Genomic DNA, 66,451 nt, shown 5'->3' with positions numbered 1-66,451 from the left:
ACTGTTACTACACATACATTAAGCTAAAAGTAGAATTGGCAAGGAAATTTTTTTAAAAATTACATTGCAGTGCTAATAACCACTATCCCTCCATTTGACCATGGGTGTCTTTGAAATTAGACAACCATCACACATCTCTTTATTGTACTAAGGGATCAACAGCCCACCGGCAATGAAAGCTACACTAAGAGAATATACCAAAGTTCAGAAATAGCACAAGTTTAGGACAAAACCGGCAAGTGCAAGACATTCTCATACATCTAGTCAGGTGGCAAAACCCCAAACATTAGTAACCTCTAATAAACCCATCAAAAAGTCCTGAATTATATTTGCTACATATTCTGATCATTTAGGGTTTTTTGAAGGATTGATGGCTCCCTTGAACCACAGATCTAGATGGGATCCTCCTCTGCTCAGATGCCTCATCACACTTTTCTTGAAGCCCTCAAAAGAGAGAAGTCCACATTCCCCGGCTCCTGCACGATATTCCTTCTATTTTTGGTATTGTTGAGATTTTTCCTCATATCAATCCTCAACTTGCTTCTTTGCAAATTCTACTCATTGATCCTTCTGGTTGTACTATCTAGAGCCCAGCAGAACAAGTCTAATCCCTCTTCCATGAGACAACCCTTCAGATACATAAAGACAGCTATCATGTTCCAACACTTCTCTTCTCTAGGCTTAACACCCCCAGTTTCTTCAAGTGATCCCCATATGAAATAAACTTGAAGCACTCTATCACCTTGTGCACCAGAGGTTGCATTCTTCTGAATGCCGGCCAGCTTATCAATATCTTTTCTAAAATACGTCACCCAAAATTAAACATAATACTTCAGGTGTGGTGTGACCACAGCAAGGTACAGGTGGACCATCGCCACCATATTCCTGAGAAGTCATGCCATTCTTGATGTAGCCAAAGGTCTCATTAGCTTTTTTTGATTGTCAGATTTATGTCTATTTACCATAGACATCTCAAGCTCAACATATATAAAACCAAATTCCATATCTTTTTCCAAAAACCCACCCCTCTTCCCAATTTCTGTCAAGGGCTCTAGCATCCTTCTAGTCTCCCAAGTTTGTAACCTCAGTATAATTGTCAACCCTCAATTTTCCCTCACCCTATGTAGCCAATCAGTTGACATACATTTCCACAGACACCATGTCACTTTAATTTTTGCCATGCTCAACACTCATATAGTTACTTCCTTAGTTCAGGCCCTCATCATCTCTTGCCTAAGCAGCACCAGTATCCTCCCAATCAGCGTGCCTTCACCAGGTCTCTCCTCACTACAATTCATCCTCCATCTAACTGGCAAAATAATTTTCCTTAAGTGAAAGCCTAACTGCAGCAAGACCCTACTCAGTAAAATTGGGTGATTCCCCACTACTTCTTGGATCACATATAAACTCCTCTGGTTTTAAAAAACATTCCAGTAGCACTTTATATTACTTTCCTTCCTGCACCCCACAACTAGCATAACTGGCCTTCACGTTTTTCCTCAAACGTGGTCCTCCATCCCCATGCCTTTGCCACTGGCCACCTTACCAGGCCTAGAATGCCTTCTCTCTAACTTCCTTTAAGACTCAGCTGAACACCACGATGTCCGAAGCCTTTTTTGACTCCTCCAACTACTAGTCCCTTCCTGCCCTCTCTAGAGTATCTGTTTTGTATTTAGAAGGATCAGGACTGCACCTACGATTTCACTGGTAATAGTAACTTCCAGGTAAGGAAACTCCCTCATTAAAAACAGGTCGGCACCTTCTCCACAGCTCACTGTTTCAAAGAGTTGCCTAGAGTTTGAGAGGTTAAGTGATTCACCCAATGTCACAAAGCTGGCATATGCCAGAGGTGAGACTTTAGCCCAAGTCTTGTACTTATTTATATATGTAGATGTTGTCTCCTCTGATGGAGGGAAGCTTCTTGAGGGAGGGGCTATTTCATTTTTGTCTTTATGTCCCAGCACAAGCACCGTCCTTGTAGTAGATGCTTAATAAATGCTTGATTTGATTGATTGATTGATTGATTGATTGATATCACACCGTTGACTCATATTGAGCTTGCAGTCCCCCAAAACTAAAAGATCTCTTTTGGATAAATTGCTATCTAGCCACGACTACCAGAGCATACATTTGTGGAGTCTATTTTTTCTGAACCCAAGTGTATGACTTAACATTTATCCCTGTCAAGTATCTTCTTATTCGATATAGCCCTGTGTTCCAGCCTGTTGAAATCTTTTGGGATGCTGTCTTGGGCATTGAGTGTTTTAGCCATCCCTCCCAGATTCATGTCATCTCCAAATATAATAAGCATGCTATATAATCCTTTATCAAAACAATTGATAAAAATATTAAACAGAACAAGAAGCCCAGATCCTTGTGACACACCACTAAAGACTTGCTGCCAACTTGATTTTGCAACCAGTTGTAAAGACCTCTAATCATGCTATCTCCTAGGCTGTAACTTCCCATTTTTTTTCACAAGAATAGTATGAAATACTATGTCACATGCTTTGCTAAAACCTAAAGCATTTGTATCTTTGGGGAAAGATATTGGTTCAGTAATTCTGACCAAAAAAATGGGGGGAAGGGTTAGTTTTAATAACTATTTTCTTCTCCGGTTAGCTTTTTTGTGATCACTGCTCCCTTTTTTTTTTAAGCTCTAAGTTAACTAGCTTTTTAATAATACATTTTAGAACTTTGCCAGGAATCAAAGTCAATCTCATTAATCTATAGTTTGCAGATTCTGTTTTCTTTTTCTTTTTGTGGGAAGTGGGTGGGAGGGAGTCTTTGTCCTTTGCCAGTTTGTAGCACCTCTCCCATTCTCTATGATCTTTCAGATATCACTGACGATAGCCCAGCAATCACATCAACCAGCTCATCTGGTACTTGAGAATGTAGTTCATCTGGGTAAAATGACTTGAATTCTACAAAGGCAGTTATATGCTCTTGCTATGTTTTTATTTATCTCGGGTATCAACTCCTTATGAGCCATTTTTATTCTGTTCTTTCCAGTGTAACGATCATTCTTCTTATTAGAGAAAAAAGAATCAAAATTGGAATTGAGTAGCTCTATCTTCTCTCTTTCATTAGTTGTCATTGTACCATCCACTCCAATCAGCATTCCCATCTCTTCTTCAGTGTGTCTGTTTTTCCCAAGGTGGCTTAAAAAAAAATTTTGTTGACCTTAACTTCACCCAATTTTTTTGTTTGTTTGTTTTTGGTTGTGTTTTTTTTTAACCATACTTCCTTCTCTGGCTCTTGAATTATTTCACAAGTATATATTCTTAAAGTATAACTCTTACTCTCATTTTCCAGTTTCTTTTGAATAAGGTATAACCATGCTATATTCCAGTCATGGGTGTTAGTCCACCAAGTCTCAGTGATAACTATATAGTCACATTTACCTCTTTGCTTCAGGACTTCAATCTCACATTGCTTTTTTCCCCCTATACTTCGTGCACTTGCATATGGATATTTTACTACAAACTTCTATTTTGGATTTTGTCTCCTATAAACTTCTCGTTATTTCATCAGTCCTGTTCTTCTTCCTATATTGTAACTATGGTGTCTAGATTTGTGGATACATAGATAGTTTTCCTTTTTCTACCTTCCTTTTCAGTTTAAAGCCTTTTTTATTAGAGCTGAAGATGCCAAGCAAGGATATTCCTCCGAGTAGACCTTATTAGGTATACTCTATCCCTGACCAAAATCTTGTCAGTCTAATGATGTAAAGAACCATGGTCCAGAAATCTAAATCCATTCTTTCTTTCCCATGTCACTGAAGGTAAGTTTTTTGAGGGCAATGTTATATCTTCAAAACCTTGTATATGTAGACATTTAACAAATGTCATCTGAATTAAATTTGAAAAGTAGAATCAACCACATAAATTATTAGAAACATCTATTTCACATATGTAGCAAAACTTAATTTATAAAACAAATAACTTCTTCTGAGAAGAACTTTAAATGCTAGTTAAAAAACCAAACAAAAGATTGCAAAGATCCTCTCTAAAAATCACTTCCAGATGAGAAAATCTTATTTTTAAAATCCTACCTAATCTGAGAGTAGGATTACATACTATAAATGGTAAACACTGTACATTCAGTTCACAGGTACCTATATTTATGAATCTTGCCATAGGATATATTATGTTTATTACATAGAATGGAAAAGAATTTATTAAGAACTGACTATGCACCAAATGTTATGCCAAGTGCTAAGAATACAATAGGAAGCCAGACAGTTCCTACTCTCCAATCAATCAATTAATCAACAAATATTAAATATCTACTATAAAGCAGGCACTATACTAGGCACTGGGGACACAAATAGAAAGAATTAAGCAATTGCCTAAGAGATCATAAATAGGGGAGATGAAGTACATATGTTAATATATACAGAATAAATAAAAACATATTTAGAGTAGTAAAATACGAGGTGGTTTGGGAGGTAGGGCCCTAACATATCAGGGTCAGGAAAGCTTTCATATAGAAGGGGCTACCTGAGCTTCTTCCTCCTAAAGGAAGAGTGGTGAGGAAAGAATGCATTCTAGGCTTGGGCATGTGGGGGAAGGGCAATGCAAAGGCTTGGAGTCAGGAGATGGAATGTTGTGTGAGGAACAGAGAGAAGTTTAGCTGGATTGAAGAGTTTGGGAAGGGTACAAATGTACCATGATGATGAAAATATGGGGATTGGGTTCAGGTTGTAAAGAGCTCTTACAGCTAAACAGAAGAGCTTATACTTGTAGAGGCAATAGGGAGCCACAGGGGTTGATTGTATAGGGGAGTGACAGGGTCAGATCTGCATGGTAGGAAAAATCACTTTGGTAACAGTCTGTAGGATGGACTGGAATGGGGAGAGAACTGAGGAAGAGAGACTTGGAGGAAGAAGGCTATCGGCTATCACAGTAATCTGAACAAAAGGTGATGCTGGCCTGAATTAAGTCAGTAGCTGTACAAGTAGAGACAAGGGGTGAGGTGTGAGAGATACTGTGGGGGGTGAAAAAACAAAAACAAAAACAAAAACCTTAGAACATGATTGGATATGTGAGGTGAGAGAAAGTGAATTGAGAATTATGCCAAAGTTATGAACCTGAGAGCTTGGAATGATGGCAGAGTCTTTGATAGAAATAGAGATGTTTATAAGGAGGATCAGTCTGGGGAAAAAGATAAGGAGTTCAGTTTTGGACATGTTGAGTTTGAGATACTACTGGAACATTCGGTTTCTTTTGGGGGGGGCAACTTAGGTTAACTGACTTGCTCAGGGTCACATAGCTAGGATGTGTCTGAAGCCAAGATTTGAATTCAGGTCCTGTGCTCTATCCACTGTGCCACCTAGCTGTCCCAGAACATTCAGTTTCAAGTGTTCATACGCAGTTGTTAATGCAGTACTGAAGCATAGGAAAAAGACTGAGGCTGTTTACATGTAGATCAATGCTTCATCAGCACAGAGATAATAATTAAACTCATGGAAGATGATGAGGTTACCAAGAGAGGATATAGAGGGAAGAGAAGAGGATCCAGGACAACAGAGCCTTGGGGAAGACCCCCAGTCCAGGGATGTGTTATGGATGAGGAGCCAGCAAAGAATACTGAAAAGGAGCAGTCAGACAGGCAGAAGAACCAGGAGAGAGTGGTGTTATAAAAGCCCAGAAAGAAGAAAGTATCCAGAAGAAGACGGTAATTAAGTGTCAAATCTAGTGGAGAAATCAGGAAGGTTAAAGACTGAAAAAAAAAAAGACCATCCAATTCTTCAATTAAGGCATTTTGGTAACTCTGGAAGAGCAATTCAGTTGAATGATGAGGTGGGAAGCCAGACTGAAAAGGGCTGAGAAGTGAGTGAGAGGAGAGAAAATGAAGACAATAACCACAGGAGTTTGGTGAAGAAAGGATGAAGAAATGTAGGAGGATACTCTGAGGGAATGATAAGGTCTAAAAAGTGGCAGGTAGATGGCTCAGTGAATAGAGTACTGAGTCTGGAGTTAGGAAGACCTGAGTTCAGATCCAGCCTCAGACCTTTATTAGTTGTGTTGACTTTGACCAAGTCACTTAACCTCTGTTTGCCTTAATCCACTGCAGAAGGAAATAGTAAACCATTCCAGTATCCTTGCCAAGAAAACCCATGGACATTATGGTCCATAGGGTCATGAAAAATCAGATACAACAGCAACAACAGGTTCTAACAAAGGTTATTTAAGGAAGGGGGAGACTTGGACATGTTTGAAGGCAGTAGGGTAGGATCCAGTAGATAGGGAGAAGTTGAAGATAAGGAAGAAAGAGAAGACAATTAAGGGGATAATCTGATGTAGAAGATGGAGAAGGATGAGACTAAGGCCACTTTAGAAGGGTCATCTCATTGTTGAAGACTAAGAGAAAGGCAGTAAGAGTGGGAGATGAAGTCAAAGGATTTTGAGATGAAGAAAATGGAAGAGGATGGAGCTCACATTGAATTACTTCAATTTTCTCAGTTAAGTAAGAAGTGAGGTCTTCAGCTGGGGAGTAGGCTGGGGTATGAGAGGAGTAATTGTTTATAAAATGTAAATGTTTACAAGCTGTATATCAGAGAAAGCTGCATGGTAAATGGGTGTAGGTCTGTGTAATGTCAAGAAAAGGTCCACAGTGTTTTGGGTGGATCCCAGGAGTGTGCTGGTAAATGTTTAACAAGTAGTTCTCCAGAAAAATAAAAATTTTCAGCACCACACACTTTTAAATTTAATCTACATTATTGCCAGTTTTGCCATCATTTTCTTAAGTGTAGACAAACAACAAAACAATAAATCAAACCCTGATGTGTAACATTTGCCAATTTCTTAGGTGCAAATATTTACACTGAAAATTTAACGTTCAGCTCCAGTGAATTGGTATGAACTGGCTCTAGCATATCCCTGACATATCCACCATGGAGGACTTAGCAGAGGACATGAACAGGAGCTACACAGGGGACAAAGACAGAGATGAATTACAACCTGCACGATTGAAAGAAACACCTACATCAACTGGAACACAGATCCATTAAAGTTTTGAAATATTTCTCTACTGTTCTGCCAGCTCAGCCAAAGTGTCTTTAAGTCATCAGAACTTGATGCCATACACGCTGTCTTCTCTTAAACATGATTCAACACTAGTGGTAGGTAGTAGAAGTAGTTGTGGAGGAAATATCAGGTGGGAAGAAAAGGACCACAATGAGGGACATTTGTTAATGTCACTTGGATATTTCAAAGATTCATAATTTCATCAGTTTGTGAACCCCCTTCATGGATGAAGCTCAAAACCCCTCTTAGACTCAGTAAAAAGTCTTCCCATTAGCCACTGGGGCTGGAAAGAGTCATTACCTGGCTGTCAGGTTCCTAGGGGCAAACCTCTTTGAGCTAAGCTAGGCCATTCTTCAAATGATGGAAGTAACGATTTACTAGAAGCCTGCATAGTAGAGGCAGCTAAATTGAGCAGTAACTAGAGTAGCTGGCCTAGGGAAACCTTCTAGGTCCTCAAGTGTGGTCCTGTGATTGAATCCAAACTTCACAGAACAAATCCCCTTAATAAAAGGATTAGTTCTGTAAAACTTGGACTCCATCAAAAGGCTGCACCCAAGGACCTAGAAGACCACATGTAGCCTTGAGGCCACAGGATCCCCACCCCTGGCCTAGAGTAAGGAAGACCCAAGTTCAAATGTGATCTCAGACTAGCTGTGTGACCCTAGGCAAATCATTAAACCTCATCTGTAAAATGGACCTCCCATGGCTTTTGTGAGATAATATTTGTAAAGTGCTTAGCACAGAATCTGGCACTTAATTCAAGCCTGTGCCCTTCATTCCTTCCTTTTCAGATTTTTGAGGCCTGCCTGAGTTTGCATGGAACTAGCATAGCCTTTAAAGATCTAGATCCTAGAGCATCTAAAGATTCTTTATGTCATGGCTCCCTTTGGTAGTCTGGTGAATCCAATGGCTCTTGGTTCACAATAATGTTTTTAAATGCATAAAATACAAAGGATTTCCAAGGAAATTAAATTATATTGAAACATAGTTACCATCATTTTTAAAAACCAGTGGACCCCAGGGTAAGAACAGATCTAGGGTTATCTCCATGCTACAATGAGGTATCATTGAAGTACAATTTAAAATTTTTTTTTCTAAATGTGTATTTTTTTTGAATTCTAGAAATTTCTGCTTTCTATGGCAATCTTCCACACTGGTTTGGCAAGTCCTGGGATAATAATAAAAATAGTTTACATTAATATGGTGCTTTTAAGATTTTAGTGTAAACCAAGACCCATATTGTTGTGGAAAAGCAGCCCTGGGCTCCCATGGATCCAGTTCATTATTAAGGACCTCTCAATAATGGTATTAAGTGGCTGCTGCTATCACCCAAGGTTTATCCTGAGAAGATCAAAATTTGGCTCATGCCTACATCTTCACACACACAAAAAGGGCCTTAATATCTGTGTAAGCAATCAGACAAACAAGACATTGAATACAGAACAGTCTTTATTTTATTTGACCAAAACACAAACAACGCACAATCAACTAACATCTGAGCCCATAAATAGTAAAAACATCTCCCTTTTCCTCCCTGGTGGGCTTTCTCCAAAAAGACCTGTATAAGGGGCAGCTAGGTGGTGCAGTGTATAGGGCACCGGCCCTGGATTCAGGAGGACCTGAGTTCAAATCCAGCCTCAGACACATAACACTTACTAGCTGTGTGACCCTGGGCAAGTCACTTAACCCCATTGCCTAGACAAAACAAAAAAACAAAAACAAAAAACAAAAAGACCTGTATAGTCCCGCAGACCTCTAGTACAATCCTGAATAAGTACCCCAGTCAAGGTGAAAGTACTTAAAGTTGCTAGAAAGTCAAACAACTTTCCCCTCTGGTGAATCACATTGTCCCCAGGGAAAATCCTCCTAACTACTCCACTTGGACCCATCTCTGACTCAAGTTTCCAAAGAGTTAAACAACCACCTCTCCTGACCTCAGGTGGGTTTTATCTTCCTGGGGACCTATACAATCCTTCTGACTGTATTACCCTGGGGTGTGTCCATCCCAAAGTAAAAATTCTACTTTGGGCAGTATTGTAGACTGGGCATGCTTCCATTTATGGAGTGGAAAGAAATGAGACACTTGTAAACTCTCTCAGTTAGCAAAAGAAGGTCTACTTAGCCAAATTACGGAAAGGATATTCAGCAAGGACACAGCATAGTTCAGGTATGGGAAACCATTCTCATTTCCATATGGAAACACATCTATGTGGTCAACAGGATTTATTGTATATGGGGATTTACGCAACAGTGGAATATCCACTAAGTCTGAGAGACACTGACTCTTTATGGTCTTTTATGCTGTAGATGGCTGGAAAGGCCCATAAATGACATAAGTCTTGATCCCTTGGACCAATAAAGTGTCAGGGACAGCTCCCTTGCCTTTTAAGGGGAAAAAAAAAAACCCTTACATGGTACCCCTGTCTCTGTCTCTCTCATATCATAGAAATTATGAGTGAGCCTATATTATTATATTCTCTCAAATTCCATTTAAAAGGATTTATGTTCATTCCTATTTAAACATTCTTTGAAATAGATCATTTCCTTCTAAGAATGTTGGATGGATTTTGCTGACCCTAACTTTGTTTTAGCACAAACAATTCCAGGAAAAGAACTCCATGTGTAAAGGTGGAATCATGATGTTTGGTTTCCATATTTTTAAAGGGGCCAAAGCTTCCAACTTGAAGAAAACCTTCAATCTAAATAACTGTTATTGTTTAAACCTTCACCACGATTGCCAAAAAAACCACGAGATCAGAACTATTAAATAAATTTCTTTATCTAGTAGGATTCTTCAACAATCACAGAAAAAGTTTCTGCCTAAAGGTAAACAAGTACAAGTTCAGTTACACATTTTGACTTCAGCAAATTTCCTCTGAGATCTCAAATTCGACAGGAGAAGCTGATCTCAAATACAGTGACAACATAGAAATATAAATATATCGCATTTAAATTCATCCATTACTGTATCATAGTTTAGTCTTATAATTGAAACTATACTGTATGTTTTGATTGGGTGTTTCTTATAAGATAAGGAAGATTGCTGAGCCATATTTGTCACTTAAGAGTCACAAGACATAATGTAACTATACAAAGTAGCTAGTTGCACCTTTATGTACATTTCTTTTCTTGGTTCACTGACAATTAGGGGAAACGAATTTATTGCAGTTTATCAGATTGCAACACACCCTATCTTACATTCAAACTTTTTTCAAAAAGCATGAAAAATCAAATCATGGCTCAACTAAGTAGCTGCATGAAGTATCCTTCCTACAAAACATCCCAGAACTCTTTAGGTGAGTCAGTCTTTAGTTATAAAGCAAAGGAAAGCTTTAATATTAAGTTTAAAAGAAGGAAGTGACTCACTGGCTCTGGAGGTGGGAGGGAGTTTTCCACATGAAAGGGGTGGTATAAATGATTAAGCTTCCACCTCCAGCAAAGGAAAGTCACTGGGGAAGAGACAAATTTAAAGGGGAAGAAGGGACTCCACAAAAGTCAGCAGTGGGAAAATTATAGCCAGGTATAATGTTTACCATTAGTGCTTACATTAGGGTTTGTCACTCCAGAACAGCAGAGGCTGATTCTTTCTTCTGGGGGAATAGTAGCTTTGAAGGAACAAGCCTGCTAGGGTGTGTGGGTGGGTGGAGAAGATATGTATGTATGTCAAGACAAGTAAATAGGTATTTATTAAGTGCCGACTATGTTCCAGGCACCTGGTTAGGTGCTGGGGATACCCCCCCAAAAAAGGGCAAAACATAGTCCTTAGGGGGCTCTCAATGGAGTCTCTAAGGGACACAACATACAAATAATTATGTGCAAACACGATACATACACAATAAATTGGAGATAACTGACAGAAGGAAGGCGCTAGCATTAAGGGGAATCTGGAAGGGCTACTTGTAGAAGGTGAGATTTTAGCTAGGACTTGAAAGAAGCCAGGGAAGCTGAGAGGCAGAGATGAGGAAGGAGAGAATCCCAGAATTCCAAGTATAGGAGACAAGCAGAGAAAATTCCTGGAGTCAGAAGATGGAGTGTCTTGTGTGAGGAACAGCAAGGAGGTCACGGGAGTGGGAATGGGGTGGGACTAAGAATAAAATATAAGATTAGAAAGGAAAGAGGAGCCAAGTTGTGAAGGACTTGGAATATCAAAGAGTTTTTTGTTTTTTGTTTTAATTTTATCTTGGAGTTTAGTGAATAGGGCAGTGACATGGTCAAACAGACCTGCACCTTCAGAACCTCAATTTGACAGCCAAATGGAGAATGTGTAAGTGTGTACGTATTTATGTTTAAATTTCCTAAGGTCTTATAAACCTAGATTTCAGTACCTCAGAAGTTGGACATCCCAGAAATCACTAATAAAAACCTAGAATTACAGAATTTTCATGATAGAAGGATTTTTATAGGTAATGGGAAATAATGGAAATGACACTGGATTTAAGGTCAGAAGGCCTGGATCCAAGTCTTGGCTATATCATTTATCTTCAATGTGACCTTGGAGAGGTCACTCTGCCTCTGTGATCCTCAATTTCCTTATCTGTAAAATAAGGATAATAATAACTGCATACTTACATCACAGGGTTGTTGTAAAAATTGAATGACATATTCTATCTGAAAGCAATTTTTAAGTTCATAAAGCAATTTGTAAATCATTTTTCAAACGAAATTAGTATGATTTTCTAGTAGCATCCTCTCTGGGTTCACTCTCACACACTAGCAAGTTAGGTACCCAGAGGGCAGCTGACTATTAGTCCACTCAGAATTCTAGGAGTAACCCTGAGAGGTTAGATTTCTAGTACAATCACTCACCAACCCCTATCCTGAATGCTATTGTCCCTCAGAATTTTATTGATTTCTAGAAATGGGATTTACTGAAAAAGTGTAACAAGAACAGTAGTGACAAAACCATTCCCCCAATACAGGGCCAACTCTCCTTTTGTGCACAGAAAATCCTTGGGGAGAGTGGATTCAAACTCAAAATAAAATGGTAGTAAAGAGAACATGGGTAGCTAAGTGCTACTTTCAGATTCCAGGCTTTGGAAGTCCTTGTCTCACTTTATGGAGTTTTATGAGATTCCCTGAATTCTCTGCTGGGAATCTGGTCGGTGCCAGGAGGACTTCTGAGGACTCTGATGGATTGCCTGGTCACTTGGTCATCCTCCCTTAGAATTCCAAGTTACCAAAGATCAGTAAAGAATAAACACAAAAGACACAGAAGTGGCATGTACTCACAAATATGTGACAGCCAGGTGGGAGACAGGGCTGCTGCTCTTCCAGTTTGTGACTCCCTTGTCACCAGCTAGCCAAAAAAGCTAAAAGGGGCCTGCTGAAGGGCAGGTCTCATTTTTTGTACCCATACTCAGTTTCAGCTGAGAAACTCATGAGTGATTGATCTTTCCAATTCTGCAGCCAGTTAATCATGGCATAGTACCAGCCCCTCACTCATACATGGCTGGAGATGGCTCCCTCAAGGTCCGTAAATTGGAACCAGGCAGGAATTGTTTATACATGTTCTGTGAAATCCATGCACAAGCACAGCCTGAGTGATTCCATGTTTAAATCCTGCTTAACTTTTGGGTATGTTCACAACCAGCTTGCAGGAGATAGTAGTCCAGAAATACCCTTATGCATGTGTACTTAGACATGGGGAAAATCTGAGGTGGCATAAAATCCATTTCCTCATATATGTACCAATCAGCTTCTTTTTTTGCCCATATATGAAGTCATTTATTACTGTCTATAAAAGCTGTGGGAGGTTTCAAATCGGTGCTGGATGTACCCTAACTGCTTGCTGCCTTATGGTGTACTAATAAACCATCTTTGACTTATTTCTTGAATTTGCCTCATTGATGAGGGCAAGGTCCAAACCAAGATTTCTCTTAACACCCACGCCCATGAATTTCTGTCTGGTCCTTGAAGAATGGCAGGACCAAACACATTCTAAGAACTGGGCTTGCATTGGCTCGTCCAATTCCTGATTTTTCAGCTGATGCCTAGAGAGGTTAAGTGACTTGTACGATGCCTGGCACATAGTAAGTTCTTAATAAATGCTTTTTGATTGATTGATTGCTCAAAGTCAAGCTACTAAACCACTAATAAATGGCAGAGCTGGAAACAGAATCCAGGTACGCTACATTTTTCACTGAATGACTGTAGAAATACTATATTAGTGATGTGATTAAAAATTTCTGTACTGAAGGTTCCTGGAAGCTTATTGCCCCCAGCCATCTATTCTTAACGGGGCCTTGCCCCAATGTGCTCTGAATCCTCCCACCACAAACAGTTCAGTTTCTTCTTCCTCCTTCCTCAATTTGAAAGTAAAGCTAAGACAGAAACCATAATAGCCTCTATAAAGTTTTTTAAAAATTCAAATTCACAATTTAAAATTAGCATATGTTAATCATAATTATTTTTAAGGAGATTTTTTTGGGGGGTGCTACTATTCTTCCTTAAATACTAAGTTCCACTTAACTATTAACAATGTTTCTATCACATTAACAATTTTCAAATGTTAAGTCAAACACATTCCATCACCAGCTATATCACATCATTAGGGTACGGTAAAACCTTGTTAATTTGCCACCCAACCTCCACATGGAATTCTGACAATTCTGAAGGGCTTTGTACAAGTTCATTTTAAAAGATGGATTATTTTTAAATGTTAATAAAGGAGAGCTTATTATCTAAAAATATATTCTTAACTTAGAATCATTTTCCTACAGACCTATAAGGTGATAATTGGAAATAAACCTTACTATGCAATAAAGACTTTCAAATAGGCTTCATAGAAATCCTATCTGGCCATCCCATATTAGCCATTCCTGTATGCTACTATGTGAAACTGAAAGTAATGCAATTATTTCTTCTTTTTTTTTGACTGCATAGTATCTTATATTTTATTTTTTTAATTAATTTATTTTTGTTTTCAACATTCACTTCCAGAAGCTTTTGAGTTTTAAATTTTCTCCCACTCCCTCCCCAAGACTTCATGCAATCTGATTTAGGCTCTACATATATATTCCTATTAAACATATTTACACATTGGTCATGTTGTAAAAAAGAATTAGAACCAATAGGAGGAAGCACAAGAAAGAAGAAACAAAACAAAAGAAGAAGAAAATAAAAGAGCAAATAGTTCTTTCTCTGCATGTGGATAGCATTTTCCATCATGAGTCTTTTGGAGATGTCTTAGGTCCTTGCATTGCTGGGAAGAGCTAACTGTAGCAAAGCTAGTCATCCCACAATGTGGCTGTTACTGTGTACAATGTTCACTTCACTCAGCATCAGTCCATACAAGTCTTTCTAGGTTTTTCTGAAGTCTGCCTGCTCATTATTTCTTATAGCACAATAGCATTCCATCACATTACCACAACTTGTTCAGCCATTCCCCAATTGATGGGCATCCCTTCAATTTCCCTTTCTTTGTCACCACAGAAAGAGCTGCTATAAATATTTTTGTACACGTGGGTTCTTTTTCCATTTTTATGATCTCTTTTGGATACAGTCTAGAAGTGGTATTGCTGGGTCAGAGGGTATGCACATTTTTATAGTCCTTTGGGTAAAGTTCCAAATTGCTCTCCAGAATGGCTGGATCAGTTCACAACTCCACCAACAATGCATTAGTGTTCCAATTTTCCCACATCTTCTCCAACATTTATCATTTTCCTGTTTTGTCATGTTAGCACCCTGATAGGTATGATGTGGTACCTCAGAGTTGTTTTGATTTAATTTCTCTAATCAATAGTGATTTAGAGCATTTTTCCATATGACTATAGATAGCTTTAATTTCTTCATCTGAAAACTGCCTCTTCATATCCTTTGACCATTTGTCAATTGGGGTACAATTATTTCTTTAAAAATATTCTGGGGGCAGCTAGGTGGTGCAGTGGATAGAGCACTGGCCTGAAGTCAGGAGGACCTGAGTTCAAATTCGACCTCAGACCAAACACTTGACACTTACTAGCTGTGTGACCCTGGGCAAGTCACTTAACCCCAATTGCCTAAAAAAACAAACAAATAAAAATATTCTGTAATTCACTAGTTTGATCCCTACCCCTAGTGAGTGCATTACAGAGATTAATCATCATTGTCCTCATTCCTCTGCAGGGTGCACTACTGACCTTCTCTACCATACTCCACCTCTTCATTCTGAAGCCTCACTCCAGCCTTGGAATTCATGCTCTGGAAGTACCCTCTGTTCTTGTAGCTTCTCCCTCTGATTAGATGGCTTTTCTTAGAATCTCAATTTAAGGAGGTTACCAGGGACAGCCTTGCCTCATTCCTCTCCAGGTTACAGTTGGTACTTCCTCTACCATGTCCCCTCACTGGGTGCTTCCATGCCCTTCAGCTTTCTTTTATGTAATGTCCTCCCCCCCATTAAAATGTAAGTTCCTTTGAAGTCAAAGACTTTCTATTGGCAAACAGCCAGGTGGTACAGTTGACACAGTGCTAGGCCTGGAGTCAAGAAGACCTGAGTTCCAATTGCACCTCTATCAGTTACTAGTTTTATGGCCCTGGGCAAATCACTTTGCCTTAGTTTGCTCATCTGTAAAATGGGGATAATTTTACAATAGCACCTACCTCCCAGGGTTGTTGTGAGAATCAGACGAGATAATAATTGTAAAGAAGGCTTATATATATGTATATAGTATGGTTTAACATATACATATATATAAACCTTCTTCAGGACAGGGTTGAGAAGGAGGGAAAGAGACAGCTTGGAATGTAAAATTTAACAAAAAAAATCACAAATTAAAAAAAAATACCTCTAGAGATAAGAAACTGTCTCAAGTCAGTCCATTCCACCTTTGGACAGCTCAAGTTAATGGGAAATTCCCCTTATTATCAAGTCTAAATTTGCCTCTTTATAACTTCTACCTGATGATCCTAGTCAGTGTGGCTGACTTGACTATCAAATAGAATAGAGAAGGTGTCTAATGTAAAAGTGTTCTGAACAGCTTTCAGACAATAGGCACAACCTCAACTAGGGTAATCTGGAACTAAGCATGCCAGATTGGAGCCAGACTCTGGTTTTGCCACTTAAAGTGGTATGATCTTGAGCACAGAAGGCAGTATGCCACTTCTTGCAATCCAACTTCTGACCTCATCAATCAACTGCTTTCTCCAAAGTTACCAGTGATCTCTTAATTGCCAAATCTGAGGGTCTTTTTCTCAGAGCACTTTCTATTAGAGGTGTCTGAAAGATAAATAACCTCTTCAGTTTGGATTTTCCTTCTAAAAATATGTCCAATTCTTCCTTATTACTGAATATTTATCTTTCGCCCTGTGTGGGTAAGATTAGACTTGCAAGATAGGTCATACTGGGTTGCATCCTGAGCTCCACTGCTCTTCAGAACATATTCTATTCCCTCCTTTTTCAAGTGGGTGAAAAATAGTTTTACATTATTTGAATATCCTTTCCTTTGCATTTAAAAATCTTGTAGAACTTGTTTCTGAATTGAATTTTAAAATTTAACCATGGTGTGTCTTGCAGTTTGCAGCCTTGGGTTTTTTCCCTGGAGGTGATCTGTGAATTCTTTCCATTGGAATTTCATTTTCCATATTTAGAAGTTCTGGGCAGTTCTATTATTTCCTTCATTATATATTAAGGATTTTTTTCCTTTGGTTGTGTTCTTCTGGGAGACCCATGATCCTCAGGTTGTCTCTGTACATCTTGTATTTGAGTTCCGTGAGTTTTGATTGCATAACAAACCTATTTTCTTTTAATATTATTGTTTTTTGCCTCTCTTCTTCTAGGTTGTCTTTCAGTTCTATGCATTTACATTCCCAATCTATTGTTCTCTTTTGTTTCTTTGATGAGGCTTGCTATTACAGATTTAGGTTTTTCTATTCTGTTCATTACTTTTGTCATGCAAGCCATAAATTCTGCACTAAAATTTTTCATTTTTCTTTTTTTAATCTTTTTTTAAAATAATTAATTAATTTTTAGTTTTAAACATTCACTTCCATAAGCTTTTGAGTTTTAAATTCCTTGCTCTTCCTCCCTCCCTCCCTCCCCAAGAGGCATTCAATCTGACATAGGCTGTACATATACATTCCTATTAAACATATTTACACATTAGTCATATTGTAAAGAAGAATCAGAACCAACAGGAGGAACCACAAGAAAGTAGAAATAAAACAAAACAGAAGAAGAAAAAAAAGAGCAAATAGTATGCTTTGATCTGCATTCAGATGCCATAGTTCTTTCTCTGGATGTGGATAGCATTTTCCATCATGAGTCTTTTGGAGATGTCTTAGGTCCTTGCATTGCTGAGAAGAGCTAACTGTAGCAAAGCTAGTCATCCCAAATGTGGCTGTTACTGTGTACAATGTTCACTTCACTCAGCATCAGTCCATACAAGTCTTTCTAGGTTTTTCTGAAGTCTGCCTGCTCATTATTTCTTATAGCACAATAGCATTCCATCACATTACCACAACTTTCAGCCATTCCCCAATTGATGGGCATCCCTTCAATTTCCCTTTCTTTGTCACCACAGAAAGAGCTGCTAAAAATATTTTTGTACATGTGGGTCCTTTTTCCATTTTTATGATCTCTTTTGGATACAACCCTAGAAGTGGTATTGCTGGGTCAGAGGGTATGCACATTTTTATAGCCCTTTGGGTAAAGTTCCAAATTGCTCTCCAAAATGGTTAGATCAGTTCACAACTCCACCAACAATGAATTAGTGTTCCAATTTTCCTACATCTTCTCCAACATTTGTCATTTTCCTGTTAGCCAATCTGATAGATGTGATGTGGTACCACATTTCTCTTTTAAACCATCCAGGAACAGTATGTTGTGGTACCATGTTCTCCAATTCTATAGGGTCCTCTGTCTCATCAAGTGTTGGATCATTTTCCTTTATTTTGTAGTATTTATTCATAAATGACTGAATTAATTTATTAGATCTGGAGACTACATTTCCTTCTATTGTTACTGTTTTTCCTACTTATGTATACATATTTGGGGTCTCTGAGTTTTCTTCTCCCTAAAATCTTTGGTACTTTCAGTTCCCCAACCCCCACCCCATTTTCCTTATCATTTCTTTCCTAAGTCCTTCCCCTCTTATTATGGTTTCCTTGGAGGCTAGATCTCAAAGTGCATCCGTCTCCTCCCACAATTTCATGGTTCATCAACCTAGGTCTCTGCCCCAAGTGACTTTCTGTGCTCTTTTCTTCAGGCTTGGAGGAGTTCTGTACAGCTCCTTATACACTGGGCATCCTGTCTTGATGACCAGTCTCACTCCATTTCTCAGTTGTCTTGCCCAGCACCTGAGCCCAGAGCCTGCTTTCCCCTGCACTGGTACTTCCAGGTTGCAGACCCTAACAGGCTTTTACTCCTAAAGTGGCCAAGTTGACTGCCAAGGCCCAAGAAAACTTTCACAGCCTAGAACTAGGATCTCTATGGCAGTGGAAAGAGACAAGAGGTCCCAGGGTGCAGGAGTGGGCATTGATGTAAACTTTTGTCATGTCCTTGGATCTGCTAATGCAGCCTCACTGCCAATAATGTGGGAAATGAAGGAGGGGTGCTTAGTTTAGCTCAGGGTCAGTGAGTGTTCCTGGGTTTAGGGGTGGTGGTGGGATTTGTTTTTTAACTTTCTTTTGGAGGAGACCATGGAAACAGCTTAATTTACTTTATCTTTGGTGCATAATTCCTGCTTTGGAGAGCTTTGAGAAGTTGTTGAGATCAGAAAAAATATCTAGTCTGCATCCTGTTGCTCACATGACCCAGAAGTCTCTATGTTAGTGTATTAGAAAAATTATTTGGGCAAAAGCATAGAGGACATAAGCAAAAATGTCTGTGAGCAGTCGAATGACATGCCATAAATCCATTTACTAAATCCATGTACTTTATTTGTAAGCAGATCTTTCAGACTTTCACTCAGTGTCTATTAATTCCAATTTTTGACACAATCTTGCTTCAGTTACTCTAGATAGAACATTTGCTAAATGTATACTCTCTCCTTTCATAAACAGAATGTACTTAAAGTTCAACTTTTTTGATGACTCAGGGTATTTATTATAAACATCAGTTATTGTACTGTGTTATATAGTAATAACAAACATGTTATCTTGTTTCTAAGTCCACTGCAGATTAGGAGCAATTAACAGAAATGGGAGGAGCCAATACTACCAGACACACACAGAACTGACAGCTAACTGCTTAACAGAGTGACAGCAGAACATGTCACAAGTGTGATAATTCAAAAAGCACAGCACTATGGGGCCATTTAATTTAGGAATATAATCCTGTACATACCTTAATAGACAACAAGGACATTCTCCATCCCCCACCCAGCACAAAAACTTCATTACAATGATACTCAGTCATCAAAAGTTAATCTCTCCTGTGGCCCAGGGGACACCCTGCCACAAAAGATCTTCATCTCTAGACTCATAGCCACTGGGGAGCCTAACCCTAAGAAGAGATCAGGCTTCTTCTCAAGCTCTTAGGCTCACTGCAGAGGCAACTAGGTGGTACAGAGGATAAGCTCAGAAATATGAGTTCAAATGCAGCCTTAGTAAAGATGTGATCCTGGGCAAATCATATAAGCTCTGTCTTCGTCAGATTTCTTAACTATAAAATGGGGATAAAAATAGCACCTAACTCACAGGGTTGATCTGAGGATTAAATGAAGTAATATTAATACGTAATATAGTGCCTGGCACACAGTAGGTACTTAATAACTGCTTATTTCCTTCCTTTTTTCATTGTGCCCCCTTCCCCAGAGTTTCAGTGGGAAATTTCTTCCATAAAGCTTAGAAATAGCACGTGTTCAGGGTCTCCTCTAAAAGGGATTAATAAAATGCGTTCTAGATAGGTAGCTAAGTACTTGTGCAAACTGGCAGATACGCTATCTTCCTATTTTGTTCCCTTCACCACAAAAGAAATACTTAAAGTTTAAAATTAATCATAAGCACACATTGACATACACTTTAAACATGAAACAGTGCTCATCACTTCTATTATACTCTCCTGGAAGGTAAAGACACCTGGGAAACTTGTGTGACTTCTGAACAGATTTCAGTTTCACTTAAGTCTAGACTGTCTTAAAAGCAACCCAGACCAGATCCAGGTCTTCTGGGCAGACAGGTCAAGAGCTTGGGGCTTCAAATTCTAGACTGATCCTGTCCATAGCCATCAGCTCCACTGTGAGCAGTACTGTTGCAGGAAGTGCCTCCCACTGCCAGTCAGCACCCAGAAATTCCTGACTTCTTGAATTCATGAAGTAGGCATCAGGGTTAGAAATGCTGACTTCTCAGGACTATTTTTTGATCACCTGTGTCAGAGAAAGAAACCCAAAGCAGAAGAGGTAGCCAGGCATACAAAGTTCAATCTCAGGTCTACCTAAGCAAGCACAAGCTCTTTCTGTAATGTGCCAATGTTCATATAGCAACCATAGATGCTGATGGGGAGGGGAAAGAAAAAATTCCCCTTCATCTCTTTTGGAGAGTCCAAGAAAAAGTTCCAAGCAAACTCAATTCAAAAGTAGGAAGGAGTGGGGAGAGAAAGGAGGCGGGAAGAAAGAGAGAAAGAGAGGGAAAGGGAGACTTTGACTTTTTCAAAACGTACTGAGTGTGTATCTTTTCCTGGTTTGATTGTCAATCATCCCTCCCCTCCATAGAACCAAGGGATCACCCAAGAACTGCTGGTTACATGTGTACTTTACATTCCTTATTTGTTTACATGTTGTATCCCCCATTAGAATATGAGTTCCTTGAGGAAATTTTTTGCCTTTCTTTGTATCCCTAGAACAGTGCCTGACAAACAGTGTTTAATAAATGCTTAGGCATGAGGGTGATGACAAGGAATTTCCCAATAACAGGAAAGGTAGTATAAGAATTACTAACCTCACTTTTAGTTGAAGAAAGTTTAGAGAAGCTAAATAAAAGATCATACCACTGTTAAAAGACAGGGTTAGAATTTGAAGCCATGTCTTCTGACTCCAAGTTCAATACTCACTGCATTGCCTCTCTTGGACTAAATCTATTATTCCTGTGGCTTTATCTAACAATGGCCACCCCTTTTGGAGAGCATGCCTGGAGCACTATGCTCATTTGTGCCTTACCCTTGAAGCTATGTGGGCACAAGTTATATGCCCACAAACAGGAATCATGGTGTTAAGAATGGCTTCACTGGGGAAGCCTCAAACCTTGACAGTCCTATGGCCCACCCCTAGGTAAATGTCATTGCACAATCTCTCTCCTTCCCTTCCATGTGGAGTCAGGGTCTCCCTCAGAGGGAGATGCTTCCTCTCTGTCCTTTCTCCTCTTCTGCCCCTTCTGCAACCCTCTCTCCTGCTCCTCTCCTGGAAGGGGACTGTGTCTGAAGAGGGGTAGTCCCCACATAGTACATGTACCTTGCTTCTCCTAAGGGATATGCTGTAATCTCTCTCCCATCCTCGGCGAGGAGCCTCCATTCTTATATCTTGTATTTTTTTTCTCAATCTCCTGGTCAATAAAGTACTTTGCAATCCCTACACTGGGTCTAAAAATAAAAAAAAAAATTTAAACTCTGGGACTCTTCTGTTGCTACAGCATCCTTTCCAGTGGGCTCCTCGATAAAGACATGAACAACCATAGACTTCTAGTAAGTTCCCATGTTTCCTCGCCCTAAATCCCACCGCATTCCCATTTGCAGAGAATGTTGGGACTCAGAGCCTATCCTTCAGAATTCCATTGAAGGGGAGAGCAGATATTTCTCTTTTCTTTTCCTTTCCCACCTCACATCCCCTTCCCGCTCATATAGCAATGAGAATATGTCCTGGCCTAGAGAGGTCTGAGACTGGCTCTCAATCCCTAGACGCCTTTTCTGCTTTGTCTTTTGACCCCCTGAACAGAGATAACTAAAGATCCTATTCCTAGACTTAGTGGAAACCTCATGAGTTTAAGAAGTTGGGAGTTCCTGGGTCTGGGTACCTGTCAAATGACCTCTGAAATGATGTCTCCAAGAACACGACCACTGCTGGATAGATAAGCCCTAACTATGTAACCTGGCCTGCCAGAAAACATGGACCTTGAACTGTTTAGACAGTGCAGAGCTGAGGTAAATGTGAAATGCCAGTTTAGTACTTCCACAAAGTGTTTCATTAATGTTTTAAGTACTAACCCCCTGGGTGAGTAATGATAGGAGTGATGGATTAGTGTATCATGTTTTAAATATTTGTCAACTCACATTCATCAATCTTTTGTTTTAACAGGTTTTTCATAATGAAGAAAATGTCTTAAGCCTGATCTACTTTTTACATTAAGTCCTTTTATAGAAGAAATCCTGTTAAGTAGCTTTGAAGGGAACTTAGATAGCCAAGCATTAAACTTTGTTTCAGAGATATTTCCCCAGATTCTAGGGTGGCAGAATAATGAGCCAAATAATAGGAAAAGAACCTGCCTTCACTTTCCTTAGGGGCCAAGCTCCCCCAGGACATGCACCTGGTCCACATGAACCCAGAACCAGGTTCCTTTTAGTGGAAGAGGGCACTTTTGCTGGCCAGATCATGGATTTTACATAGATTGGCCAATCCCAACAACAGAAGATCCTTTGGTACTGGTGGGACTAAGTCTCACTAAGCCCTCAAGGGAACGGGCAATTTATTTAAGCCCCACAGTCCCCTGGCTGAAGGTCATGGATAATTACAGTCTTTGTAGTAGACTATCTCCACAGTGTCAATGAAGCAAATAGGGCAATCAAACTTCCTGCCCAGCCCAAACTTTGAGAGATCTTGTCATACTTCCTCTAAGCTTTTAATGAGAAGCCAGTGGCTAGAAAGGAAAGCATGGGAATAAGGAAGTAGGAAACAGTTAATTTTAGAGTAGTTGGTGGGAAAAATAACATTTTTAATATAAGCTCATTGAGGTCAGAGACTACTTGATTTTTGTCTTTGTATCTCCAACTTTTACTTTGCAAATAGTAAGCTCTTAATAAATTTTTGCAATATTATTTGCCGAGTTGAATTAAAATTAATACATAAATGAGACAGGCAGAGTCATATGGAACAAGTGCTGGTCTGTAAGTCAGGAAAAGTCTGCCTAGATTTGAATCATGCCTCTGGGTGGTTACTGTCTCTATTATTATGTGCAAGCCACTTACCCTCTATGAGCTTCGATTTCCTCATCTGTGAGATAAGAACATGCTCACAGTTACATTATAGTTATCGTTGCTGTTGTGAAGATCAAATGAGATCATGTAGATTAAGTAATTTCTGCACTTTAAAATGCTATATAAAGGGTCCCTAGTCTTACTTATAGAGAGAGGTATATCTATCTGTAAATGGGTATATTTTAATATATATGTATATATATATATATACATATATATACACATATACACATGCTAGTCATGCAATAAACAATTATTAAGCCCACCAAAACACATTTATTTCTAAAACACTAATAATAAGAAAACTAAAATTACTCTGAGGTTTCATTTCGTGCCTAGCAAATTGGCAAGGATGACAAAGGTTGAAAATAATCAATGTTGGAGAATCTGCAGAAAGAAAGGTACGGTAAGAAAGTGCTGGTGAAAATATGGATTGGTCAAACCTTTCTGGAAGGAAATTTAGAATCATACTAACATTAAAAAGTGACTAATATATCCATACCCTTTGACCCAGAGGTCCCACTACTATGCATGACACCTGAAGTAGGACAAAGTTATGATCAATGCCCTCATATAGGCCAAAATATTCATAGCAATACATCTTGTACAGCCAAGGCTAGAAACACAGCAGATGCACATCAACAGGGGGAAAGGCTAAACAAATTATAATACATGAATATAATGGAATATTACTATACTGTAAGAAACAATAAATGTGAAAAATTCAAAGCACTGAAAGACTTATATGAACTGATGTAAAGTTAGGAGAACCAGGAAAACAATATACATAATGACTGCACAGTGGGTTCTCAAATTTCTTTTTTCTCATAGCACAGTATTTATTTATCTATCTATCTATCTATCTATCTATCTATCTACTTTTTCATTTATTTAGTTATTTAATTTGGCCGAGAGGAATCATGGCACACTGGGGCAAAGTAAGGACACTTACACACACGTGTGATTGCAAGTGCATATTCCATATAATTCATGGCAGATGTAGCCAAAATTGCCTCAACACATATATCTTTTGAGAACCACTGGACAACGCTGATATAAATGGAAAGAACAAAAAACTCAAACATAACAGCTGTGTAATTATAATAACCAGGTTTGGCCCTGAATAAAATGTGAGAAGATTCATCTTCCTGCCCTCTTTATAGAGATAGAGGAAGGAAGGGGGATGGGGAGGAAAGGGAGACAGGCCATTGACATAGAATATTGTATACATCATGAAATGACATTTTAGTGAACTTCTTCTTGAAGTACAACTCAAAAACCACCTCTTTCATGAAGTCTTCCGTATTCTTCCTAGTCAGTATTATTTTATATTCTTTTAATCTTTCTTACAGAGGATAGCTTGTTGAATAGGGGAGAAGGAGAAACATGGAAATTAAATTATATAAATAGATATCAATAAAAATAAAAAATATATAAAACATACAAATATATACAAATACAAAAAACATGCATTAAATCTACTGTAGGTAGAATGCTGTTAGGTTCTCTCAGCATGTGGGTACAGGTGTGTATATGAAAGTATAGGATTTGTGATTTATCTAACTAGCAGTCATTTTAGAAAACTTTCAGTTAAGCAGGGAGGTGTGACATACATAACAGCTGTAGAACAAAATAACATAAAATACGGGCATGACATGTACAACTAAAGTACTATGTGAAATCCAAGGGGAGCAAAGTCGTCATTGATTAGGACAAACAGTGGAGGCCTTGTGGAGAAAGGTTTTTCTTTTTAGTTGGACTTTAAAGGATGGATAGGTATTAAATAAGCAGAGAGAATGAGGATTAAGGGGAAGACATTCCAACTTTAAACAAAAGCTTCAGCAAAGCTACGAAGGTGAGAAATTCAGTACACATATACGCAATTGAAGTAGTTTAATTTAACTAAAGCATAGAGTAAAATAATCTGAGACAAGACTGAAAAAATATAAGTTGGTGCCAGATTGTGGATGACCTTGAATACCAAACTATACAGCAGGGTATTTGGAAGCCATTTTAGGATTTTGAGCAGAGGAATGACACAACAATATCTATGCATGAGGAAGACTAATCTGGGCTAGGTGTGAAGGATAGGTTGGAATGGGAGAAAGCATAATGCAGGAAGAACAATTTGGAGGCAACTGCAATTGTCCAAGCAGGCAGAGATGCAAGCCTATTCACTAAGATAAGCACATTAGAACTACAGAAGAAAAAACAAATTCAAGCCTTGGCTCACCTGAGCTTTTGTCTTAAATTGACCAGAACCAGGCCTTCATTTCATTTCTGGGCAACCTGCTCCAAACAGTGTTGCTTCTACTTGGTCATTATCTCTAACTTCTCCCCACCCCTAGATCTACCATGTAAGCTTTTGCCTTATCTTACCCAGACTCAAGTATGCCTCCAGGGTGTGCTGGAGTCAGCTCTTACCTACTTACAAAAGTTGATTTAAAAATTTTCAGTGTGAGCATTTATACCTCAGAAATCAGTATATGCTACAAATCAGGGCTTGATTTACTGTTTTGTTGACAGTATAGACTTAAAGTGATAGAGAAGCTGTTAATAATACAGATTAAGTTTAAAAGTGCACTGTGCATACATTTTTTTCTTCCAAAGTGATGGTTATTAAACGTTTACTAGAACACCCCTGCCTATACCTCATGTCCTGGCCACCAGCTCCAAACTATGCCCCTTCCTAAAATGCCCCTGTTAGAATATAAAGTCCTTGAAGATAGAAACTATCTTGCTTGCTTGTAATTGTATCCCTAGTGCTCAGCACAACACCTGGAACATAGTAAGAGCTTAATAAATGCTTTATCCATGTATTTAATCTATATATAAAAAGGAAAATTAAACAAACTTGGTAACATAGGATATGAGAGTAGAGGGATAATACTCAAGTTTTAAATTCGGAAGACTGGGTAAATAGTGGTGCCACTAATGGAAACACTGTAGTAAGAACAAGTTTTTGGAGACATGTAAGTCTACTTACAGATATGTGTGTGTGTGTGTGTGTGTGTGTGCGCGCGCACCGCGCACGTTTACTTATTTATTTATAGCAATTTAAGGTTAGTTTATGACATGTTGAGTTTATTCAGTTCAGGACAACTAGAGATATGGGTGTAGAGCTCAAGAGGGAAATCGAACTACAGATAGCAATTTGGGTGTCACCTGGCTAAATGTGATAGCTCAAGCATGGGAGCAAGTGACATTGCCAATGGAGATAATGTAGAGAGAGAGGAATAGAGAATCAAATACAGACCTTGGAGAACATGAATCTTCATGTATTGAAATGAGGATGAGGAACCAGTAAGGAACAATGAAGGCATACTTGAAGAGGTAAGAGAATCAATTAATCAGTAAGCATTTAGGAAACAACTACTATATATCAGGCATTGTGTTAGACCCTGGAAATGCAAGTAAAAAGAACAAAATAATCCCTACTCACAAGGAACTTTCATTGTAATGAGGGAGACAAGTACATACATACACATACATACATATAGCATAAATGTAAAATGAATGACTATATGTACAAAGTAATTAAATACAAGATAGTTTGGGAGGGAGGGTTCTAACAGGATAGTGGAAAAGATAACGAAAGGTTTCATCCAGAAGATGGTACTTAAGTTATATTTAAAAAGAGGTATCCTATAAGGTACACATTTGTTTGCTGTTGTCTCCATTAGATCGCGAGCTTGAGAGCTGGGATTGTTTTTTGCCTTTCTTTGTATCCCCAGTGCTTAGCACGGCACCAAGTACATAGTAGGTGCTTACTAAATACAGACTGATCAATTGACTGACTGGAAATAAGGAAAAAGTTCATTCCAGGCACATGGGACTGCTAATACAAAGGCACAGAGATGGTGGTAGATGAAGTGCTGTGTTTGAGGAACAAGGATAAGGCCAGTTTAGCTGGATGAGAGTCTGTGCAGCAGGGAATAATATCCAACGATGCTATAAAAACAGGCTGGGGTCAGATTGTAAAGGGCTTTAATATTTAAACAAAAGGAGTTTATATTTTATCCTAGAGGCAACAGGATGCTACTAGAGTTGACTGACATTTGTCAGATCAATACTTAAGAAAAAGTCACTTTGGCAGCAGTGCAAAGGGTGGGATTGGAATGGGGAGAGATTTAAGTCAGAGAGCCAAATTAGGCGGTGGATGATAAGGCCTAAACTAAGACAGTATCTGAGTGAATAGAGAGGAGAAGCTGGATGCAAGAGATGTTGCAGAGACAGAAATGGCAAGATTTGGCAACCAATAAGCTATAAATTTAGAGGAATCTAGGCTAATATTGAAGTTACAAAATTGGGAGTCTCGGAGGATGGTGGTACCATTAACAGAAATAAAGAAGTTTAGAAGATGGAAGAGTTTAAGGGAAAATGGCAAGTTTAGTTTGGGACATGGTGAATTTATCTCTGGGACATTCAGTTTGAAATGTCCACTGAGCAACTTGTGGTGCTAGTCTGAAGCTCATAAGAGACAGCCTGGATGTATGGACCTCTAAGTCACCTACAGGAAGATGCTAGAAACCCAGGGCGGCTGATGAGATTACCAAGAGAGAAAATGTAAAGGGAGAAAAGAAAAGAAAAAACAAAAAGAAAAGAATCTAAGACAAAACCCTGAAGGACACTCATAGTTAGGGGGCATGTGATGTGGATGACAATCTGGCAAAGGAAATTTAGAAGAATTGGTCAGATGGTAAGAGATGAATAAGAAGAGAGGAATGTCACTGATAGGGGTGGGATTTGAACCTCTCAAAGGAAAAGACCATGTCTTTGGGATCTGGACCCCAAAAAGTAAAAGCCCTGGACTTTACCCTATGGCCAAATCTCTGGCATTCTCCTGAGGCTATAATCCTATCAAGTGGCCTTTCATTATGGCCTATGCCCAATCTCCCAATTCTCTGTTACCCTTAACCTATCCTAGCCTTCTATTGTCTTACCTCCCTATAGCCTCTAGCCACTTACCACCTTAATCCTATCTAGATTCCACTCTCCCTTGGCCACATGGTCCAGGTCCCTGGCATTCTGTTACCTCACAGTCACCCCAGCTTACTGGCCACTTCCATCCAGATCCTCCTTAGACCCTTCCTCCAGTCACTCCAGACTACTTGGCTACTCCTAGATCTCTCCTACAGTCTTTCTGTATATAAGGTCCATCTGGCTTCCAATAAATAAGGTGCTCAGATTCTTAAGATCTGGCCCACTTGCATTAGGGATACAAATGCTTAGATTCCTTAAAAGGTTGGCCAATATGGTGGATTCTTTAAATCTTACCCACCCCAATTGATGTTCTAATAAACCTTGTCTTTGGCTGAAAGGCAGCTTGGGTCGAATGAATTCGGGCAGGACCTGTGTGTTGTAATTTTGGAGTCCCAGCATCCCTAAACGTCTAAACCTCAACAATATAGGATGATAGTTTGAGGGGTCTGGTAGTAGGAGTGAAGGAACTTGTAAGTAGGGAGACATTGAAGATTTGAATGCCAGAGGGATGACTTAAATGCAGCCTCCTGGAGACTACGGGAAGGGATGGGATCAAGAACATATACAGAGGGGTTAGCCTTGACAATGAGAATGATTTGTGAGAAATGAATATTTTGCTCTTTTATGTAATAATTATTAGGACCAAAGTTTTTCCCTTTTCTACTTTCTCATCCAGAAACTAACCAGTGTGGGAAATCTCTCTTAAAGATTTACCCAGGCCAAGATTTAATCAGACAGTAAAAGAAATTCTAAGTTTGGGTGTATTCCTGTTAAATGTGTTTGCTCAGACAGGTCTGGGAAAATGTTGATTCTCCCTTTTGTCAAGATAGATGATATGGAAATTGACATCTCTTTGACTAAGATTTGGGTGACCTAAGTCCAGTACCCCAAGACCCTCATTTTAATATAGCCCACCTCCCATTGTGTTAACCAATCAGAGTTGATTGGCATTCTCCAGGAACACCTAACTCTGCAAAGGGCATATAAACTGTGAGCCTATTGCCATTAGGGATCTTTGGTCTAAGAGAGACAGCCAAATGAACATCCTTTTATTAATAAATGTGTTGGCCTTATTAATTAAATGATTAAATTACCCAGAAACTATGTTTTTGAACCTTTTTAATCACCACTCATCCCTTCTTCGTCAGAAACTAGGGGAAAGGAGGAGAGAGTGGGAGTGATGGCAAATGGTTCTGAAATTAAAGAATATAGGAAAAGACGGAGTTTAGATGAATGGCCTACGTTTTCTCAGTAAAGAAAAAAGTCTTCAGCTGAAAAGGAGTGGGAAGAGGGAGGCTTGAGGAAGGAAAGGCTTCTGTGGTGAGATAAGAAATCAATTAGAGAGGAATAAAAGGACTGCCTGGTTGTACTGAGGGCCTAGTTGAGGTTGGATAATATGAATTTGTAATGTACTCAGTCAGCATGTTTGGTGATTTTCTCTGTGTTCAGCAGTTAGTGGATAAGAGTAGGAGACAAATGCTGTGAATAATCCAGGGCTGAGGTTTGGTAAAAGATGATGGGTGAAAGGACAAAGGGGCAAGGTATTTGAGAGCAGATGATGGTATAGAGTTGAAATGGCTAACTATTAGGTTGGGACTGGAGAGGGAAGAAATGAATAAGAGCAGAGTTATTATAGCCTGAGAAAAGTACTGAGGGGCAGAGGGATTGGAGGTCTTGATGGCGAAGAATGGGTTTAGGAATCTGAGGGAGAGGTAGAATGATAGGTTATGGTCAAGTAGGGGAATGACAAAGTTTCTAATTAGAAAAATGGACCACATGTGGGAAATGGTGAGATCTAATCTGTACCTATTTCTTTGTGAGGCTGAGGTGGAATGAAAGATCGGGTCTCAGGATTTGTTAAATTAAAATTTATTTTTCAATTAACAAGAGGAGAAAGGAATAAGCATTTCTAAAGTGCTTACTATGTGCCTGGGACTGTGCTAAGTGCTTTAAAAATATTATTTCATTTGATCCTCACAATAACCCTGGGAGATAGATGCTATTATTTATCTTCACCTTATGGGTGAGGATAGAGTTTAAGTGACTTGCCCAATGTCACATGGCTAGTAAGTTGTCTTAGGCCAAAGTTGAACTCAGGTCTTGCTGACTCCAGGTCCAGTGCTCTATCCATTGCCCAAGACACTTAGGTCCATTTATTTTTTCTCCTTCCTACACTGTCACTGAAAAGAAGAAAAAAAAACTCTTGTGACAAATATAATCAGGTGAAACAAATTCCCACATAATCCACACTCAAAAATGTATGTCTTCTGTATCTTTAATCCATTACCTGTCAGGAGGAAGTAGCATGCCTCATCATCATGACTGGTCATTGCACTGATCAGAATTCTTAAGTCTTTCAAAGTTGCTTGCCTTTACAAAGTTGTTGCCATATAAATTTTTCTCCTAGTTCTGCTCACTTCACTCTGCATCAATTCACAAAAGTCTCCCTGGGTCTCTCTGAAACTGTCTAGTTTGTCAATAGTATTCCACTGCATTTATCTAACATAATTTGGTCAGCCATTCCCTAATTGATACTTCCTTAGTTTTCAGTTCTTTGCCACTACAAGAAGGGATGCTATTACTTTTTGTACATAGGAGTCCTTTTTTTCTTTCTTTGATCTATTTGGGTAAAGATATTGCTGAGTCAGAGTTATGCACAGGATAGCATAGGACATGGGATTTAAGCAAGATGAAGGGATTAGGAAGTTAAGGAATTTGAGGGAGCATTTATGTGAATATTAAAGTTTCCTAGTATAAGGTCAAAAGTTGGGAAGGAGAGCAAGTTGATGAGTTATGTGGTGAATTATCTGAGAAAGAAGGGAGAATAATCTTTGGAGGACAGTATATTATAATCATTCTAATTCGAATTGAGTGGAAAATTTTGATTGAGTAGGCTTCAAAGGAGGAAAAGTTACAAAGCGATAGAGGAAACGGAAATTCTGGAAATTGCAGTGAATAGCAAGGAGTATTCAAACTCTCATTCCAGTAAGGGAGTTAAAGTGCTAGAAAGAACAACCAGGGGTACAGTGTTTTGTTCTGTTTTGTTTTGCTGGGGAAAGGAGGGTAGAGCCAGGTCTCAGTGAGGGCTACTAGGTGTAAGGAATGTGAGCAAAAGAAGTCCAGGAAAGTTTGTTCACTATGCAATGGGAATTACAGAGGGTACAGTAGAAGAGAATGGCAGGGTTGGAGTGGGACATAGAAGAGTTGAGATTGGAAGGGACTGGGGATGGGTTTTTTTTTCCTAAATAGTGATTAATAACAGACAGTATTGAAGATAAAAATGCTAATAATGTACTTCAATTTAGGCTTGTCTTCCAGAAACAACTTAACCTAATCTTTACCTAAACCATTTCCACCTTAGATGTCTAAATTGGAATAGACTCCCCCACCCCCACCCCATTCCTGCCATCTTTCTCCCCTACCTACCTTAGACCTCCAAATTGGAATAGACTACTCCTAAACCCCTTCTGCCCTACCTAGGGGCAGTTGAGTGCTGGTGAATAGAGATCTGGGTCTGGAAGACCTATTCAACTCTGGTCTCAGGCAAGTACTAGCTCTGCGGCCCTGGACCACATTTAACCTCTGTTTGCTTCAGTTTCTTCAACTATAAAATGGGGATAATAGCACCTACCTCACAGAGTTATGAGGATCAAATGAGATATTTGCAAAGTGCCTGGCACAAAGTGCTATACTTAAATGCTTATTCCATCATCCCAAACATGCCTTCTAATATGACTGCCCCAAAACGATGAGGTAACATTTATAGGAATTTTGAAATCAATGGGGCAGCAAGGTGGTGCAGTGAATAGAGCATGGGCCCTGAATCAGAAGGACCCAAGTTCAAATCCATCCTCATATTAAACACTTGACACTTACTAGCTGTGTGACCATGGGCAAGTCTCTTAACCACAATTGCCTCAAAAAAAAAAATCACCATCATTCATTTTCTTCCTGGACCACTCCCCTTTAGAACTGAAAAGTTACTTCCCAGTGACAAATATCTTAAATTTTGACTTCAAAAGATATTGCCCTTAGTTGAGTCTGAGAGCCAATCAGTTCAGGTGGGTAGGGAGGCAACAATTTTATCAAGAGCAGTTAAATGTGGTTTTCACTATCAATCCATTTCCCTAAGGCCTTAGCTTTTGTTCTATTCACTTTCCCTAAGGGAAAGTTTTAGGCTGAAGAAGTGTCTTAATATTTCTAGAAAAACTGAAAGGTTTTTTAATATGCTTCTACAGTAGGGAGAGAAACAGAAGTTTTTTGTTGTCATGTCTGATTCTTTTTGAACCCATTTGAGGTTTTCTGGTTTATTTCCTTCTCCCATTTTGATGATGGAAATGAGGCCAACAGGGTTAAAAGACTTTCCCAGGGTCACATAACTAATATCTGAGGCTGGATTTGAACTCAGGAAGAGGAGTCTTCCTGACTTTAGGCTTGGCACTCTATCCACTGTGCCACTTAGCTGCCCCAAGAACAGGGACAATAAGGGTCCCAGATGAATAATGAAGCTCAGTCTCCAAGGGGTGTTTCAGAGAGTATTGGATTAGGTGTACAATAACTTAGGAATTTACAGAAAAGTTCCAAAAAAAAATTGGATTTTATTATAAGAACATCAAGGATTTGAGAAAGGTGTTTTAGAAGACTGCTACCCACTACTTCATGGAGAAATGATGGACTAATTATGCAGAATAAAATATTCATTGGATATGACCAATATAGGAATGTTTTGACTGCATATGTAACATAGGGATTCTATATCCTCCCTTCTTCTCTACTTCCTTTCCTCTTCTTCCTTCCCTTCATCTCTTCTTTTCCTTCCCTGCTCTCCTCCCTTTTCTTCCTTCCCTCCCTCTTTCCTTCCCTTCCCTTCCTTCCTTTTTGTCCTTCCTTTGATTTTTCTTTCTTTTCAGTGAGTGGGGGAGATGGTAAGGAAAAAAGGAATGCATAATAAGTTTAATAAATAAAATAATTTTTTAAAAAGTAGTTTCAGTAGAGTAATAGGGACAGAAATCAGATTGCAAGTTGCTGAAGAGAAAGTGGATGCTGAGGGAAGTAAAAGAATGGACACAAATGGTAGAAGAATGGGAGAATGTACCTTTGTAAGATGTACAAGAGTTGAAGGAATGATATTTTAGGATTGGGAAAACTTGGCAGATGAGGAACCAATTCAGAGTGATACAGTGAATATGTGTGAGGAAAAGGGGATGATAGCTGCGGCAAGGTCTAGAAGGTGAGAGAAGATGGAATCAAGGGCACAGGTGCAGAGAGGATTAGTCTTAGGAAACAGGGTTACATCCTCTGAGACAGAAGTGAATAGGTGATTTTGAAAAAAATAATTGCAGTAAAGTTGAGAGAGCTCTTATCACATTGTTTCTTATGCTCCTCAAAACCTGGCTCACCATCTTTCTAATTTTCTTATATCTTAAATTCCACCCACTAGTTTCCCTCCTCCATCTATCCACATACTCTTTGATCCAGTAACATCAACCTTCTTGCTGTTCTTGAATAAGACACTCTATGTATTTTCACTGGCTGCCCCCCATGCCTGGAATTCAATTCCTCCTCATCTGTGTCTCTTGGCTTCCCTGACTTCTTCAAATCCCAACTAAAATCCCAACTTCTACAACAAGCCTTTCCCAATTCCACTTAATTCTAGTGCCTCCTCTCAGTTGATTATCTTCAATTTATCCTGTTTATATCTTGTTTGTACCTAAGTCCTGGACAGGTTGTCTCCCCCCATCAGACTAGGAGCTTCTTGAGAGCCAAGAACTGTCTTTTGCCTCTGGTATCTTCAAAGCTTAGCACAGTGCCTGGCACATCATAGGTATTTCATGTTTATTGACTGACTGATAAACATGAAGTTGTGTACTTAAATAGTCTGAAATAGTTACTAAGGAGAAAGAGATGAGAGTTAATAACAGTGATGCTATAACAAATATATACACAAATACTTGCATATACATAATACTTAATACCTCAAAATATGATTTCACTGGTTTATATTTCTCCCACAAATGCAGATTTCAACCTTTCCCCCCTGATGCTTAGTATAGTTTTCCTGAGATGCTGTGGCAAAAAAAAAAAAGAAAAAAAAAAGAAAAAAAAGAAATGAAATGAAATGAAATGAAAATCCATCACTTGGTGGCCAACTTTCTGGCAATGAGCCTTTTTCAAACTTGGCGCGGCTAGCCTTCCTAAAACAGACACACAATCCATTGCTGGGCCCATATTCAAAGTCTTTCCAACTTGATATATGACCTGCCAGAGCTTGTGTTCTCTTGGCATACCCTTGAAAAACCCAGTGATGTTCCATGCCACAGTACATCAAAATACACCTCTAGAGGAAGGTTTAGATTCTTATCCCTCTTTTTTTTTTTTTTGCATGGGATGAGAGCATTTCCCCACAGAGGGATACTAAACTTCAATTATTCAGAAGGAAAAATGAGGCTTACCACAGGTTTTAAGAAACAAATTCTATGCAAATATGGAGGTAACAATGAATCTAAAACTGTAAAAGAAATGACAGAATCACTACTCTTAAACCATAAAAATGCTCAAGGTGGGATTGGCATAGAGCTAAGGACACCTCTGAAACTTTTTTAGTGGGATCGGAAGTCTTTTCTGTTGTCTGACTAAATTTGTACCCACTCTCTCGTCCCTTATCTAATTCTGCCACCAGTTCTTTAAGTAATGGGGTAAGAAAAAGACTAAAAAATGATTATTTACACTGGTTTACACTTTAAATGTCCAACTAAAAGTGCCAGTGGAAGGGAGTTTCTCTAGGATGATGACAATTTTCATCTATCTTGGACTGTTCCATGGTGCCACAGAAAACACTACAAAACACTAGTCAATCTCAGACATTCTAGCTTTAGAATTTGAATATCTTGATAGCCTAAATCAAGCAGAATAATCAGTGGGATGAGAGAATTCTCCATTCCAGATGAAAAGTCCGTTTCTTCCGTATGCTTCCCCCAAAAAATACTAGCAGGGGGAAAAAAAAACCTCCTGAAAACTGTATTTCTGATGCAGCCACAGTTATTCAATAAAATTTCGTGTGGGGGGGGGGAAATGAATCAAAATAGAGTGCAATATTAACCGGAGTCACAATCCATAGGAAATTTTGTTGAAGTTATTTCCCAGGCACGCCCTTCTGGGCAGCCATGACTCCTTCTCCAGTCTGTTTCACAGATAAATCACTCCTTGTTTTAAAAACCTGAAATTAGTGTGACTCACACATTAGCGTGCCCTGCTGCTGCCGCCTCTGGAAGGCAGGGGGAAAAAATGTGCAGTTTCCCATAACCCGAGCACCAAATATGCCGCACTGAACCAATCAGAAGCGGATGACTGTAATCACACCAAAGTAGGTAAAAATGAGGGTTTCGTCCCCTCCCCCACTTCATCTCTTCCCTCCTCCCCGGGCTCCCGCCTTCTCCCCTCCCTCCATCTCCCTTCCCCCTTCTTCCGTCTCCTCCTTCGGTAGCTCTTTTTTCCCCTCCCTTTTTTTTCCTCTCTCTCCTCCTCCTTTGCACCCCTCCTCTTCTTTGGTCCCCTTCTCCTTAGTCACTCAGATCTCCCGAGGCTTCTCTTGCCCCACCCATCGCCGCCTGCGCACACCTGGGCCAGGTAGTTAATTCCATGTAAGGAAAAGGTCCGCACAGTGAGCCCCAGGAGTCACGTGACTCCTCCCTCAGCCCTCCTCCTCTCCCCCTTCACCCTGCTTGGGGGCCTGAGACAACCCTCCCAGTTCTTTCCTCCTCCCCTCCGCCCTCCCTCTGACTGACGGGCAGGTGCCCGCAGATACCCTCAGCTCTAGGCTCCCCCTAGGTGAGGGAGAAGTGACCCCGCCCCTTCTCCGAGTCCGGCCGAAGTCGGCTTCCGGAGGGCGCGGCGGAGAGGGGCGGGCCGTTGTCTGGCTGGCTCCTTCCTTAACAACGGCGAGCAGCCCGCGAAGCGGGCTCAGAGCGTGACGTGTGCAGCGTTTCCGCCCGGCTCGCGCTCGGCCGCTCCCTTCCTCTTTCCCTCCCTCGCTCACTGTCTCGCCCGCCCGCTCTCCCCGATAGCCTCGCGCGCTGCCGCCTCTCTCCCGCCGGCTCTCGCTGTTCCCTTCCTCGGGCTCCCGGGACCAAGACGTTCCTCCGCGCCCTACACCGCAGCAGCGCCTAGACTCTCGGCTCTCCCTCCTCCCCGCCCCCGCCGGCCCAGGGACCAGACCGCGCTCCAGATCGTCCGCTTTGGAAAGATGGTGAGTGGGTGGGAGGGAGGCAGACGCGGCCCGGGCATCCGGGGATCCGGCGGGGGAGCCGGGCAGCCTGAACCCCGCCCGGCCGCGCTCCCCAGGCACCTGGCGCGCCGGAGCCCCCGGAGGTGGAGCATTCCATTCTCGTGGTGGGGGAGGGGACCTCCCTGGAGGCTTCATGCCCCTCAGCCCCCAGTTTTTGGATGCAGCTCATTCCCTCGAGTCTGCCGCCCGTCCCCGGCCAGCTCTCTTCCTCTTCCGCGTCATCCCCCGCCTCTCTGCAATGTGGCCCCGAAGTGTCGAACGGCAGCTTTGTTCTCTGCTCCTCCATTGCCTATCGACTCAACCCCCCCCCACTATGTCCCCCATCCCTCCTGCACATCCACAAACACGGGGTGTGGGTGCGGCGAGCTTCGCGAATCCCACCCCCCCTTCGCCTTCCCCTGCCCTTCCCATCCCCCAGCCGCCGTGCGTGTCCTTTGCACTAAGGTGGGGCTCCCTGGCTGCTGCATTGCTTCAGGCTGTTGTGAAAGTGCTGCTGAGGATTTCCTCCTCCCTGTTCTTACCCGGGCTCTGTGTGTGTGTGTGTGTGTGTGTGTGTGTACACACACATATATCTTGGTGAATATGTGTATGTCTGTATATGCACATATCGAGCTATGGAAAAGTACATATGTATGTACATGTATCTAAAGGCTTACAGACTTCCCTAGAAATGTTAGGCTCTTTAATTGCTTCAGCAGAATGTCTTCTCTCTTCACATAAAGCCTCCCAATATAGTGTTGGGATCATTGTGTCAATACGTAATGCTTTGTTGAGTAAGAAAATTTTTTTCTCAAGCAAATATATGTTTGTGTGGGTGTGTATACACACATATAACCACAGGGATGTGTGGTTTAAAAGAAGACTAGCCAGCCTTTTAGCTTTGGATTGCTGTCAAAACGCCATTCCATTTTTTTTTGTACATGTTTTTTGAGAAACAGTGCCTGGAAGATCATTTATTTAATATTTGGGGGGGAGGGAATAAGCTTTTAGAAAAGGAAGGAACCACCGTACAAGAAGAAATGATCACCAAAGCAGCATGATTAAGAAAGAATACTAGCTTTGCTACCTCTTTGTTTGTCATATCTGTAAATCAGCTTTCAGCAGCAGTCTTGTAGTGCTAGGCAAGCTTGGCAGTGCCTGTTTTAACCCCTCCCTGCCTGATTCATGCTGGTATAGTTAGAATTTTTTATTTGCTAATAGACAGTTTTGCTAGGTGAAAATTTGCCATGTCAGGTGCTAGCCTGGTGCCAATTTGCTAATAAAAGCAGAGGGAGAAGCCCTAATAACACTGAGTTTACAAACATTCACAGATCTAAGAATTTTAGGGATGAAAACTGTGCTTCTTAAATTGGTATCGTTTTCTGCTAAATTATTGGTCTAGTTTTGGGAAAACAGAATACGGAACTTGAAGATTAGGTAAAACATTTCTCTGTTCTGCTTTAGGCTGCACCACACCATTACCATTTTTGGTCAATGATTTGCAGGCTAAGGCTTACCAGACTTTGGTAGAAATGTTTTCTCTTCATATAAAGCCTCCCAATCTAGGTGTTGAGATTAGTGTATCAGAATACATAATACTTAGTTGAGTGGAAAAAAAACCCAAGCAAACCAACTCACATTTCCATGCATGTTGACTTTCAAAAGTAGTCTTTAACACTGATACTTGATTAACTGTACAAAAAGAAACCCCAGTTAATCAGTCACTTTTTTCAGCATACAGTAGTTAAATATTAAAGTAAGCTATTCAATTTTGTGATATTTCCCCTCAATATTATTAGCATTAGCCTCACAAATGATATATATATAAGCACCTTTGCCTTTGTAGCACCATAAGCTATGTTCTGATATTATAAACAGGATCAAGCTTCTTGCCTCTTAAATTGTTCATAAAATTTTATTCATGTATTTCCATGTACTTCTGGAAAGGTTATTTGTGTTTTATACTTTAAAAAACTCAGTCTATAAAGACTAGCATAAATGAAATGTAGGAGTGAGATGTTTCGTCTGGGAAAGAAAGGTAAAAGGAAATTTGAGGTAGTCATAGTGAAAAATACATTTCATATCCTTCCCAATAATGTCAAGGAGACATTGAATATTTTATCTCAGAATGCCTATAAAGAGACTAAGGAGTACTCAGTTTTGTTCTAAGATCCTCAAATGGATTTGTGCTGAACATTCAGGTATAATGTGCAGAAGTTTTTTGTCTTTTGGTTTTTTTAATGTCTTGGCTACGTGGAAGTATGTTTAAGGTACATCTGACTTTTTTAAATGATAATTTTGTTAAGACCATTTGCATCAGCCTTACCTGTGGTTTGCCCACATGTCCAAGATGGCTCCCAAACTTCATTTTGTGAAAGTTGTTAAACTTGCTTTTATGAGATTCTTTGAATGTTTTAATAGTGATACTTGCTATTGCTGGCATAAAAATAATTTCTCAGTTTGTCCATTGTGTTCAAACTCATTGAATATGTTGGGGGCAAGGTGAGTACATTTGTTTGGGGTACTCTGACTAATGGGTAATTGGCAACACTCTCTCTCTCTCTCTCTCTCTCTCTCTCTCTCTCTCTCTCTCTCTCTCTCTCTCTCTCTCTCTCTCCCCCTCTCTCTCTCTCTCCCCCCTCCTCCTCTCTCCCCCTCCCCCTCTCTCCCTCTCCCTCTCTCCCTCTCTCGCCTTTTTAGCAGGCTAGACCACAAGTAAAAGAGGCAAAAGTCCTAAAGCACTAGTACTAGGAGGGAATAACTTCAGAGGGTAGGTAGGAAGGAGACTTCATCTAGGAAGTCAGGAGACAAGGTTATTGAACCCCTAGATCCATTGATGGCACAATTTGGGGGTGAAATGGGCATTTGCTTCTTAGTTCTCCTTTTGTACCTTGTAGTAAATATTTAAACCTTGCAAGAGGAAGAGATGTTTTGTTTGGAGGGAATAGGAGAAAAGTAGGCTGAGAGGAAATGGCATATATTTTACCATTAGAAGGGAGCTATAAATTTGAGGCAAAGAGGAATTGGTACCAATAGGAGACTGATGGGGGAATCATTGGCCCAGGTTTGGGATTGCTGTCAACAGTGAGAGGGATTCCATTTAGTGTCAGCAACATATACTTTTCTAGTCACTGATCCTTGTCATTACAAATAGAATGTTTAGTTTGGGGGTTAACATGAATGAGCATGTTGTGAGATGTTCATTTAAAAAATAATTTGTACCACCTGCATACTTAAGTAGTTTAACGAATCTATGATCTCATCGATTGGGTACTCCTTCCAGATTACAACCAATCCTGTGCCTTCTCATTTTCTCTATGACTTTCCATAAAGTCTCTGCAAGGATCCACTCAACATGCTGGGGAAATGTCTTTAGGTTTCTTGACGTTGTATGGACCACTCAGGCTGGCCTTCAGTTGTCAACATTTCTTGGAAGATGTAATGGCAGAGAGAGTGAAACTTTTTCATGATTATTAATGTCAAGCGAGGTATAAAATGTGTAGATAGATAGCATTTGGTACAGGAGTCCAAAACGAGGAAGAATAATGGTGAGGTGGTCCAGGTCATCCTTTTTGTGGATGGCATGCCAACTGTGTGAAGCTAATAGCTAACATGTTGTGGAACCATAGACATTCGTGGGTTAGGCCTAACTACATAGGAAGTGTACCTACACAAGAATGGATTTTGAATTTCTATTGTACAGACCTTGATTTGTACTTGTATGGACAACTCATGGTGTGGGCCTTCTGTATCTCTGTCTTGGATAGACTGGGAGATGGGCCTAAATTGGATAAGTGGAGATGATGCTGGATTGCCTTTGGAATTTTACAGTGCTTTTAATGATTGCAAGCTTCTTCTTGAAACTGACCCATCTTTTTAACATCAGTTTTCTTCTGGTGATATTATATGGCTACAAATAATGAGCCTCACAGAATTAACATTGTGGATCACCCAAAGGGAAATGGAAGGTGCATAGGAGGTGTGAGTATTCCTAAGGAAGAATTAATTGCATGGGAGAAGTGATATGATGGATACTATCAGAGAAGTATATCTGACACAAAAGGAGGTGGACTTTCCATGTAGCGCATCTGTATATTGGAAGAAAATTAATTAATATACAGCAATCTCAATTATCAGCATTGTCAGGAACCTAAAGATTACACTTTGTAGTAGCAAAACATTTTAGAAATTTTTTTCTAGAAATTCTTTTTAAGTGTTTCCATACTTCCATGTCTCCTTAAACAGAATATACAGAGTATGACCTTTGTTGATGACTCACCATTGTGAATAGGGTAAGGACTAAACCCATGATTTTATTTGTGGAGGGAACTCCCAGGGAAGGAAAGCTCCTTTACCAATCCAGGTTACAATCTTTTCTGCAACTTAAGAGTTGCTAGAGCATGGTCTTCATGACTTCCCTATCCAAGGTGCCTTACTACTTCTTGTGTCATTTATTGTAATGTACTCTAATGCAGTGATGCCTTCAGAGGCTATTTAGGTATATAAAAATGTGAAATGGACAAAATCTGTTGATGCTTTTTGTGTTCTCATAGTGACTCCTCATAGTTTTACTCTTCCTTTGATATGAGTCAGCGTTCTCTTGCTGCTGTTAGTGCCGTTTATAGCAGCTTCTTTCTTCCAATCTCTTGTAGGCCAGGAAATCAGATAATGGCTGTGTAAAATAGAGGATGTAAGTTTTTAGTGAAGACTGAGGGGCTTTTATGATACATAAACTTTTAGTGCTTGAGATTTAATGATGCCTGCATAAGCTATGCAGAGGCAATTTTTGCTTCTTTTTCTGTGCTTGGCTATTTCAGGTTATCTGAGAAGTGATATATAGTATAATTGGTTTTAATCCACAGAATTACAGTGACTAGAGAAAGCTCCAGAAATGTATGTAACTGGAAAGGGACACAGATCTATCTGACTCTAATGGGCTGTCTTCAGGACATTATTTGTAGAGGCCGCTAGATGGCGCAGTGAATAGTGCTAGACCAGTAATGAGGACAACCTTAGTTCAAATCCACCTTACACATGGTACTACCTGTGTGTGGGCAAGTCACTTAACGTCTGTCTTCATCTTTCCATATCTGTAAATGAGGATAATGCTAGCATTTACCTCCCAGAGTTGAGAGGATAAAATGAGATAATATTTGTAAAGCACTTTGCAAAACTTATGCTATATAAATGTTATTACTCTTGTCTCTATCTTACTTACCTACCAGTAGTTGAATGTGGGGCTTCCTACACTACTTGTATGTTTAATTAGAGAAATCATCCTAATTGGACAACTAAAGGAATATGTCAGTATGTTAAAGTTAGAAATAGAAAGAATACCCTCGACATTGATTACTTCATCTGAGTTACTTTTGCCAATAGCTAGATATAGTTATTGATGCCCTAGGATCATAGACTTAGGTATGGAAGGAAACTCAAGGCCATCTAGTCCTGTCTAGCTTGTTAAAAATCACTATTCAGAAACAATGTTATAGTTCAAAGAGCACACTGCATTTAGAGTCAGACCTAGATTCAGGTTCTGTCCCTGACATTGTCTTTGACAAGTCAATTAGCTTTCCTTAATTCATTTGTAAAATGAGTATATAATAGACTACCTACCCCACAAGTATGTTATGAAGAGCACTGTTGCTTCTCCATTCTGGCTTTGTTGTTGCTGTTACATATGCTGTTCTTTTGGCTTTGCTTTTTTTTTTTTTTAAGCTCTACAGTCATTTCATGTCTTCCCTTGTTTCTTTAAATTCTTGTATTTGTCATTCATTACAGCATAGTATTTGCTTATTCCTTATTTGCTGAAACTTTCCCCTAGTTGTTGGGCTTATGTTTCCAGCCTTTTCAAATCAGAAATAATACTGCTATGTCTTTTTATACAAATGAGTTTTTCTTTTTGCTTGCTGATCACTTACCTGAGATACAGTCTCAGTAACGAAATCTCTAATAGTACTCGAACAGTATAATACTTTGTATAATTTCAAATTATTTTCTATGGCTGTTGAACCAATTTATAGCTCTATCAGGAGTTAATTAGCTTGTCCATCTGTCTTTCCATCCTACCTACAATGAATTTTCCCTTTTTTTTTTTTTAAGCAAGTTTGTAACATGATGGGTATAAGGTTTTAGCTCATGGTTATTTAAATTTTCATTTCTCATTAACAATTTTGAACACTTTAGGTGATTATTAATGGTTTATATTTCTTCTTTGGAAAGTTATGTCCTTAGACAATAGTCTATTTGAGCATGGCTGTTAATCTTGTGTATTTGGATATCCAACTTTGGATATCTGAGTTGCTTAATGTAAAGATTTACCCCTCTATCCTTTCTTCCTATTCTGACTGCACTAATTTTATTTGCACACTTCATAAAATTTAGGTTTTAAAACTTTGTCTTTTATGATTGTTTTTATGCCTAGTCTGGTTAAGAACGTTTCTTCCTGGAAATTTTGAGAATCATAATAGCCACATCTTCCATTCTGCTCCTACTCTTTTATGGTGTGACTGTTTATATTTGGATCATTTATCCATCTGGAATATATTATAGTATAAAGTGGGAGATTTTTAATTCATAAAATAAAATAAAGGATTACAATGAAACCAATCATATTGAAATACAGCTCTCAAGATATTTTAAGTAATAAACTGACAGACTTCAGGCTAAGAACCCAAGTTTAGACTATTCCACTAATCTACTTACTCTAGATAGTTTTAAAAGTTACTGGTTTTTAGCATCATTTGAGATTTGGTTAACACCAATAGAGACAAACAGCCCTGTACATTACAAATGGATGTAAGGGCATCCTTGTATGATACTTGAGTAATTGAGATCCATAATGACCTTTAAACACACTGTGTGTGTGGTGGTTCTTCTATGGAAGTTTTTGGAAAGATATAGATAAGAATTGTTTGAGATGACATAGGATCATAACATGCCAGGGCTTCTTTGCACACGGAATTACAATTAAAGAATTTGAGTTTGAAGGGAATATAGAGGCCATACGTAGAAGTCCAGCTCGTATGGAAGAACCTCCTGTATAGCATTCCCAACAAATGATTATCCAGTCTCTGCTTGATAGACCTCCAACGTAGAGCGCTTGAAGTAGTCCATTCTCTTTTTGGACAGCTCACATTGATAGGTTGTGATGTTCACTCCTAGAGATTACAGATCGCTGAAGCACACTTAGTAATAGCATTTCAGACACAGTTGTATCAGAAATGCTTTTTAATGTTACAGGGCTTTAAAAAAGGGTTAAGCACGCTTAGTAATAGCATTTCAGACACAGTTGTATCAGAAATGCTTTTTAATGTTACAGGGCTTTAAAAAAGGGTTAAACAAGTTATCTGGAACACTCACTGATTTACAAGACTGATGCTAAACACGGCATTTATTATACTTTGAATCTGTGGCACTTCTTTCTAGAACTATGTTTAAATTTTTTCCAATTTGATTTTAATTTTACAGTTATTTATCTGTAAATAACTTCCAGATGTACTAATACTCTGTGAATTATATTATTTTCCTGATGGATTCTTAGGTCCTAGGTATTTCCAAGGAGAAAGAAAGGACCCCTCTTTAGTTCTTTTCAAAATAATGCCCATCTCTTTTTTGGTAGGCCTCCTCTTTAGCCAGCCATTGAGGATAATTTTTCATGTCTCCTTCTTCCAATTCCTTTGACATCACTGGAATGAACTTCCATCCTTCTAAATGTTAATTTTCCTGTTTTTGTTGAGGAATCCTCCCAGGCACCCAAATTTATTCATGACCTCCTGCCCACCCTTGATTCTCATTTTCCCTCATTCCCCTGAATCCAGTTGCCAAATCCTGTTGAATCTACCTCACAACAAGTTTTACACCCATCTTCTCTCCAATCGTACTGCCACTGTCTTAACCCAAACCCTCATAATTTCCCACCTGGGCTATTGCTAGTCTTCTAATTAGACTCTTTCTTTTGTCAAAACCTAAGGGACAGGTCTTACTATATTATTCTGCTATTCAAAAACCCTTTGGTGGTTTCCTATCACCTCTAGAATATAATACAATTCTTCAGCCTGATGTTTAAACTCTCCACCATCTATCTTCCAAGCCTTACTTCGCATTAGTTGCTCTTCTTAATATGAGAAGCCAGTATAGTGTAGGGAATAGACTTTGCCTCATAACCAGGGTGACCTGGGTTCGAGTCCAGCCTCTGATGTATACTGGCTATGTGATACTAGGCACGCTATTTAACTTTCAAGTTAACCTCCAGTCTAAGGTGAACTCCATTCATCTCTTAAGATTGTAAGTTGCATGGGGCAGGTAGGTGGCACAGTGGATAGAGCACCGGTCCTGGAGTCAGGAGAACCTGAGTTCAAATATGGTTTCAAACACATAACACTTACTAGCTGTGTGACCCTGGGCAAGTCACTTAACCCCATTGCCTAGCCAGAAAAAAAAAAAAGATTGTAAGTTGCAGAGAAGGAGCCAGCTTCCTTTAGCAAATTTTTACGCCAATGAAATCACAAGTTCAGTTTCTGTACTATATACATTTCATCTCTGCCTTATCCTGTTATTCTTTCAAAATTAGTTCCCATAAACTGTAGAGTTTTTTCAGGATATGTGAGATTGGTGAGAGGAGGAAGTTATAATATTTTCCAGTTAGTAAAGCACTGTTATAGTGATTAACATATATTTGTCTACATATGTATATTATACATGTACCATATGTATATAAATTCCACCTTAGTTTAATGGCTACCTCCATTTGGGGGTCTCTTAACTCTCTGGGACCAGCAGTTTAAATCATCATACAATATTTGAGTTTAGGACTCTCAGAATTGTGAACAATGATTAAACAGAAGTAATTTTTGTTTTGTTTGTTTTGCTTTTTGGTGAGGAAATCGGGGTTAAGTGACTTGCCCAGGGTCACACAGCTAGTAAGTGTCAAGTGTCTGAGGCTGGATTTGAATTCAGGTCCTCCTGACTCCAAGGCCAGAGCTCCGTCCACTGTGCCACCTAACTGCCCCAGAAATAATGGTTTTCAAGATTGGTCAATTCTGTCAGTGTTGAAATGTAATGGTATGGGAAACTGGGTTTTGTATATTTTATGTTTATGGATTTTAAAATACCTAGCTTTTCATTTTTATGGCAACACTTACATTCCTTTTTTGTGTAAATAACTTTCTCAAGCTATGTATGTTAAGCAAGTCTTCAATATAAAATTTTGTTTCTCATCCCCTTCTGCCCAGACATTATGTACGCTCCACCTGAAACAAATGAAAAACAAATAGCCAATTGAGTTGCTACTCTGTTAAGTCATGCTTTAGCCACAACTATTTTTAAGTAGGGGTGGTGTTCTGGGAGACTGCTGTTTTCCGTGGTCACTGAGAAACTGAAGTTGTGGATAACATATCTTTTTAAGGTAATCTCAGAACCCTTGTTTTAATAGCAGTCTATTTTTGCTCTCAAGATTTTCTTTCCTACAGAGCATGAAATGTTCTGTGTTCAGAGGACCATAGTTATAGCCTAAGTTGCTGAGGATGGATCCTTACACAGAGTTTAGTCTTTAGTGTGACAAAACTCTTGTTTTTAGTATACATTTCTTCCTTCCCTCTCCCTTAATCTGGATTTGGTGGAGAACAGCTTCAATCATGATTGTTTTGAGCCGAATCAATTCCCATAAACTGTAGTGTTTTTTTCAGGATATGTGAGATTGGTGAGAGGAGGAAGTCATAATATTTTCCTGTTAGTAAAGCACTGTTATAGTGATTAAGAATAAAGGACATGTATTTAAAAAAAACTTTATGATACTGAGAAAAAGGCCTTGTTCTGGGGATAATGAATTCTATATAATACTCCAATAAAATGTTTTCTCAAGTCCATATCTATGTTTGCAGAGAACTTAATCATTACTGTTTTACTATAAAAGTTAAGTTATAGTCAGGAATGGAAATAATAACAATAACACTAAGACATATTTATACAGGCATATCTTCCCTGATGCCAGTACTTAGTTCCTTGAAAAACATGATGCCTTGCTGTAGTTATTAGCTTCACAGGAACAAAGCTAAACTGAGCCAGAAAAAAGGGAAGGGGAAAGGTGCATAAATGGGTAAAGAGACTGTGTCAGGGCCTAAGGAGTTGGCCTTCAATTCAGTTCTCTTTGTGCCCCCAGTTTGAACACCCTTAGGTGGGGAGAATACTTGTACCACCTTCCTTATAGGATTGTTGTATGGAAGTCATTTTGTAAAACTAAAAGCACTGTATAATTATGTGTTGTTATCAGTAATGATACCTTTAGAATAGGATCTATATATACAAACCTATTTATAGCAGCTCTTTTTGTGATGGCAAAGGATTGGACATTGAAGGGTTGCCCATCAATTGGGAAATAGCCAAACAAGTTTGGTATATGACTGTGATGGAATGGTATTGTGTTTTAAGAAATGTTGACGGGCACTGTTTCAGAAAAACCTGGGAAGAGTTATGTGAACTGATGTAAAGTGATGTGAGCAGAATCATCATACACAGTAATAGCAATATTGTAACTATAATCAACTGTGAAAGACTTGGCTACTCTGATCAATGCAATGATCCATGACAGTTCCCAAGGATTCGTGTTGATTAAAGCATATTTTAAAAATCTTTATTTTTCTTGGTTTCTCCCTCCCCCTCTTTTTTTTATTTTGCAGTATAGTCAGTATAGAAAAATATGTTTTGAAAGACTTCACGTGTATAGTGGGTATCATTGCTTACCTTCTCAGTGAGTGGGTGAGGGACTGGAAGGAGGGAGAGAATTTGGAACTCAAAATTTTTAAATGAATTTTTAAAAATAATTCTTTATAACACATTGCTCTCAAAGAGAGGGAGGGAGATAGATATGGGAAGAAATCAAGGCAATGGAAAAAAACAAGTCATTAATAAAAATATTTTTGAAAAGTAAAAGTTATAATGCCTTTACTTATGGTATTTTTTCTGTTTTCTCATTTGATCTTTAACAGACATTTGTTAGGCTCCTCTATGTGTCCAGTAAATGAAAAACCTTATAGAATATAAGATACTTGAGGGCACAGACTTTTTTTCCCCCAACCTTTGTATTCCCAACACCCAGCTGAGTACCTTTGTCATGTAGTGGGCACTTACAAAATTGAGAACTAGTTAAGTGATTTAATTTCATTGCTCCTAGTTAGTGGCAGATTTGCAGCTATATGACCTCCAAGTCTCTTGACTCTCAATCCATTGCTTTTTTCCAACTGCATTTTGGTAGTTCTTTTTGGTCTACTTGGATATTATTAAATAGCAAGAACAGTTACCAGTTTGCATTGGTAAAGGGAGTTCCTCTCTGGAACTCCTTACTAGAGACTGTAGATCGAGCTTTGTGTGGGACAGATAGCAAGAGGCTCAGTTTGTCTCTGAACCTTAGAGTAAGGGAAGGGAGTGGTGTATAACACAACTGGAAAGGTAGGTTGGGGCCAGATTGGGATGGGTTTTAAATGTCAGTAAGCAGAGGAGCTTATATTTGAGCCTAGAGTCAACAGAAAGTCACTGTAGTTTATTGATAGTTTTTACTTCTTTCCTTACTATCCACCTATTCCCTTCTCTATGTAATTACTTTCCTTTTTTAATATGAATCAGTTAGGTACTGCTTAATCCTTGGGGAAGTATTAAGTTAAATTAATGGGAAGGGGATTATGGTATAGTAGGTAGAATGCCAAATTTGGAGTCAGGGAGATCTGGGGTCAAATCCTGCCTCTGATACTCTAACTCTGGGTTAAGTCATTGAATCTCTGCCTAAGTTTCCTCATCTGTAAAAAGGGTTAATAATACAGCACCTACCTCCAAGGGTGGTTGTGAGGATCAAACAAGATAATAATTGTTAAGTGCTTAGTACAAGAGCCTGGCACATAATAAACACAATATGAGTATATTTTTAAATTATGAATATAACCTATCATAATAAATACCCAGCATTCAAACATGTAAACATCAAGTGTGTAATATTTTATTTCTTCCTTCAGGTTTGTCAAATTGAAACCAGTACAGTTTTAAGTGTTTTAGTATATCGGGTAATAAAACTCTTCCTTTGTCCAAACAAAAGGACGGTGTTGCAGCTCCGCATTGGTCTTTATCCAGATCTCATTTCTGAAAATTGAGTCATCTCATCAGGACACGTTGACACGGCAAAATTGGAAAGCACATAGGTGCAAAATTAAAAATCATTACGTGGATGGAAGTACTACTTAAAAGGTATCAGGACTTGATCCTTAGAATAATCGTGGCAGTGGCAGGGAACAGGTCTGAAATTCAGTTCAACAGATATTTATTAAGTGTTTAGTTTGTGTAAGGCACAGCTTTCTGTTTTGCTTTTCACTCCTGCTAGAAAAGGCTCGTAGAAAGCCAAAGAGCATAGTGTCCTCTTTTGTACTTGGGGAATATTAAAGTGCTATTTGAATTGTTTATATCAATCAGTACCTAGTACAGTACATTGAACATATAGTAAGTATGCATAATACATGTTATTTGAATTGTCTTTCATAGTCATGCATGTGAAGAAACTATTTCTTGGAAAGAAATTAAGATAGTATGTGCTACCACGCTGGGTTTAGAACTTCTAAGGTGCAAGGAAACATTAGAAATTTGAGTTCATTAAAAATGCTTTAAAAGAAGGCCAAAAGTTTATAGGACTCTCTCTGGTTATCTGGGATGCTGGCATAAAGTAGACACTTGGCAAGAACTTGTTGAATTGAATGTGATTGTCAGTGGCAGGGAAAATCTTCTGTTTAAAATATTTATACACACTCCTTTTCAGTAGGCACCACCATTCTTCTAGTCACTGAGATTTGTAACCTCAGCCTTATATCTAACCTCTGATTCTCTTCACTCTATTTATCAAATTGGTTACCAAATCTTACCGTTAACAGTACTTCAGTATCTCTGTATCCAACCCCTTCTTTCTCTGTGTACAATTGGCACCACCCTAGTTCAAGTCTTTGTTACCTATTTCTGGACTATTGCCATTGCCTCCTAAGTGGTCTTACCTGCTTCAAGTCTCTCCCTACCCCAAACCATCATCCATATGCCTTCCCAAGTTATTATCCTTAAGGGCAGATCTGACCTTGCCACTTCTGTAATCAAAACTCCAGTGGCCCCTTATTGCCCCTAGGATAAAATATGACCACCTTTATTTGGCTTTTAATCCCTCTTTCACCTGACTCTAGCCTACAGTTCCATCCTTATAGATCACTCCCCTTCCCATATGCTGTGGTCTGGCCAAACTACCCTCTCCCTATGTTCTTCATGACTATCTGTTTTGCACTGGCCATCCCCCATACCTGGAAAGAATTCCCTCCTTATCTCTTTCCTCAAGCTTAAGCACTACCTTCCACAAAGAAGTCTTCCCCACCCCACCCCCAATAGAATGGTAGCTCTTTGGAGAGTAAAAATTGTTTCATTCATCATATTTTTTATCTCCATCACCTGGCACATTAGGTGTTTAGTAAATGCTTACTTAGTGATTTGTATGAATATTCTCCATTCAGACTAGCTCAAGTATGTGTATATTTTATATTTCAAAGTCTTTTTGATGCTTCTGCCTTAATGTCTTTTGAATCTTCCCTGACCTACATTTAACCTCAATTTGTTCTTTCTGCTTATAAATTATTTTCCTCCCTTTAGTCTTTTACTGGTCCAGTAGAAAGGATGCTGGGTTTGGAGTTAGAGGGCCTCAGTTCAAATCCTAGCCCTGTTCTTTACAGTGCCCATGTTGCCTTTGGCAAAGTCATTTAACATCTGGAATGCAACTTCCTCATTTGAGGGGAGGGAAATGAAGGAGTTCAGCCAGATGACCTCTAAGGTTCCTCCCAACTCTAAATATAAGATGTTGTGAGACACAAATATCTTAAAGTTAAGTCTCTGTAGTTCCCTAAGTGCCAAATTGCCGTGTGTGTATTTTTGCCAAACTATGAATACCCTTTATCAATATTGGCATAAAGGCCTTTTATAAAATATTCAGTATAGTTAGTGATAGAAATGGAAAGGATCTTGGAGGATAATCTAATTTAATCCCTGCCTCAATCACTTAACAAGTATTTATATTATAGGTAAAGAACCTCAGACCTAAGTTACTTTTTTCAAAATCATACATCAAGGTGATGGCATTTTACCCCATGTTGATTTTCATTTTGCTTATTGGCAATCCTCTTCCCTACCCCTCACCCCCGGCCCTTTTTTAGTAGATTGATAGTATTAAAATATAGGAATATAGATTGATAGTAAAATTGAGCATTTCACCTTAATAATTACTACAAATATAAAATGAAACTTAATTCTCATCATAAAACAATAAGCCTACTAATTGTTCTTCATTCATTTAGTTTTTCCTGTGTGGATAATAAGGCCTAAATCTTGACTGATTGTAGATTTCTTTAGGAAACTGCAATGTTGTAGAATTCAGTCTGTTCAGATCAATATCATTTGCAAATAGGAATATCTTCAGTACCTCACCATCTGTAGGGAATGCTTTCATTTGGCCTCAGTAGTAAACATCCTTTATGATAGTGGTAAACACTTGGTGAGCATACATCTCCCCGTTTTTTGACTCTTAATATCAACCATCAGATGGTCATGAAACAATTATTTGTTACTTTTTTTTTTTACAGAATCTTGTATGATTTTGGTATTTGCATGGAATTAAAACTTTGTGTGAGGGGAACCTTAAGGCATCAAATGCTTTTTTTAATAGTCAACAAACATCATTACCTTCCACATATTTGAAGACAGCTACCCCAAAAGCTTTTATTTAAGGCTAGGCTTTTCCATCTGACACTTGGTTTTTGTTTCATTCCCCATTCTAATCATTCCTGGTTAGGTACATTCTAGCTTATTAGTATCTCTCCTTAAGGTACAGCACCTAGGAATCAACAAAATGTGTCCGATGTAGTCTGAGTCAGGGAAAGGTACAGTGAATATTTCCTTCTTTGACTCAGATACAGTTCTTGTATTAATGCAAAGTAATATTAGTTATATCACATGATCCTTCTTTCAAGCCAGATTTTCCCTGTTTTATTCTTATACAATAGCTCCTATTTAATTCAGGCTCTTATCACCTCTTGCCTGAACTATTAAAATATCTTACTGTAAATCAGTCTTCCTTCTCAAATCTCTTTTCTCCAGTACATTCTCTGAGACACAGCTGAACACATCATTCCCATCCTGTAAACTGCAGTGGCTCCCAATTATTTCTAGAATCAAATGCAAACTTCTGTTTGGTATTTAAAACCCTTCACACCCTGGCTTCAACCTACTTTTCTGGCCTTATTATACATTAGTCCTCTTCATGTACTTAATTAGAATGACTTATTCTTAGTGAATCCATGTGGACTCTCAATGTTCACTATTTTCTTTTTAATTCATCTATTTAATAATCTGAAAAATTTACAAGGTATTATGACACACTCACTGATACATAGTTTCCAAAATCTGTCATTTATCATGAGTAGATGAAATAAAGAGTGTTCTAGGAAAACACTGGTGTCATTAGTTTTAAATAAAGCAAGAATGATTTATTAGACTTATTAAAATGCCATATTTTAATATAAAAATATGTGAAGAATTTTTAGCATTAATCCATAATTTCATATGTATTTTCCTACATATTTTTGGTAGTCTTTATAACCTCTATGTCCAACCTATTTCTAAATGGATCATAATAAATAGTATATGGATTTGTTCATTGTAGTTGCCTCTTTGTCAGTAATTGTTTTACTTGCTGTTATGTCATTCTACAAAATCTGTCAGAAGAGAAGTTAGTCTTTGCATTTGAGTGTTAGTACTGTAATGTATTTAAGAATTTTAAAAATTGTTCTCATTGAACTGACAGTCATTTTACTGATTTAAAAGTTTTGATTATTCTAACCAGTTGTAATTTAACATACTTAATCTAATTAGCAATAGTTAGTCTTATTCATGTGTCTTATCTATTTGGGAACTTTTCAAAATGGTAAGTTCTGACATAGCCAAATATGTAATTCTTTTACCCTGTAGAGATTAATCTTGTTCTTTGCAGTGGGTGTATTCTAGGGCTTGTCTATAAAGATAGTGGGGGGGGGGTATTTTTTGTTTGTTGGTTTGTTTTGTGATTTTATAATAAAAGTCGAAAGTATGTTCCACCTTTAGTTAGAGAGAGGTTAAGATAACCAGCCCTTTGGTTTCATGAAGGACATTATAGTATACCCCGCCCACACACACAATTTTTACTGTGTCTGGAGATTCCTGACCCAGAGATTACAGAGATTTGGGCAGCTAGGTGGTACAGTGGATAGAGCATTTGGGCCTGGGGTGAGAAGATCTAAGTTCAGATCTGGCTTTAGATACTTACCAGCTGTGTGATGCTAGGCATGTCACTTAACCCCTATTTGGCTCAATTCCTCCAAAAAAAAAAATAGGACACACTGGAGAAGGATGTGGCAGATCACTCCAGTATCTTTGCCAAGAAAATTCCATGTATTTTGTCCATGGGGTCATGTAGAGTTGGACATGACTTAACAACTGAACAACAGGAGTCTTGTTTTCTCTTACAAAGAATTATCATTTCATATACAATTTATTTCACCTTGAAAATTAGCTCAGCATCAGGGTTCATGTTATGTGAAATGAGTTCTCAAAGTTATACAATACGTGTGTCTAATTTACTTATGATGTTAAATACCTATGTAGTCTTCCCTAGGTTGATTTTCCTATTAGAATCTTACTGCCTTCATTGCAGCAAAATTAACTTAACATTTGAAGGGAAATGTATGTTGGAATCCATAATATAGGACAACCCCAGCTTATAAACAAGTGTGTTTCCGAAGTTCTCTAGCTAAATTTAGAGAAATTGGCTCCAGGGTGATGATTTTATCAGCCATAATAACTTTGTTTGGAACTTAAAATGCATTTTTCTATAGAAATTCGTTTACACATAGTGGTTAGGCTCCCAGGCTACCCCACAGATTTCTTTTTAACCCAGAACATAGCTGGGAATCTAATTATCATTTATGGCATTGTTTCTGTGGGCAAATGCATTCCATGGTGAGAAGAGAATGTAGTGGCTGGAAAATGCTGATGTTCCCAGGCTCAGCCATGCCAGCTGCCTGACTTTTGATGAGAAGTGAATAAAGCAACAGCAGGAACATTTCTTTCCATCACAGCAGCTTCTGGCTTCCTGCTGCATTATGAGAAGAGAACAAGGAAACTCTAGAAATACTTCTGCTCTACCTTAGGTTCAATGTTGGGGAAAAGAGAGTACCCTGAAGAACTTAGGGCATGTGAGGAGAGCAGACAGGCAGCTTGGAAGTGGGATTTGCAGTCAGGTGTTTGCAGTTTGGGGAATATATGTAGTTCTCATTTTCTGTTACTGTTATTAGGCAATGTTAAATGTCTTAATTATTTGCAAAAGACTGAAGAGAACTTTTTCTTCTGTGTCTATGGTAACAGGCCTCAGGAGTGCAAGTAGCTGATGAAGTATGCCGCATTTTCTATGATATGAAAGTTCGGAAATGTTCCACACCAGAAGAAGTCAAGAAAAGAAAGAAGGCAGTTATCTTTTGTCTCAGTGCTGACAAAAAATGCATCATTGTGGAAGAAGGCAAAGAGATCTTAGTGGGAGATGTTGGTGTAACCATTACTGATCCTTTCAAGCATTTTGTGGGAATGCTTCCTGAAAAGGATTGTCGCTACGCTTTATATGATGCAAGCTTCGAAACAAAGGAATCAAGAAAAGAAGAGTTGATGTTTTTTCTATGGTAAGCATTACCAAAATATGGAACTCAGCTGATTTGAGATGATAGTATTTTCTTATGATATTCTTTAGAACTGCATTCTGGGACTAAACTTACTTGTTTAATTTTTGTAATGAGCTTAATATAATCATGGGAATGCTTAATTTTGGTTGTTCAACCTAGCATCACTTCATAGTCTCCTTAAGATTGGACCTAAGTTGTATGAGTTACCATTTAGAAATTTGAATAAGCTTATATATAGCTTCTGTTACTAATTATAAGTTAAAATCTTTTTCTATGAAATATCTTCTGGTATAAGCAACAGAAAAGTGGTAATTTGTTCAAATATGCAACTCCTTTTCCATTACATCCAGTCTCAGAAATGCACATACAGGTAGGTGTACCCTGATTAATTTTCCTGTGCCTCTTTTAGCTTTGAGCTGGGAGTTGTAATTTACAAATTACAACATTTATTCATTAAACACATTAGTACCTACTAAATAGTTCCACTCCAATATCTTTCTGTAGTATTGAAATGACCTGGGATTCCTGAAGGCTATACCATCGGAAAGTATCTCTGACAGGTTCTGTCAAGATAGAAAGACTGAGTATGGGTTCAGCAGTAGACTGTATGTTTACTGTCTTGAGGACCAGTATAGCTAAATTTAGAGGCTTATTATGAGGTTGGTCTCAGGATAATTACTTTTTCAGTCATGACAGCTCTTAGAGACATTCTACCAAGTTGTAAATGGACTGCAATCTGTATTGTTGCAGTGAATATGAATTATAGCTACTGAGGCAAATGTATAGAACTCTGCAGCCTGATTCCTGATTCCTTATTCCACCTCTTTCAATCTGCTCAAATTAAGATGACTGACCAGTCTGGTTCCCAGGTAATTTGATAGAGCCTGCTGTATCAACTTTCCAGTTTTGGACTGGTCCTCTAACAGTTTCCTCATCTATAAAATGAGATTTGATTAGATGTTTCTAGGGTCTTTCCCCTTTCTATATTCTGTGATCCTAAACTTAACAAAGCTGGAAAATTACATATTTCTCTCCCTCCCCCCTTTTTTTAAACTGCTAGCTTATTTGTAGAGTTAAAAATGCAAATGCTGCCTTTTAAAATTAAGAGTCTACCACCAGTCATTCAATTTAGTGTTTCTAGGAAATCCCAAGGTAAAAGGATTGCTGCTACTAAAGAGCAAAGGCAAGATCATGGAACCGTAGATAGAGTTGGAAGAGACCTTAGAGGTCATTGAGTCAGAGGGTTTTTAACCTAGGATTTGTGAGCTTATTTTAAAAATATTTTAATAATTGTATTTCAATATAATTGTTTTCTTTTTAATCCTGTATGTTTTATTTTGTGCATTTAAAAATATTCTTAAAATGGGTCCATAAGTTTCCTGAGATTGTCAAAGGAGAGAACATTAAAAAAAAGAAGTTTAAAAAACCCTAATCTGATCCAACTCCTTCATAGATGAGTATTATAGATAAGTAACTCGTCCCTAAGAGATTAAGTGAATTGCCAGAGATCCCACAGAGCGGCACAGCTTGTAAACTTCCAGCTGCAGATAGTTCAGACTAGAGAAAGACTGACAAAGGTTGGTTGCTGGGTCATTTGACAAACAGGAGAGAGTGCACAATGGCAGCCCTACATTTTTGCAGGCAGCCCAAAATCCTTTGGGGGCTGTATGTTGTCCAGGCCTGGATTAGAACAAGGTCCTTTGACTCCCAATGCAGTATTTTTTTCCATTGTCATTGCTCTGGTATGTGTAAAATACCTGGTTATGCAAGGAAGAGAAGAGGCTTCTTGTGATCCCTTGGCAGTGTGCATACTGGGGGGACGGCAGGATGGATGGTGGGAGACTCTTGCCTGAAAAGGGAAAGCATAGTTGTACAATCCCAGCCCATTTTAGGGTGGAAAGAGACTGTGCTCTCTGAGCTTTTATGATGGTAGTATGTCAACTAGAAATGTATTGTGGTATAGAAAATAGAAAGTGGTCTCAGAATCACGAAGACCTTGGTTTAAGTTCTACCTCTGTCACACATTGGTTGTGTGACTTACTAGGTAAGCCCCTATCAGTGTTTCTCTGAATTCTAATCTGTATTGGTAGAGGAAATTTCTTTATCAGGCATACACGGGGAGCATATTGCTTTAGAAAATCACATCAATTAACATTATTTATGTTCTGTAGTATTCTGTTTTGTTAAATATATTTTTTACCAATTATATTTTAATCTGGTTTAGTATTCAGAAGTGTAGAGTGTTTTTTATGCTTCTGCCCTACACCATTGAAATCACAAGTCCAGAACAAAACAGACAAACAGAAAGTCCAGCAACACTTAATTTTGTAACTTTACACCTTGAGGTTTGTGCAAATCGGTGTCATTAGTGGTTCTTTTCTTTCTGCAGTATTAAAATGGTGCTTTTCAATGGAGCCATTATATATGTAGCATTTATGTTTTCACTCTAAAAATAGATCCACTATAACTAATTTTTTTTTTGAGAATAATACAGTATTAGCAGAAAGTGAAATGGTGACAGGAAGATAGCAGAAAAAAAACAAGGGGGAAACTTTGTTTTCTCAGGTACCATATTTAAAGAAATGCATAATTTATTAACAGTTCCTAGAAGCAAGAATTTAAAGATTACAGATTTGCATTCACATTTAGTAAGAGTGATAAACAAGCTTTTGATAGTCTTATTTTTGAAATTTTCCCCAGGATAGGATTGTATCACTACTGCCTTTTAATTTTAATCTGTTCTAATTACTAAAGTGACGTGCTTTTTATCAAAGCGATTTATAACATTTCAGTATAGTTTTCTTTTCAAGAAGGAAAAAAATACATCTAGCTGTTAGTCTTCTCTGATTTTCCATCAGGTTAGTATGTATTTCAATACGAGTTCAAACAAGGCATAACTTTTGTATCCTAGTAATTTTATCATAGTGTAATACATTTATGCTATATTTTTGGAAAAGGGAAAAGAATCTATTCATAGCAGAAACATCAATGTATGAGTTCCTTACGGGGAGTATTCTAGTCTCATCCCTGTATCCTGCAACTTGACAACAGAGAGTTCTTGGAAACCCAAATCTAGTGATTGAATGTTAGGTTTGTCAAGGAAGCTAAGGCTGCTGTCCTTGAGAGGTGCAAAGAATTGAGGTTCTACTTACCCGTTAAGAAGGTATTTCTACTTCAAAATTAGAAAGGACGAGATCTGAGATTCTTATTGCATCTCATTTCATCTCAATGCTTGAGTCAGAGCAAACAAGATTGTTTAGAAAGGTTGATAATTACCTTTCCTAGCAACTCAAGGATAAACTGATCACATATATTCATTAGGTACTTTCTTCTCTGAAAGTTAGGGAATATATTAGGTGAAATCTCTTGACAGCATGATTTTTTTTTTACTTGACCATCATTGATAACTAATGTGAAAGAAGGGCTAGTACTACCTAACTGTTTTCTTTGATTGCAGTAGTAGGACATTTTTGAGCACTGTTGCTAAGAAAAAAGTGAAGCTTAAATTGTTTTTAGTATTCCTTCAGGAGCAGAAGACGTGAAGTTTATCTTAATGTAAAGACATATGGACATTCGACAATAAATCCACAACTTGTGAATGGACATTGTTGCTAAATGCTATGTATGGCTTATAGAAGAAACCATTCTCTGATTACTGTTTACATTTTTATTCTTATCCTGCATGCCTTAGGATATACTGGCATTCCTTCCAACTCTGAGACTATATAAATTTGTCTCAGCTATTCTGAGTGACTTCTCCCCTTTCCCACCTTCCCCATATTTGCCGGTGGAAATCCCTTCTTTCTTTCTAGGCTCTAGTCAGAGGTCATCTTTTTATAAAGTTTTCCCTGCATTTAATCCAAAATCAAACTCTCACTACTCAAATTTCTCAGCAGTTTTTGTGGTTATCACCTTGACGCTTATGTTACAGGTACTTACATATATGCCTGAGCATTTCTATTAGATTGTAGGGACCTTGAATGAAAGGAGTGTCGTAGTTCATGTTTGTGAAATAAAAGTATGCTCCCTAGACTCTATGTTGAATTGAATTATTATTTTAACAACCTTTTTGTACCTTTATCCAGGGCACCAGAATTAGCACCTCTCAAAAGTAAAATGATCTATGCAAGCTCCAAGGATGCAATCAAAAAGAAATTTCCAGGTATGAATTAATTTCCTGATGGATTCAGGTAATGGGAACAATGGGTAGAAATTGAAAAAAGGAGGTTTTAGGTTTGATGTGAAGAAAAACTTTCTCATTATTAGAGTTATCCTAAAGTGAAATGGGCTACCTTGGGATTAAGCAGATTCCCCCTCACTAGAGGTATAAAAGCAAAAGCTGGCTATGGTTTGTACTAGATTATCCCTTCCCACCCAGATTCTATGGGAAGCTCCTCAGAGACTCTCTCTCCCCCCTCCTATGGAAGTGCAAAGTTTTATTTCTGGAAGCCTATTGTCCGAAAGAGAGATGCTATCAGTGTTTCCTTTGTTTCAGAAGTTAAAACAGAGACTGAGTACAGAGAGATGAAAGCATCCTCTGCTAACCACAATTGGTGCCATATGCTGCTTGTGCCTCCTGCTTAATTTTCTTGGCTATGTACTTAGTCCCTCCATTTTGGTTCTAAATGTGTGGTTTAATTGGTTAGTTAGCACTTCTTATACTCTTGTATCTTCTAAGTGATAAACTATGTTAATTTGGAACTTAATGAAATTGAATTGTGCAAAACAAACAAACCTTTTCACAAATGGAATAGTATGTCCCTGACTTTGGAACAAAGGGAACTTGAGTGCTGTGATTTTTAGATAAGCCAGCAGATTTTGTAGATGGGAAGGGAATGGACAGCTTATTTCTCTGTGGCCTATTGCTGTTTCTGCAGGGTCCTAATAATCACCCAGATTTTAGGAGGGCTATAAATATTAACTTAATTGTAGGAAATTTTGAAACTAAATCCTTCTAGTGACTAGTGAATAGTTTTACTAGAAGGATGGAACATAAATATTGACATACTGTAAATGAAGTTGTTTTGTATTGCGTATCTAAAAGCAATAAGAACATTATTTCATAGGATACTTAAGCATTTCATATTACAGTGCTTATGATAAGCATCTGAAGAAAGACCTTTGTGTCAATGCAGGTACCAGTTAATGGTGGATTAATTCGCTAATGGTGAAACACGGTTTTGTGCCTCTGGACAAAGAGGTGGCAGACTATGGCTACAAAATGAGGCATATAATTAGCTGTCTCTTAAGTACTTAGGCTATCCTATAGTAAAGAAATTAAACTTGTTATATTTCACCCTAGATGGCAGAACTGAAAGCAGAGGGTAGAAGTTGAAAATAAGTACATTTAGGCTCGCTATCCTCCCAAACAAAAAAACTTCCTAAGAATTATAATTATCCCAGAGTAGAAATGGGCTGCCTCTGAAGTTACTAGTTTCTTCCTCATTAGTGGTCTTAAGCAAAGGTTTGATAACCAAAAAACCATGGGTTTTTTGCATGTGGTTGAACTAGATGGCTTCTGTTCCTTCCAACTTGGGAAAGATTGAAGAAAAAAGCAACCAAGAAATTATCAATAACTACTGACTCGATATTTATTCTTTTACAGGTCTAAGACATTCTTGATTTAGATATGAGAGACAGGCTTTCACAAGTGATATTCTTTAGCAGACCAAACCTGTTTAATCAATAATTAATCAGCTACCACGTGCCAGGCACTGCACTAGATACTGAGGGTACTAAGCAAAGAATGGAAGTCACTGTCCTCAAGGAGCTTCCATTTCATCAAGGACACATGTACAAAATATAAGTAAATACGAAAAGAAATACAAGGTAGTTTGATGGATATGCCACTGACTGAAAAATGCAGAAAATACAAGGTCCCACTGTGTTTTGTTCATTGATTATTTTTAAAAAGCATTTGATATTAGTAGAATGAAAATAAACATCATTTTAAAGATTTTCCTCCCAAAAGATGTCTCCCTTCATATATTAAAATCGCACAAGATTCCTTGGGGGAAAAAAATGAGAACTTGATTCTGTGACCTGATTGCTAATATCAAAATAAGACATATATGCTCACCAAAGGTGTTTGGCACTGGCATGGAATTATGTCCAAATGGAAGAGATATTTTCTTTGGTGAGGACTTTTCAGATGCATTTGTTGGTAAATGATAACTGTGTTGACTGTAGCAAGCCCTTTAATATTTCAAAGTCTTCTGTAATGAAATGAAATATATGATCACTCAGCAAAAGAATTTAGCTGAACTATACACATAGGAAAAAACAAAGCATATGAAGAATGTAATCAGGAAGATCTGAGTTCAAATTCAGCTGCAGCCACTTACTAGCTTTGTGACCCTGGGAAAGTCACTTAGCCCTATTTGCCTCACTGTTTTTGCCAAGAAAACATCATGAACAGAGTCCATGGGGTCACCTGGAGTTGGACACGACCGAACAACAGTAACAGCAAAGAGAATGATGAGAATGAGTGCTTTCAGTGACATCTAAGTTCTTCCTGAAACAAAGATCCATCTTATTTTTTAAAAATTCAGTGTACTTCTAGGGATGCCATCATCTGTGTGTCATGAAAGAATTAAATAGTGATTCATTTAAAAAGCACTGGAAAGATGCATAGCTGGGACAAGTAGACTGCAATGTGCTACCAGCAAAGAATTATGAAGGAATATAAAACTAAAGAATATCATAAGGAAGATGTATGACTGAAAAAAGGAGGTGGGCCAGCTACGTAGCAAAAATGAGGAATAACCAGCTGAATAACCAGTTTACATGTTTCAGTAGTGTCAACAGTGTAAGAGGGTAGTAGCAGCAAAAGCACATATATTACAGTACAATAGTATATTCCATCACAGTCGCGTACCATGATTTGTTTAGTCATTCCCCAAGAATTTAGTGATTTTTAATTTGTCATAGAAAAGCTATAATATTGCAGAACTCGTGCTTGATTTGAATTTTTTTAAAAAAAAGATTGTGCACAATTGTTGTAGCTGTTTAATTTCTATATTAAACAGAATGATCTGAGGTAAAATAATTGGTTTTTATAGCCAGCAAGATTCTTGATGGAAATTTTCCAGCTTTGATTTTAGTAACTCTCAATTAAAATTGGTATTTCATTGATGCTCCAAACCAAGCTTGTCAGAGCATCTCCACACAGATCTCAAAAATCTAGCAATTAGATGTAAAGATAATTATAAACTGCTTCATTAAATGAATTGTAATTTTTTTTTTCTTCAGGCATTAAACACGAATGTCAAGCAAATGGACCAGAAGATCTCAACCGAGCTTCTATTGCTGAGAAACTAGGAGGGTCCTTAATTGTAGCTTTTGAAGGATGTCCTGTGTAGATGATCATTCAGTGCCACAAGTTGAAAAGCTTCCATGTTTAATGTATCTTCTTGCTAAATATGTAAAACAAATATACTTAGGCCAGGGTTTCACTGAGGGGGAGCTGTCTTGTTCTAGATTAAACTAGATATTATATAAACCTGTATAAAATAACCCTAAATAAATCTAAAGTCTAAAGTTTCATTGGTTGTAAATTAAATTTTTGCTGTCTGACAGTCTATTTGGCAAGTTGGCTTTAAGATTATTGTTTAAGCTCAGGGTTTTTAATTATACAATTAAAACAAAAGAAAAAAGTGGCCATAAGGATAGAATGGAGAATAGGCATTTTTGTAACTTCTATAGTTACTATCTCTCCTTTGATTTACCATATTGTTCATAATCTGATGGCAACTTAGGCCCATTTTAAAAAAAAACAAACCTTCCTTGAGCTAAATAGGAACTGGCTTTAAAGGTTTGAATGAAAGCATTTCTCCTCAAAAATTCTAAAACAATACTAACCCACTAAATACAATAGTAAGTCAAGTCAGGCTGTCTTCACTTGAACAGTTAATGTGTGAGAAAGACTGCCTTAAATTTGTGTACACAAGTAGTAAAAGCTAATCTTTCAAAGCACTATTTAAAGCACATAGCACACAGGAAGCAACTCCTCGAACCTATGGTAAAGCTCTTCTATTCACTGGCTGTGAGACTTTGTTCTGATGAAATAATCTCATTCTGGAAATCACAATGCATTCTGGAGTGATTGTGGAATACCTTTATGTTACACCAAATTATGACACAAAACAAATTCTAGCTCTACAGTAACTTGGTTTGTCGATGAAAATGACAGAACATTATGTTAACAAGCTAGGGGGCTTGTGATATCTTGAATCGTGTTATCCTTCAGAACTATCCTGCTTCTAGTACTGTAAGCTATGGAAGATCATTAAGCAGATGTTTACTTTGGGACATGGGGAGACTTCTTAATTTCCTGTAGAGATATGTTGATTGTACATGAAATGGGTAACAGGTATGAAACATAATACTCACTTTAATCATCTACTTTATGAAAGCTTTCAGTGATTGTCTTAACACCATGGGCGTAACATTTTTGAACAGTGTAGACATGCACAAACAAATCTAGAGGTAGCAGATTGGCTTTATTTAATAAAGGAAGCATTTTTAACTAGTCTCCTGTGTAATTTATTCATGTGTTCGTTCAGGACAGAGGACTTCCTATCTCAACAGTTGTGAGGACCAGTTGAGATGATATATGTAAAGCATGTTGCAGACTTTGAAGTACTAAATAAATATCCTCTGTTGTTAACATTTAGCCTTTCTAGGATATGAAATGTTCATGACTTACACAATCCTGATGCCAGAACACTAATCCAAGGGAATCTATCAGATTACCAAATTAAACAGATTAGCAAATACAAGAAAATTCAAGATGGAAAACAATGCCCACTTAGAGGCATTAGCCATGACTTTATAAAGGGATGACACCTGAGCTGAATCCTGAAGGAAAGGTAGCGATTCTGAGAGTCAGAGGTAGGAAGGAAGAACAGCCTGGGCAAAAGAATAGAGATGGGGATGGACTGTTGAATTTGAACAGCTAGCAGGTTTTCAAGCTTATTTAGGATAATGTAAAATGTGGGAATTGAGAAAAGGGGAAAGTCTAGAAAGTTAGGTAGGAGTTGGATTTTAGAGGGTTTTGAATGCCAATATTAGGGTTGTACATTATGCTGAGGCATTAGGGAGACACTGAAGATTTTGGAGCAGGAGAGTGACATGGTCATACTTATGTCTTAAAAATATTAAGGAGGATGGATTGGAGAGGGGGAAAGACTAGAAGCAAGGAAACAAATTAGGAGCCTCTTGCAATGTTCTAGGAGAGGTAATGAACCAAGATGTTATCTGTGAGTCAGGAAAGAGGATGGATTTGAGATTTGGTACTGTTTTCACAAGATTTGGCAACTGGGTGATTTTGACCAAAGTGAAGGGGGAAAGTGTCAAATTGGGAGGTGGGAACAGGGAGGGAAATGTTCAGTTTGTGGAAAGGTGTGTCCTTGAGGTGATACGAAGGTGAAACTATTCAGAGGATATTTGTGTGGAAACCTGGAGTTAGGAACAAATAAGAGCCGATTACCTAGTTATGGGGATTCATCTGCACAGAGATAATTGAGCCAATGGAACCTGATAAGTGTATGGAGAAAGAACAGGGGCTCTGTTTTGGTACACAGGCACTTAGTGATGGGATCTAAATGATTTCGCAGTCAGCATTGGTCAGATAGGAGAACCAGGAAAGAGCAGGAGTATTCTAGAACCCAAGGGAAAGAGGGTATCCAAGTTGTGGTTGGAGATGTCAAAAGATGCAGAGAAGGCAAGTCGAATAAAGACTTGAGGAAAAACGGTTCATAGTTCAAATGATACTCTTGGAGAGAGTACTTTGTTAGGAAATGGATTCCTGCGAGGGGTAGTTGGACTCTTAGGGATTTGGCTGTGAAGGATAGACTTAATATAGCATAATAGCTTGAGGGAATGGAAGAGCCATGTGAAAGTTTTAATAATGGGAGACCCAGCATATTGGGAACAAAGGAGAGAGATTCAGGAGAGGCAGTTGAGAGAGGGGAACCCTGGAGGGGATGGGATCAAAGACGGATAGGAATTGGACTCCACAAGGAAAAAGGAGAATGGGGGTCACTGTAGAGGAATATTGAGGTGTGGATTCGGGGATAAGGAGTTCACAAGGTATGCCTTATCTCAGGTAAATAGCAGAAAGGGAACATGGAGGGAAGTGGTGGTAGGAGCTTGAAGAGAGAACTTTGAGTTATTTTCCATGAGGATTGTGCAGCAAGAAAGCCCCAGTTGAGATTAGATACCATGTTAGTGGGCCAAGTGGGTGCAGTTTAGTAGGCCAAGAAGGAAAGGAGGATGGCCACTGTAGATGGTCTAGAGTTGGTGTTGGATTGTCTAACTATAACTTGAGAGCTATCCTAGCTACATTTGGAGGAGTCAGTGCCGGGGGATTGGTCTTGAAATTTTTCAGCCACAGCTACTCATGAAGTGATCAAAGTGTGAAGGGATTACAACCTGCCTTGGTCAAGGAGGAAGTCATGTACCTACTTCTGAGGTCAGAAGTCATGGGACACTGAAGTATTAAAACCTGATTCATCTAATTGCTCTTTTCAGAAGGAATCACATCAGAAAGGAAATAAAGTCCTGAATTCTTTTTTATTTTAATGAAAATTTCATATAACCGAGATAGAATGGGTAGAATGCTGGGTTTGGAATTGAGAACACTGAATTTAAATCCTGCTTCAAAGACAGGTTGTGATGGAGGGCGAGTTACCCTGTTTTTCTCTTCTTGGGTAGCTAGGTGGCATTATGGACAAAGGTCTGAAGAAGGCCCGAGTTTAATTTGGGCTTCAGACTCTAGCTGTTCGACCCTATGCAAGTCATTCAACTTCTGTTTGACTCAATTTCTTCAACTGTAAAATGGGGATAATAATAGCATCTGTTTCCTGCATTGTGAGGATCAGAGATGATAAATGTAGAGTGCTTTGCAAACTTTAAAATGCTCTTTAAGTGCCAGCAGTTCTCACAACAAGGGAATCTAGCTCTTCACTTCCCATTTCCCCCAGCAATACTTTTTTTGCCTCAACAAGGGAAATACCATGTTTTATGCTAAGTACATCCTGCCCCACTGGCAGCTACCATTATTTAGCCAGGAGTGACATAGCTTTAAGACTGTTCTATGCCAGCTCTTTGGCTTTGGGACAGAACATTTGGGGAGGGGTGGTGGGTGGAGAGTATAAGCCTTTGTACCAGGCACGGTTTTAAGGGCTTTGTGAAACCACCCTGTGAGGTTAGGTACTATTATCCCCATTTTATAGTTAAACAGGCAGGGGTGGTGACTTCCCCAGGGTTACAGCTATTAAGTGTCTGGGGTAATATTTGAACTTACTATGTGTTTTCCTGACTCAGCATCTTATCCACTGAGTCACCTGGCTTTGTTCAGGCAATGTACTGAGAGGGAGGGGATGCTGGCTTTATTCTGTCATCATTCTGCAAGAGGAACCAGCCAGCACCTAAGAAGCAAGTCCTTGGTAGTAAGTAGCAGGAACAGCACCATTGTGTCCATGGGAAGAGGGCTTGTAAAGGGCAAGGGTGTCACATTTAATAATGCCCACGTGGCAGCACATGGGTAACAAAAAGTGGAGTTTGGTTCAGAGCATGAAGAATACTCAGCTAACCATTTATTAGCTAACAACTGGATTCGGATCTGGGGATATTTGCAGACATTCAAAAAAAAAAGTCTTTGCACTTAAATATTGACTTCAAGGTCATTATTTCTGAGGGGCATGGCAGAATGAGCCCTAGTCTCACCTCTACCCCTTAACACTTTGGGCAAATTTGGGACAATGCAATTTTCCATTACCAAAATGAAGTAGTTGAACTAAGTGATCTGTAAAATGAAGGGAATTGTTCCCTTTGGGTACAGGCCTTGTTCCATATTTTCAATTAAAATTCTAGCTGTGCAGGTTAATGCAAAAAGTCTATGTGAACAGCCAAGCACTTCACAAACAGGTGCCTTTAAGTACAGAGTTCCTTCTAGATTTAGGAGTTCCCTTACAAGTTCATTATTTAACGAAGGTGCTGCTGGCAGAAAAACATAAATGAAGCCTGATCAAGAATGGGGGCTGAAGGATAAAATTTCAAAGAACAAGAATCACTGGGAAAATAATTTGCTTACTATGTTGTTCAGAAATACATTAAGCAGGGTATACCTACAGTAAGACCAGTGACTTGTGGTCTTAAAATCACTGAGCTACTGGGTGGCCTTAGCAGTAACAGTCTCTGCTGACACAGGAAACATTGCTTCTGTTTCTTGACCTGGTTCATCAGTTTCTGGACCACCAGGGGTGGAAATATTAGATGAAAGACATCACTTCCTTTTGCCCTTTATATA

The 66,451-nt window shown here is 38.7% G+C and overlaps 1 protein-coding gene across 1 annotated transcript; it reads left to right on the top strand.

Moving 5' to 3' along the window:
• Positions 1-36,062: 36,062 nt before the first annotated feature.
• Positions 36,063-62,665, top strand: DSTN (destrin, actin depolymerizing factor). Its single transcript, XM_020986413.2, has 4 exons — positions 36,063-36,355; positions 53,831-54,138; positions 58,224-58,300; positions 61,390-62,665. Exons 1-4 carry the CDS (start codon positions 36,353-36,355, stop codon positions 61,497-61,499), a joined length of 498 nt encoding a protein of 165 aa, XP_020842072.1. The 5' UTR covers positions 36,063-36,352; the 3' UTR covers positions 61,500-62,665.
• Positions 62,666-66,451: the final 3,786 nt, after the last annotated feature.

This window comes from Phascolarctos cinereus, unplaced genomic scaffold (genome assembly GCF_003287225.1).
Source record: "Phascolarctos cinereus isolate Bilbo 61053 unplaced genomic scaffold, phaCin_HiC Scaffold_2;HRSCAF=192, whole genome shotgun sequence".
Classification (NCBI taxonomy): domain Eukaryota; kingdom Metazoa; phylum Chordata; class Mammalia; order Diprotodontia; family Phascolarctidae; genus Phascolarctos; species Phascolarctos cinereus.
Note: the sequence above shows the minus strand (reverse complement) of the source record. Positions and strands in the feature narration are given on the sequence as shown.

Bases quoted from the DNA above. Each gene is read 5' to 3' on its own strand.
- DSTN (XM_020986413.2), top strand. The intron at 54,139-58,223 runs GTAAGCATTACC...ACCTTTATCCAG, and splicing joins GAGTTGATGTTTTTTCTATG to GGCACCAGAATTAGCACCTC. The intron at 58,301-61,389 runs GTATGAATTAAT...TTTTTTCTTCAG, and splicing joins AATCAAAAAGAAATTTCCAG to GCATTAAACACGAATGTCAA.